This window comes from Micropterus salmoides, unplaced genomic scaffold (genome assembly GCF_014851395.1).
Source record: "Micropterus salmoides isolate LMB-PRFRI ecotype aquatic unplaced genomic scaffold, ASM1485139v1 Ms_hic_scaffold_9, whole genome shotgun sequence".
NCBI lineage: Eukaryota > Metazoa > Chordata > Actinopteri > Centrarchiformes > Centrarchidae > Micropterus > Micropterus salmoides.
Genome location: NW_024044681.1, coordinates 12,471,767 through 12,543,855, shown reverse-complemented (window position 1 = coordinate 12,543,855; position 72,089 = coordinate 12,471,767). Strand labels below are relative to the sequence as shown.

General features: G+C 38.7%; 4 protein-coding genes across 13 annotated transcripts in view; 3 read left to right on the top strand and 1 right to left on the bottom strand.

The window, feature by feature from the left end:
- cadm1a (cell adhesion molecule 1a) overlaps positions 1–6,209 on the top strand; it is a 391,315-nt gene extending 385,106 nt beyond the window's left edge. For all 4 annotated transcript variants that reach the window (XM_038708106.1, XM_038708107.1, XM_038708109.1 and 1 more), the window contains one exon: positions 2,100–6,209. In XM_038708106.1, coding sequence (XP_038564034.1) covers positions 2,100–2,218 — 119 coding nt within the window. In that variant the 3' untranslated portion in view covers positions 2,219–6,209. The remainder of the gene's footprint in view (positions 1–2,099) is intronic.
- Positions 6,210–34,386: 28,177 nt separating this feature from the next.
- sc5d (sterol-C5-desaturase) lies at positions 34,387–41,976 on the top strand. Of its 2 annotated transcripts, none has more exons than XM_038709162.1 (5): positions 34,387–34,531; positions 35,381–35,598; positions 38,424–38,556; positions 38,665–38,765; positions 39,837–41,976. In XM_038709162.1, exons 2-5 carry the CDS (start codon positions 35,389–35,391, stop codon positions 40,299–40,301), a joined length of 909 nt encoding a protein of 302 aa, XP_038565090.1. In that variant the 5' UTR covers positions 34,387–34,531; positions 35,381–35,388; the 3' UTR covers positions 40,302–41,976. The 2 variants fall into 2 exon arrangements, with proteins under 2 accessions (XP_038565090.1, XP_038565092.1); XM_038709164.1 differs by lacking the exon at positions 34,387–34,531 and adding an exon at positions 34,592–34,759.
- A 265-nt stretch (positions 41,977–42,241) lies between these two features.
- plekhb1 (pleckstrin homology domain containing B1) lies at positions 42,242–52,769 on the bottom strand. Its single transcript, XM_038708728.1, has 8 exons — positions 52,739–52,769; positions 50,641–50,830; positions 47,744–47,889; positions 46,106–46,258; positions 44,643–44,745; positions 44,498–44,537; positions 44,314–44,404; positions 42,242–42,398 (listed from the first exon to the last, which is right to left on the bottom strand). Exons 1-8 carry the CDS (start codon positions 52,767–52,769, stop codon positions 42,265–42,267), a joined length of 888 nt encoding a protein of 295 aa, XP_038564656.1. The 3' UTR covers positions 42,242–42,264.
- Positions 52,600–66,698, top strand: LOC119895817 (tubulin-specific chaperone cofactor E-like protein). 6 transcript variants are annotated; one of them, XR_005443104.1, is made up of 9 exons: positions 52,600–52,677; positions 56,406–56,548; positions 56,704–56,843; positions 57,867–58,048; positions 58,521–58,777; positions 58,886–59,012; positions 59,114–59,230; positions 62,939–64,204; positions 64,393–66,698. XR_005443104.1 is itself a non-coding variant. In XM_038709158.1 (8 exons), exons 2-8 carry the CDS (start codon positions 56,416–56,418, stop codon positions 63,282–63,284), a joined length of 1,302 nt encoding a protein of 433 aa, XP_038565086.1. In that variant the 5' UTR covers positions 52,600–52,677; positions 56,406–56,415; the 3' UTR covers positions 63,285–66,698. The 6 variants fall into 6 exon arrangements, 4 of the variants coding, with proteins under 4 accessions (XP_038565086.1, XP_038565087.1, XP_038565089.1 ...); XR_005443105.1 differs by having other exon boundaries at positions 62,939–64,546; positions 65,373–66,698; XM_038709158.1 differs by having other exon boundaries at positions 62,939–66,698.
- The last annotated feature ends 5,391 nt before the right edge of the window (positions 66,699–72,089 follow it).

Here is a 72,089-nt window from a genome sequence, read left to right as displayed (position 1 = left end):
TTGTTTATAGTGTGTATATGTGTTCTCTATACTGTACTCTGTGTGTGATTTTATTATTGTATTATTTTATTGTAAGTAAGCACATCCTGAATCAAATTCCTCGTATGTGTACATACACCTGGCAAATAAAGCTGATTCTGATTTAAAGTAAAATAGACGATAAAGTAGGGTATGCTTTAGGGTGTGGCTACCTTGTGACAAGTTGCTACCACGCCCCTCTCGTCAAAATATGGTCACTTAAAAAAACAAGTTGGCAACGACCAAAATGCTAAACTTGAGGCTTCAAAATGCCAGTCCACAAACCAACGGGTGACTTCACGGCCAGGAGGCCAGGGTGGATAGATGGGTCAAATACGGGACTTTTGCACAGGAAACTACTCTTTGTGTCCCATGTAAAACCAAGAGTCAATGTTAACTTATATCACAAGACTTACTAACGGAACTAAAGTACTTATTTTAACCCAAACATGGTCCGCCTGGTACACTCCAATGGTTATATATGCTGTTTTGGGAGTCACTGGCCAACAACCTATTCTGTCGTTTAGGTATGAGGGCAAGAAACATAAGCAGTCAAAAGGTTAGCCATAAGTTATTTAGAAGAGAAAATAAAGGTAACATTTTTACACAGACTGTCCATTCTAAGCATCCAAAACAATTTACAGATCACTGTTCTGGTTCCAACTTGACCTACCATGCTTACTGTAGTTTTGCACAGTTTTCCTGTGCAGTTACATTACCCTCACCTCCAAATAAAGTTGTTCAGATAATCTGACTAAGCTGTTCGCTTGTTTACAACCTGTCTGATCGCCTGACTGCTCATGTTTCTTGCCCCATCTGACTTTGTTGTATCAAGGTTGTTATGTTCCCAGATCTCAGCAATTACTTTGGTGAGTACAATGGTATCATCACTGATAGAAATGATGACCAAAACTACAAAAATAAGACACAAGCTGTACTTAACTGGAATTATCCTTTTAATGCTCATTTCTGATTCATTGTCACGATGCTATTTTTTTCTGTTGGGCTGTTCACTATGAATAGCAATGAGATGCAAATAAACAGATCAAATGGAGGCCACTTTTACTAATGGCATTGTGCATGATGTGAGTTGTATGCTGCTTAAAGTGCAGTGGATGCCAGATATGAATATTCATGAAAGAACAATAATGACAGCAAAGAGATGAGATATATATATTTTCTGCTTTCCTTTGGTGACTACTCCTATGCAAAGAAATTTTCAGATGTGAGACTAAAGTGACTGGAGGTCACTCAGAAAAATAATTCATCTAGAATTTCATGATGTTGAGGGCAACTTTTAACTACCTCTGTCAGAAACTTTCCATAATAATTACTCAGAAAAAATACTTACCTGAAACACCCCTATAACCCTGAGAACGAATACAGGAGTAGGGTTGTATTAACTGGCAACGGGGGCGGATTACAGCATAATTCTGATACGACTGTTCAAATTGAGGTTGCATTGCCAAAAGTCATATAAATTAAGTATCAGATATAGGATGATGGCTTGTCAGAATCATTTTTTTTTTCTTCAGACTGACTTCAAGGATTTGGATTTTTTTCTCGCATGCAATCTGAACATAATCCTATGCCACTATCCTCATGGTACAGCTCCACTGAACACCTTGTTTCTGTTCAAGCTGCATTTGTGCATTTATTTTTTCCCCATTCAAAAGTGCCCTTTCTCATTTGATCTGGAATATTGCCTTCGTTATCAACCTCTACTATGAGACGATGAGAATAAATCTCGTAAATTAAGTTTGAAGTGTTTTTTTATTTCCTTTTTTTCCCCGCTGAACTTGACGAGGTTAATTTGAAGGTGTGAGTCATGCTCTTCCCCGCACTTGAGATCATTTCAGAGCCCTGATTTACATGTGCCAATCTTAAATGAAAAAGAGGGGAAATTATATATAATCTGAATATTATATATATGGTGTTAGGTTTGTGTAAATGTCCACATGCAGAAGGATTTGCATAATTAGGTGCTGTGGGATGTAGAGGCACATGTTAATCTTTTGTATCATCTAAGCAGCAGGCTATTATCCAGTCCATGACACTGTCCTTCATCCTCTCCTCCTCAGGTACCTACTTTACACACGAAGCCAAAGGAGCAGACGATGCAGCAGACGCAGATACAGCCATCATCAACGCAGAGGGTGGCCACACCAACTCAGATGAAAAGAAAGAGTACTACATCTAATCAAAACAGGACCCCTCACTCTAGTGTCCTCTTTGGGACACAGAGCTGTTTTTGGGCCCAGGGGCACAGGGAGAGGGGGGTTTGATGGAAGGATTTTAGTTGGTTCAGGATCACTTGTAGTGAGAGTAGAGGGGTCGAGGAGGAGAAGAGAGATGGGATTTTAAAGACAGGCCTGGTTTTAAGCCGTTGTTTAGTCTAGTCTGCAGATGTAGATGGAATGTTTTGTGTGTAAAAAAATAAAAAAATCAAAAAAGGACAAAAAATGGGAGGGTTCAGGTTTTGGTAAACTGAGAAGGGGATGGGGGTGGGAAGGTGCGCCAGACGTTGCCAGAAATCACTGTAGAGAGCTTCACCATTCAACACCTCCCTAACTGCTGGTACGAATTTTATTTAGTTCAACCATTTGCAGAAAATTCTGTGCCTTGTTCTATCCATACTTTGGATTTGTGTTGATCCTCATTTGCATAACCTTGTTGCTCCCCTTTTCCTGTTTCATCTTTTCCACTCATAATTATCAATGTGCTGTTGGCTTTTGTATGAGGGTAAAATTACACAGCCACTTTATTCATTTCCCTAAATGTGTCTGCGCACACCTATCCTCTCCTGCATAACAAAAACTCTTTCCAGTATACTGTGATTTGTCTCAAGCCATTACTTCCCTCTCTTCTTTCCCTGAAGTTTTGACAGCTCCAAAAATGCATGGAATGCTTTCCATATCATTGTACAAAAGACATAAATGAGAAAAAGGTTTGATGTACTGTATATGCCCTCCCTGCCCCCTCCAGAACACAACCACATTCAAAACATAATCAAGAAGAAGGCAGCAAAGGATAATATTAAATTATTCTATTGGGCAAATTCAGTTAATTAATGTTTTGCAAACTTAGTTTGTTAATCAGAGCAGATAAACTACTTCCTCTCAAACAGTTACCTTTCTTAGTATAGGGAAGTAGTACATTATTTTTCTTCACAGTGCTGCTATTTCATTATTTTGCTTTCTTCCTCTGTTCAGTACTATTTTTCTTCTCTTTGACTGAATGGAAGCCCTGTTTTCCCACCAGCATTTATTGAGTTGTAATTATAAGATTCAATTGATTTCCATCTGTTCTCACTCTACTATGTTTTTTCTTACAAATGGGAAAGTAAGAAAATACAAATTGTTTAAAAATGTTTTTTGGCAGACTCTCAGTCAAGATGCCTCCAGTAATAAAAGGCTGTTAAATAAACATTTGGGATTAATACTGGCCAACCAGCAGTCAAAAGATGCTAGTGTACTGTACATAAACTTACCGAAAAGAGAAGCAGCCTTAACCAAACTCCAAACTAAAACACATTAAAATGTATTTTAGAAATATGTAAGCTGAACAAAACATTTTAAAAAAGGGTCTTGGCAGTCCAGGTCCTCCCATCTTATCTCATATATACACAATCCAATGTAAATCAAGCCAATGGAATCACAGCTGTATTGTACACTAATCCTTACTAAGAAATATTTTTTACAACTTACTAGAATTACAATGGAGTACCTTTGTGGATTTTATTGTATCAGATTCATTGTGAGTTTTGTCAAAATGTAAAACAAGTAAATGTTGGGGAAAGTAAATGTCTTGTGAGAGACAGGCCAGCCTTTCCACTTCATTCGCACCTTCTAAATATATATTTTGCTTTGATGCAGCAGCTGAGTGCTTAAACATTGGAACATTTTTTGCATGTATGTACCTGCTAAAACCCATTCTTTTTGCTTCTGTCTTGCTTTATGTATCACCTGCCAACACTGAATGGAGTTCTGTTTTGCTGTACCAGCTAGGGAGCACTGAGGAATGCCAAAAGTAATTAATTGTTTGTAACTGAACGTAATACACATGTTGTGCTCCGTGGTGTTAATCCCATGGGACGCATTAATTCCCTGGCTTCTTAACATGGCAATGAGGGTCTATTCACGGCAATGTTTGTCATTATTATGTGTTCACACAGCAAGCAGTTCATCTAATGAGGCCATACTCTATGTAACAGCTGTGGGTGGATGAAGGTGGAGGTGCAGTGTACACCGTCAAAGTTTTGAACATGCAAAGCATTGTTATTTCATGGATTTGTGTGTTGTGAAATCACATCATTTCGAACATTTTATCAACACAAATGATAGACTTATCAACTCCCAACAGGCTGGCTGCAACCACTAATCAAGTTTTTTTTTTTTGAGGCCCTTATTCCTGTGGGGTTTTTTTTTTATTAAATTGAAAAGCTAGAATCAATTAGACAAAAATACACCAGGTTAAATCAGTAGAGAGATTAAAATTTAGAAAATGTATTTCACATTAATAACAGTGATTTTTATAAATATGAAACATTCCATATCAAAAGTAGATAGGTGTCATATAGCGTATTGACACTGTTTGCATTACATATTATTGAGTAAATAGGCATAAGTAGCATGTTTTAGCTAAGTCAGAAGAATGATGAGTCACTGTGAGTGTCCAAACCTGTAGTTTTAAGTTCTACAGGTAGAACTACTTTCAAAAAATTTGCTGTTTTCATGGTGACGTACCATGAAGTTCTGTCTTACTTAAAAAAACAAACAAATGTAGAATGTGCCAATTTCACATCGTAAAGACCTGTGCATGGCATAAAGAAGTGCGCTGTAACTACAGAAAGCACACGCAAACACTAAAACAGACACTGAAAACTTGTTGTTTTACAATGTTTATTTTAGTTTCAACATTCTGAATATGTGTGGCCAATAGTATTGGATATATTGTTATACACTCATTAGTGTAAGCCCACTAATTATGATTTCAGACATCCCGCAGAAATGTCTATTGTGAATTTCTGTATTTTATTGTGTTTTCTGTGTTACCAGCATGTGCCTTTATGCCTTGTAAGTGTTGTCATGTTGGTGAATGTGCTTTTTAATTTGCTTGCATTTTAGTTGTTGGATGTGCATTTCCTCTAAATGCAACATGTGAGTTGTCAGAGCGGTAAAGATATTTTCTTCATTTGCCTGTGTTTTCTTAAGTTGCACTGTATTGAGCACTGTACTTCACAGTAACCAGAGTCCTTTGGTTTTCCATGATGCTTATATCTGGAATTAAAGGATATATTTCAGCATCAATCATATCCAATGATAAAACTCTTTTACGAAAATGTCACCAGATCAGGACACTCTGGGATAATAATGGGTTCTTTGGGACTTAATGGCATTGCTTGCTGTGTGGACTCGCATATCCAAGATTCAATACTTTTTTTGTCATGTTAACCCATTTGATTGGAATTGTCAATGTGCAGCTCATATTGCAACACATTAACAATGTGATAGCTTTAATATATCATAGTCATGCATGAAGACAGCATTCAGTCTTTCTATATTGAGATTTGGGTTTGGTGGTCGTCCAATGGCAGTTGAGAAGGTTCTTGTGAAGTGCATTACGCAAATTTCACCTTCCTGAGCATAACGCATCTGTGCATTTTTAAAGTCGTTAAATATTTTTTGTGCAGTTTTAGAAGACAGCAGGTGGCCTGTGTGGGAGCACTGGACATGTTTTTAGCTGTTCCATTGTATGCGGCAGTTGTAGATGGGGGCTGCAGGAGTGATATTGCAGACAAAGATCAAAGATGCTGTGTCCAACTCTCGCCAACTGTTTATTCTTCTGTGAAAACTTGATTTAATTTAAAAGTTCTGTACTCACAAAGGAATTTCCACTAAGTTAACACTGTATGCTGATGACACTGTTTTGTGTTTGTTACATGGGTGGGCGGGGGTGGGGAAGGGTTCTGATTAGTTTAGATGTTTTACGGTCTGGTGTCTGATAAAACTATTAACTGACTTGTTATCGTTGCTTTATGAATCACAGAGCAGATGTCACTTCGTCTGTAAGACTGAGATTGTGTGATTTGTATTTTACAGTGAGCACTATTTCGCTTCAGTGACATGTGGCAGCTTCCATTAAAATCAGACTTCAAAATATGTACTTGTCAATAAAGGAATAGAACTGAATATTGTCTTCTCCCTTAAGGCTGATGCATTAATATTTTATTTGTGAATGTTGAACCTTTTATGGGTTGGAACGGCAGGAGTGTTTCTCCAATGTTGTACTTACAAAAGAGTTTTCACTCTCCCAAAGTTTCAATATAAGGAGAAACATCAACAAACAACATAAAATATCAGTTGACTAGGTTTAAATATTTTGAAATGGTAAAGATTCAATTTGAAGTAAATAGCAGGATGATATTTTAGGTTATTGTGTGTATGATTATATTTTGTGTTAAATGCCCAGTTAAGTAAAACATAGACTTTGGTCTTACAGTGTAACTGATCTAGGTTTCTCCACATTAAATTATTTTGATAATGTCCTGTCTGGTTCATGCGTTGCTGACCGATGTGACTGCATCTCAGGTAGAATGCAAAGTTTAGGCCCCACCTATCAATGACATAAAAGCAAGTACAATACATCCTCATCGAATCAAGTGCAACACATTATTTTAGATCCAAGAGGCAAAATTGATGATATTTTGCATATATGTTGTACATGTTTCCTGTATTTTTCTTAATATTTGGTGCACTGTAAAAGATGTGTTAAGTATTGCTTTGTGTTGACATAGGTCATAAAGAGTACACTGTTTATTGGAATGAAGCAGGATCAAAAACCTGTTGTGGCTGTACTACTGTCACTTTCAACGCACCACCGCCTTTGGAAGCTTGTTTGATTCTCGAAAAGTTTTGATTGTTTCACCAGTCATTGTTTTTAGATTGATTCTTTTTGTCTCTCTGCTGTTCTTGGGAAATGTTAATGTGTATTAATGGAGAAAAGGAGTTCCACATTCCCATACACATTTTGTATTGGTTCATAAATAGACATTTTTACAAAACAATGAAGAGTTCTTGTCTTAATAAAAAAGAAAAGATATTAATGTCCAAAATAATCAGTGTCGGTATTATTTTTTACTCTAAATGGCAAGATAAGGTGATGCACCACAGGTAAATAGAGTATGTGAACTATTATGAACACACAGCAACACATAATGTATAATTAATTTTTCATCTTCAGTAACCATTTGCAAATGATTAAGCCTGATTGCATTAACCTGTTTCATTCTGATAGCCTAAACAGATGGTTCACCTAACTCTTCCCCTAACCCTTGAACTCGCGGCAGGTGGGGAGCCAGACAAAGGGACAGAGTGCATTGCAGAGGGCCGGGGATGAAACAGAGTGGTTGAAGAGAAGGTGTGAGGAGTAAACTTTGACATACTGTGCGTTATTTTTAAAAAACTCGCACTGCTTCCTGCTTTGACACAAAATGTAGATGATGGTTATTTTAAGCTATTTTAAGATACACAATTTTCAGAACAGGATAGCCTCTGGAGAACGCCCCCCAGTACCATGAACCTTTTTACTATAATGGAGTGTAGTGTAAGAGATACAAATTTCTCTGAGGCTTTAAAGTTTTACTTGGTGATACTTTAAATACTATTTGTGATTGTTTTAATTAGGGCTTCTGAGCTTGTAATAATAACTACTTAAATACTGTAGCTTCAGTCAGCCAGCTCTCATAATGGATTATTATGTCAATATGTACAGGGATGACATTTGGCGTTTGGGCTCTGACTTCTTCACTTCTCACAATGAGATCCCTGCACAGCAGGGATTGGAGAGTGACGATAATAACTTCCCCTCCTTTGGGGATATAGACTCAGGTTGTGCTTATGAAATGCCTTATGGGCAGCAGCTGCAAGTGATTGCACCCGTTGCAGGGCGGTAATGGAGCAGTGGATAAGACACATGCCTTTGGTGTGTTCGAATCCACTGTGTCCCTGACACTTAGTTGCAGCAGAGGTGTGCAACCTCTGACATATATAGCAATTGTAAGTCGCTTTGGATAAAAGCATCATCTAAATGAATAATGTAAATGTAATGTAAATTGTGGTGAGCAGGGCAACAAAAGAGCAAATCACTGACAGCTTAAGTACACGACCATAATATAAAGAGGGCATTTGATATACTGTTGGTTGCAGTGAGAAGGAAATAAATCGTCATTTTGTTGTATAATGAATATTCCCTTGTAGTAGTAGAGGGACTTTTCCTTTAGTTTTGTTTGACAAATGCTTCACAAATACACCATCGTTTACACGGGTTCAGCTTTGCATTGCTGAATATAATGAGTGTCTTTAGCTTGAGACAAGGAGAAAAAGGAATGTCAGCAGAGAAACTGGATGGGTGTATATATATATATCTATTTGCACTTATTGTCTGGTGTTGCTGAAAGTTCTTTGCAGCCTGAAGTGAATCTTGGCAGGCACAGATGTCATGAAATCTTTATCACATGCATAAACCAGTGTTAACATGCAATATATAACAAGCTCCTAATTAACACAAATATAGGGTAATACCTTGAGGAGCACCGTGAAAGCTTGAATAAATTTGACAAGACTTATACTCTGAAAATCAATCTCTGCCGCCCTGCATGATGAGTGCAGTGAACCTTTTTAACTAACATCTTAAATAAATGGAGACGGTATTATTGATTCCAACATAGTTGGTGGAATTGACGTGAGGCAAGCAGTAAGTCATAGAATAAACATAAAATGTATTTCTCCATTCATATTTAATGTTCAGGAGTCAGGCTTTACTTTAGACATTAGCACACCTATAATATTCCATATTCAGTAAATTACTTGAGCGGAGAAAGATATTATCTTTTTAATTACATTTTCACCTCAGGCTCTCATTATACTTCAAGTGCTGTACATAATGAGCCAACATCTTAAATAAGTAAAGGTGATACTGCTATTGATTAGAACGCGAATACCAGAGGCAAGCTATCAGTCATAGAATATGTACTTCTGAGTTCACGTTTAATGTGTGTGCCAATTGGTCTAGACTCATTGCTCAATATCCTCGAATAACTTAAATAGGAAGGAATCCTATTCATTACACTTTAACTGACTCTGTAACAGCAAATGGCTGCACTTAACAAAGCCAGAGTATAATCATTTTGCTGTATCTGTCCTTGGTGATGGTGTTTTGTCTATAGTAATTTAAAAGGTCATTGATGGAGTCTTGTCTTTATGTGTTAACCTTGCAAACTCAAAAGGTTAAAGCTACAATATCCTAACATGAATAATATATTATTTATCCATTACATGTGCAAAGCAACCACATTATTATTTGACTCCGTGGTCAACCAGTCTCTTGATCCTGATCTAATGAACTCTGTTTAAAAGTGTCCTTGTAACCACTCACATATTATTCAGGATTTGGCTATTTAGAGACCATTAAGATTAGGAGGCCATGAAGAGGCTCTGCAGAGCAAACCTTTACAGCCTGATGTCAGCAGTTGAACCAGAAGTTATAATGAATGATTTATTGAATGTGAGATTGTAAGGGACCCATAAACTCTCATGATAATGGCAACCCTTAAGGGCACTCAGGAAATCAGGGCACCTGTAACGGCTCGCAACAATTAAACTACTTGTCCTTGTTCTGCAATCAGACCAGGTCGCAATTATTCAGAGAATAATACTCTATGTATACATTCATACAATCAAATTCAAATTAGCTTTATTGGCATGAATGTGTAATAACAATATACATACAATATACATACAACATAAGAACAATCAGCCGCAGACATTTTATTAAACAAGTAATTAAAGCGTAAAGTAGTCAAAGCGTATGTGTGTTTGTGTTTAAAAATAAAAATAAAAAATATTAAACATTCAAATTAAATAAATAAATAAAACAGTAAGCGTGTGTGTGTGTGTGTTAAAAAAAATAAAACTATATTAAAAATAAAATAAATAAAACAGTAAGCGTGTGTGTTCAATCATTAAATACAAACTAACTAATTAGGATTTACATGTATCTGCATTCTACCCTGTCTCCTAGAAATCACATTCATACACTGCTTTTATGTTTTGCCAGTTATATTTTGTTAGGAATTGTAATTTGGCAGCACTTTGATCCTGAGTCCAGCACGTTGGTTAAGGATACGAAAAGATCATGGTTTTGGTTAAATGTTAACAAAGTAAACATATCCATCCTCTTTGATGTGTACAGACAGGAATGTGTTGTCGATCCTCTGCTCTAACTTGCTGCAATAAAAGTGAATCAGCATATTTCTTAAAAATGTTGAACTATTCCTTTAAGAAAAAAATTACCGGTATATTAAACATTTGCGGAATGTCACAAATCTGCAATCATGTAAATGAAACAGTAACTACTTTCCTAAAACATGATTCTGACCTGGTTCTTGTTTTTTTTTTTTATCTTAAATCCATTGTCCTGAAGATTTTGCACTTTTGCCACCATTACTGAAAAAAACCCCATCACTTTTGATATCAGACAGTGTTTTAATGCAATACCTTTCTGTCACAAAGGTGCTTGTTTTTTGTTAAAACATAGATTCCATTCATCCACAACTCCCTCCTCGTTGAGTTGTTGTCATTGTTATTTGTGAAATCATAGCCACTTACCGGTTAAAACAGCACTTGGACATTTGTTTGTTTGACTCCAGCAGAAAATTGCTATGTGCCATTCAGCATTTGTTATGATTGTTTTATTTTCAACTGCAATTTGTGCTCAGTGGGTCATTTTGACGTTTTCATTTTTTTTAATATGATTATACTTTGCAACAAAAGCTCTGAGTGGGGGCTGAGGTTAACACTGGTTTTCTTAGCATTTTGTTTGTTTGTCATTCTCATTATGAAAGAAAGGAAGTTGTGTTTGTCCCTTCACTTATCATATTGGATGTACCTATACTCACCTAGTTTATTGATAGTAGTATTAGTCAATTCATGGTTTGGTTTTATTCTTGTCGTGAACAAACCTATATGTTACACTTTTCAAAACATGCACAAAACATAAAAGAGGAAAACAAAAACACAGACAAGGATTCAATTTAACACGGGACCTGTACTATTATGCAGTATTTGACGTTAGCAGCCCACAGACTGTACTTACTGTACTTACTACTTTTATGCATGCTATGGATGCTGCAGAGATGCTTTTGTATACAGATATCATTCTACAACAGAGACTGATTGTAGCACTAAAGTCTTGTATTTGTTGTACTTTTGAAATGACCGTAAACCTACATTTACTCAAGACGCTTTTATCCAAAGCGACTTACATTTGAGGAACAACATACAAGCATCAACAGAGCATCAATACAGCACGAGATCTACAACTGACAATACATACTAGTAAGAGCAGCAAAAAATGCTAAAAAGTGCTAATAGCACATATCACATAAATGTGGTAAATACCTAGGGAAAGAAGTAAGAGTTGACAAAAAAGTGCAATCAATACAAGATAATTGTAAGGGGATAGAAGAAGTGCACAGGAAGTGCATGTTAGAGGTTAGGAGTTAAGTGTTCTCAGCAGAAATTAGTTTTCAAGAGCTTGTTGAAGTTATAGAGGGACGCCCCCGCTCTGATGGCGTGTGGTAGCTCGTTCCACCATCGTGGTGTCACAGATGAGAACAAGGACTGAGATTGCTTTGCGTGAAGGGATTGCAGAGCCAGGCGGCCTTCGTTGGAGGTGCGTAGTGGCTGAGAAGGTACGTAAACTTGTATTATGGAGTTAAGGTAGACGGGCATTTTAGCATTAGGCTTGAATCTGATTCGGGAGGCCATGGGTAGCCAGTGGAGGTTACTGGAGTGACATGAGTCCTTTGATGCTGATCAAAAACATACCTATGGTATAGCATTTATTTTTTATTTGTTCCAAGTCACACATTATGTCACAGCCATTAAAAGAAATTGTTTTGTTTTTTTCTTCTTACCAAAGCAAACTATGAGCGTATGTTTTAGTTTAGAGACTGGTCATGTAGTGCCCCACGTTTTTCTATTTTGTTGCAGGTAATATGGGCGAGTTTTCAGTAATTGTTGAGATAGCCTTTTCGACTTTTAGCACTTTTTATGACATGAATTGATTTTGTGTTTCGTTGCTTTATGAAATTACTTTAGAACAGTGTTTAAAACAATTGAGTGTGTTTATATAAATTAATCTGATTTTTGAAGTTCTTAAAAGTGAATTGAACGTCCCCTTATTCAGTTCCCGAACCTTTTAATGTCAAAACACTGACACCTTAGCGCTGCAGCTGACAGAATGAGGCTAAAATTGTCAAACACCATAATACATCTAAGCAGCACATTCATATTATATGCCTGTTAATTTACACATTCGGAGATTTTCCTACTGATGGCAAACAGAAGGGTGAATCCGTACACTGGCCGTGGCAACCAACTCTTACTACAACATTATACACAAATAATCACAGGCAACAACTTCTTAAAATTATAATATGATTTATTCAGCTCAAGCACAGATCAATGATCAATAACTTTAGCAAGTAAAACACTATTAACTATTCTAAGCAAAAGTGAAACAAGTCAACAAATCATACAAAACCATACAACAATCCAGCAAGCGTGTGTGGGAGTGTGTGTGTGGGTTTGTGTGTGGGCGTGTGAGAGACAAAGGAGGGGGGAGAGACTAAGAGAGCGGGGTGGATCGGACCACGTGGGTGGTGCTAGATCCGGTTGTGCTAGAGGCCAGCTGATTTTGTAATCAAGATGGCGATTCAAATCATGTGATTTCAAGATCAAGATGGTGGAAAATCACTCTCCCCTGAACTAAAAAAAAAAAAAAAAGTGGACGCACTCTGATGCTAGCCTACTGTGGGTCACAGGTCTGGTTAGCTTCAGAGATCACGTGGTGTGTGCATGTGGGGTTGGTAAGCAGAAGGAGGAGAGAAAGGCACAGAGCAAAGCTATGATGCATACAATATACCACAAACTATCTTACTGCCACCAGCAATGAATTATTCATTCAGGTAGCGGTTGCTGGCTTTGGATTAGATAGAATATGCAATTGCATCTGTTCTCAGACAACAGAAACAAACACCAAAAATCCTTATTACTGTTGCAAACACTCAACTACAACTTTATCAGTGAGAGGGACGGTTATGAACTTGCATTCAGCAACCGTGTTCCTTGGCTTGATAATAATACTGATTCGTTTTCACACAGTAATAGGAATAAAGCAGTCGCGGCCCAGCGGGTGGTACCGGACACGGCACGGCAATAAACAAGACACGGCGGCCTAAATATCCCTTGGAAATTCACCACATGAAGCTTGTACAACTAAGTTACAATAACAAAGTTAAGAACTATCTGCTGGCCAGATATACTAAAGCCTCTTACATGTCGCTTTGATTGCAAGTAGATGAGTCAGTCCTTTTGAGAAATCCGGCGGAGTTTCTCTCGGCTCGGTTCTTACGATGCCGGTAGGTTCAACGGCACAGCCGATTCTTTGGCGGCAGCAACAGCAATCAGTGAAGTCGACGTTGGTTGAAAAGTTATAACACGGAGGTGATCTTCTCTCAGTTAAGCACGGAGTTTATCCGTCTTCTTCTGCAGACACGAAACGTTATCTTGTGTATAATTCTTTAGGGATACAAAATTGTGTTGGTAACACAAAGAAAAATAATAGAGGTAAAAAGAAAGAAGAAAACAGAGTTGCTCGTCCGGCGAGTGAAGTCTGTATTCAGTGGCTGCTGGTGCAGTTGCAGAAAGGCAGGGTTGGTTTACCTCCTTACAGTCCTGTGAGGTACTGGGAATGGCGATGAGGGTTTGGAGGTGTTCGGTTTTATACCTCCGTTGACAAATTTGCTGTTCTTCCTGGGATTACTCTGCCCCCTGAAAGCTTCAGCCAATACAAACCTTTGGTTTGGTTTTAAAGTTTAGAGTTCACAGGTAGGTGTGAATTAATGGACTAAGGCCATTTAGGCTTTCCATTGTTCTCTGACTCCCTTTGTGTAGTCAAGCTGCATAGGCAGGCTTTGGGGATTCCAACAGGCCGGGGTCTGGCTTGTAGGATATCAGAAGGCCCAGTCTTTCTTCTACCAGACTGTGAGGCCCAACATTTGTTATTGATCATCTGCTGCACACACCACCCCTTTTACTTGAATGTGCTCACGGCTTGTTGGGAAACCCTGGGTTGACTTATTCAGTTGATTACCAGTGTTGTGTGATCGCTTGGCATGATTGCGATGGTTACATATCCTGGGGATGTTGAACTTGCTTTGCAGTAGAGACTAAGACTAGGAGTTTGCAGCACTGCCAGCAGCTCTGTTAGCAAAATGCTAATTCCATCCAAACATGCTCACAATGACTAAGCTAACAGCAGGTTACCATGTTAACCATCTTAGTTTAGCATCTTAGCATGTTAACATTTGCTAATTTGCACAAAACATACTGTACAGCTGAGGCTGATGGGAATGCCATTCGTTATGTGGGTATTAAGGGTAAGTAGGTGGGTAAGTATTGTTTAAATGTTTTTACATTTCATCCCAAGGGGTGCATGAATGTCCAAAATTCAAGGCAATCTAATATTTTGTAACATTTCACTCAAAACCACAAATGTCATCCTGCTGATGGCAGGAAATTAAAGTCTTTTTCACCGTCCAGAATCTATGAAGGCACAAAATTTTGCAGCAGAAGTGAGAACATTTGTTATGCTAGTAGCACTAGATGAAAAGTCAAGGGATTACCAAAGTTTGTAGTATTCACCCGCTGGGGATTATGAATGTCTATACGCAATGTCACAACAATCATTCCAACAGATATTTTTCAGTCTGGACCAAAGTGGTGGACAGATCAACAAATTTTACCTTGTAAAACAGGTAACTTGCACTAAAATGTGATCTAACAATATTTACAGATGGATTCCACCTGTAAAATTAAATGTCATGGACTTTCCTGTCATTAGGGTAGACATAAGGCTGTATTTAGTCTTTACCTTCTGTGTATTTGAGCTGCCTTCATGGCATTCAAGGCTTCACCATGTTTAATCCATGGATTTATATTGCCTTTGGGTTTAAAATATCTTTGTGCCTGTCAATGGGACTATAAATGATATGGTTCCGAAGTCTGTGAAGAACCTTGTGCCCAGGGTGTTTGTTGGCTTTTGCGCCATAAAGACCTTTGCTGATGTGGGCAATGGGTGGTATGACCAAGTCAACCAGTCATGTAGAGAATGCCTTTTTTCTGCTAAAGGGTATGGAGGGGAAGCCTTAAGGCCAAGTTTGTGAGGTTGGGGTAAGGGAATTGTAGTATCTCAACGTCAGGTCAAACTGAGCTTTAACTCCAAGAGCAAATTGTCCTGCCTCTTGGGGGGTTCTGATTAAATGGGTTCTGGACACCAACACCATGACAACAAGATCACTAACTTCTACTCTTAACCACTTTTATCCTCCCAAAATGAGTACATATAAGCTATAAGGCCAGCCAAAGATTTTTTCACTGCCCTTTTTTTGACCCACACGTGGATGCTGATGCACAAATCCATATTTGATTTAGTTCTATTATATTGCTGTACAATATTTTTCTTTTATTGTGCTTTGAAATGTCTTTTCAATTTATTTGGAGTTTCCCCTTGCCCTTTAATTGCTGTTGTTCCTGAGTGAAGCTCATTTTGTTTTGTTTTTGTTAGCTTTTTTGCCCTCCAGAAATATTGGCATTGTGCCAACCAACTAAACAACTAAATAATCCAAGTAATAATATGCTGTAAAGATAAAATAAATAATTAAAAGCAAATGTTGAGCTGTTTATCTTCCTATAAGTGATTTTAAATAATGCATGTCATTATTAAGGGTGTCTCTTGTTTTTCATTCTGAACAGGTTTTTTGTATACACACTCTAGATCTTTCTTGTTTTGTATTGTATTTCTGCTACAGATCAAATTGTGTGCTCTAACATTAGAGGAAATTCAGAAATGATTTTCTCTTTTCTATTTGTCCACATCCGTATAAAACTGTTTTATATTCATCTTTTTGAGCTCATATTAACCTTTTTATTGATATGACTGGGAAAAAATGAACCAGAATTGCTTTAATCAAATTATGTGTTAGGTACAAGGTGCCTGTGCTCGTAATTTTCTTTCTTCACTGTATGTTTACTGACCTGCAAAAAAGAAAAAGGTTTTAGATTTTAGATAATTGTGTAAAGAATTGGACTTTTTGTTTTTTACAGCAGTCTTATTTTTGAGAAATGCAGATTTTGTGCAATTCTAATTCTGCCTGTTAGACCTCCATCATAAGTGCCTCTCCCTCTGTGACATATTGCAGAAGAGCTCTGAAACAAGTGCTAGAGTGACTTCTTGTGGCCAAATTAGGAAGTCGTTTTGCAGTGGCAGCTCAACACAGAAAATACTGTATTTCAATTGCTTGGTGATAAAAAAATATATAGATTTATACAGTGTGAGTGACAAACTGACATTATACTGTATGACTATGTCTTCAGTTTCCCCTTTAGAATGCATGCCTACTCTGAATTAAATTAAACCTCCAACCAGAAGGTAATGTACTGATTGTCACATGTTTAAATGCCAGAGTCAGCACTGAATGTCTCTTTTGTTTATCCATCATGTTATTGATGGCTTTTACCAACACCACTCAAAAAGCAGAACCTCTATAAGACAATTACCCGCTCTGCAAATGATTGTAATTTGAGTTGAACATCGCTAATTGGTGTCACTAAACGTAAATATTTTCAGTAGCCCCAGTGTAATTAAGCATTTTTAATGATCTAGCTTGTTTTTTATTGACATTTAGCACAATACATGAGAATCCTGAATATCAACCTAATAGATCTTATTACCAAAGTCCTCGAGACCAAGGTGAATTAATCAAAGCAGACTTGATTTATATACCCCGCCCTTTCCTTTCTTCTTCCACCTCTCTTCCTCTCTCTTTCTGTTTCCTGTGCTCTCTCACACAGAGGCAGCTGGGGATTCATTTGTCTTGCTGATTAATGATGAGAACCATATCCTCCACAACACCAGTAAATTAAAAGAGATTGGGGACAGAGAGAAAGAACATCAAGGTCCATTCATCCCGATCAAATTTCACAGTAGGTCCAATTCATCTAAGCTTTATTTGTATTGTCTCCTATACACACACAAAAAGCAGTAGTCATTCACTTTCTCCTCCCAGACCCTTTATGGCAGTCTGGGGATTATGACTGGCAACTTTCCAGGTTCACACTCATTTTTCCAGCCTTCAGGATACAACCATACCCGTTGATTCAATGCTATGAAAACAGCATGTCTGTTTCAGATGGTAATTGTTCATCAGCAGCAGTCAAGCTCAGTTAAGTGCAAGGGACAACCAGTAAGCCCTGGCCAGAAGACTTAAGTGAACCACTGGTGATATAAGGGTGGAGAGATGTACACAGGTGCCTTACCTCTTAGGGCTCTATATGTGAAAACAAGAACCTTAAAAATACTGAACCTGATGGGAAGTTCTGATACATTTCTTGAAGGTCCAGGGACGACTTGCTGATGCAGGTGAAAATGGAACTGCCGTAGTTTTGCAGGGATCATAAGAATGAATTATTATCTCTAGCTCAGGTTGTGAAATCTGAGTTTGACAATGCTTTTTTAATGGAAGAAACATATACGGGTTAATGATTTTAGATGTTGGTCAAAAATACATAGCCTCATCAAATATAACACCAAGGCTTCTAAATAGGTTAGTAAAGTGTATGTGATGTATTATATGGAGTCTGTGATCTAATATGGTACTACGTATATATCATACACAGTGATGTAGTGTGCTATGCAAAGCTCTAAAGGGTTGCGTATACTCTCTGACCAGAATACATATATAGCATGCATATATAATATATATAACATGCTCACAATGACTTTACATATCACTCTCAACCTTTTTCTAGGCAGCTTTTGCATTCTTTCCTTCCCTGCTGTCTCATTACTGGTCTTGTGTTACTGTGGCTGTAACACATTCCGCACATCAGGAATTAATAACTTTTCATCTTATTGCATTTGTTGGAAGTACTGACTGCCTGACTCTCAGCAGGACTATGCAGTGTGCGGACGGTATTTGTACATTGTTCAGGGACTCAATCAGAGTCTAAATTTTTCATTCATTCCCCATAGCGTTTGGCAGCTTCCCAAAAGGCATAAGACATCTGAAGTGACTGGCATCCGCAGGAAAGGAAGGAGAAACAAGAAAGGAGTTCTGAGAAGCACTCAGGTCACATCTCCCTAATTATTGCTGCCTCCTTCTGCTGTTTTAAAATCAACTGTAGTTTCCATCTATTTTCTGCTTTCATTTATTCCCTCTGTTTTACCTGCCACTGCCTTCAAAGTCACTAGAGCCTCATGTTGGATCAAAAGATGAGGAGTTACACGGAGGAGTTTGACAGTTTGAAAATGTGAACCTCTGCTGGGGCAGCAACAGGAATGAACATTAGATGGTCTGTGAGGTTAGTAACCCATTGACATTGACTGATTCATTGATCTCTGTAAGAAATGTGCAGTAATTAAGGAAGACAGGGATGTGGAAAATATTAAATCAGCAGCAAACAGACTTAAAGAGCCTTGTAGAAAGTATTTGTGTGTGCTGTGTGTGTGTCAGTTACACAAAACAAGAATCAACCTGATCATTACATCTTTTAGCAACATCTGCATGACCGGAAATTAGATGTGGAAGCACTGACGCAGCATATGCAATGCAATAATGGCACTTGGAAATGGAACAATGGAAAATGATGCTTTAACTTTCACTTCAAATTAGCAATTTGTGCTCTTTATATACTTACTTTGTTCCCTCAGTTGAGAAATGCATACACATGTATTGCTTAATTGAGCCCCTTAAGTTATTAACTGCCCTCTTGTCTCTTATGTGAAGAACAAATGTGTTCGCTAAGATCAAAAATGACCAAAATCCCTGTGACTCATCCCAAGATCGAAATAAAATGTATTAAAATCATAAGCATAGCAGAGTAACACTGTTGAAAGGACAGTCAAATATGATAATTCTATTAATTAATTTAATGGTAATCCTTATAAATTCAACAAAATATGTAAAAGGTAAAGGAAACTTGATTTTGAATCATATGTCTTTTCCAAATCTTGGCAGTATACACATGTGATGTACTTTACAAACTATTTTAACATACACAACAACATCAAACAGCTTAAATTCTGAATAAAAACCAGTCACTGTGATGGTGCGCAGCTTCCCGGAGTCTTGATGTCACAGTGAAGTTCTCAGGTTTGGTACCATCTTGCCTGTACAAACCACAATCTCGCTCCCGGAAACCCTTGCTATTAGCTGGAGACACTGCAAAGAAGACATAGATGGATGGAAAAACTAAAACAATAAATTACTGTTTAAAGGAATGAGACACAGCTATTCTTGAACTTCAGAAAGAGCCAGGCAAGCTGTTTTACCCTGCTCCCTGTCTTAATGCTAAGCTAGGCTTGTCTTTAGCTCTATACTGAGATTGGTATAGTTCTTCTCATTTAAGTCTCAGAAAAGGCAAATAGGCATATTTCCAAAAATGTTCAGTATTCATTCTGTAATTCGTGTTGTTGAACTGATACGAGACATGCTTTGTTCCATATTTTTGAGAAACAATTCAGTTTAAGTCTATGAGAGAAAAATATTATGGCTTGGACTATTAAGCCAGGGTGATTTTGTATGAGATAGAAGGAAACTCTCCTGCTCTCTCCCTCAGTCTGTCACTTTGTGTTCCACTACCCAAAACAGAAAATGTGCTTTGTGATACCATTGTAAGAACCTTTGGACAGAATTAACTTTATACCATTACAAGACCGATGCCAGGAAGATGTGACTGATTCAATATATTTTTCATAAAAACAATTTATTTATTTAACCATGCAATAGCCCCAGAAAAGCAAAATAACAACAACATAGGGCTACTGTTTCAAAATCAAATAATACCTTTACTAATCAGAGCACTCAAATAAGAACATAGCAAAATTATTTTGAATTTATGAACAATTCTTAGCAGGGAGGCGTGTAGAAACAGCTGTTTGCTGCTTGCTGCGTTCTCTCTCTTTCTCTTGTCTCTCAACTCACCAGTTGTTTCCCTTATCACCCTTATAATAATAATACATTTTTTTTTGTAACGCTCTTTATATTTAAAGAAATCCCAAAGTGCTACAGGATAAAAACAGTAAGTGCTTAAAATAAAACACATAGAGAGCATGAAAATTAAAACAATAAGGCAAAGAAAAGAACAAGAGTTCAACCATAAGCTCTCTTAAAAAGATGTGTTTTAAGGCTGTGTTTAAAAGCATTCACAGTCTGGGGTGTCGTCAGGTGGTCAGGGAGAGCATTCCACAGACTGGTAGTGGATGAGCAGACAGCCCGATTTCCCATCATACCAAGCTTGGTCCTGGGAGGTTTCAGGAGATATGTTGAAACAGACAGGAGGATAAGTGTGGTGGTTTTTGGGGTGAGGAGTTCCTTGAGGTAGGGGGGAGCTTCACCATAGATGCACTGGTGGATGATGAGGTAGATCTTGTACTCAATCCTGAGTGAGACAGGAAGCCAGTGATTTGAGGAAGGTGGTGTTTGGTTGTGCTTGCACACCCTCAGCAGGGTTCGAGCAGCGCTGTTTTGGATATACTGCAGCTTCTGGAAGCTTTTGCATAGGGATCACGGTGAGAAGCTCATTGCAGTAGTCCAGCCTGGAGGACACAAAGGCATGGACAAGCTTTTCTGCATCTGCAAGAGTGAGTGTGGGACGGAGTTTAGAGATGTTCCTGAGGTGGAAGAAGGAGGTCTTGCAGACATGTTTGATGTGAGCCTCAAAGGTCAGACGAGAGTCCTTTTTAATACTCAGGTTGGTGGCTGATGTTGAAAGTGGAATATCTTGGCCAGGGAAGGTGATGTTGCTAATGACGAATGACAGGACCTGGTGTGGGGTGCCGACTAAGATGGCTTCAGACTTAAAGTTGTTTAGCTGCAGAAAATTTTGCGTCATTCATGCCTCTGTCAGGCAAGTGGATGATGGCAGGGCAGGAGATGGGGTTGGGTTTGTCCTGAGGTAGAGTTGAGTGTCATCTGCATAGCAGTGGAATGAAATTCCATGCTCGCTAGGTGGTTGTTTTGTTTTTGATGGTCCTGAAGCTCTGGGCAACTACTTTTTCCAACGCCTTGGAAAGGAATGGAAGGTTAGAGATGGGCCTGTATCTGGCAAAGACTTCTGGGTCTAAGGTGGGTTTTATGATAAGTGGCCTGTTGACAGCAGTTTTCAGTGTCAATGGAACATGGCCAGCCTAGAGGGAGTGGTTAATGACTTTAGTGATCAGAGGACTTATAGCATGGAGGTTGGATTTTAACAGGACTGTGGGGAAAGGATCCAGGGCACAGATGGTCAGTTTCATCTTTCTGATGATGTCCTCAACCTCTCGCTGTGAAATGTCAGAGAAACACCTGAGATGTTTGGAAATTCTAAGCTGTGGATCGGCAGACAGGACAGGCAGAGCAGAGAAGCTGGATAGGAGGGAGCGGCACCTTATGGTCAGCAGGGGAAGCTCTGAGTGCTAAAGGTGTACACACACTGTAATGAAACTCTCAGAATTTTATAGTTATTTCTAAACAGACTCCTCTGCTTTGGTCCTTCAATAACTTATTTGTAAAAATGTCTACTCCTTCTCTATCTCATTGCATTTTAAAACTTCACTGACTTTGCACACTGTATTCTAGTATATGTTTTATTGTGTATTCTATAGATATTCTAAATCTTATTATATTTAGAGAATGCTAAGGTTAATGTTATTGATTGTTATGATGATCTGTTATTTGTTGTGATTTTTTCTATTAATATATTATATATTATTTCTGCTTGGATAACTTACTTACTTACTTACTTACTTGAGGTTTGGGGAAATAAAGGTAATTTAACTGATTGATTTGATTTCTGTCAGTAATGACAAGCAGAGCCAAGAACGCTGGATGGTGATATAATTTCTATTTTGGAAGGGGTTCACATCTTTAAACTGCAAACTTGCAGGCTGTTGCAGCTGAACATAGGTTTGATCTGCAGTTTACTTAAGTCATACCCTAACCATCCATTGACTCCTGGTCAATGACCTTTGACCCCTTCCCAGATGATACTGTGACGGGTTTACAGAAAACCGATGTTGTCTGTTTGGTTGTCCTTTTTGGGGGCAAGGACCTGTCTTGAGGGTGTACCAGCAGAGATCTTAAAATGTTTTACACTTTAAGAATGTTTTCTTCATCCCCATTTTGTTTATGTTGTTGTAGTGATGCCACTGTGCTCCAGCTCTCAGATCTCACCAGTTACCCAAAAATACAGCATTTCAATCATTGATAGAAACAATGGCCACAGCTCCTAAAGTAAAATTCAAGTTGTAATAAGCCAAAGTATCCTTTAAGATGAGATGAAATGGTCTTTACTTTCCACTGAACTGCACAATCCCCAGTGTTAAACAAATTCCTGTTTCTGGCTCTGTCGCCTGTACTCCATCCTTTAACGATTTCATTACATTTCTTGGACATACTCTCAGCTGAGCAACTGGTATGAGCAACTGGTGTCTGACTCATGTTGCCACAGCAATATACCATCAATTCATACCCAGAGCAGAAATGTAGTGAGTGAATCATTCATTATCAGATGTGTTCTCATTTGGTATCTGCTTCAAGCTCCATATTTTAGCCAGAAACACTAATACCACAGATGATGGCGCAGCACTCAAAGCTCAGCAGTACAACAACAGGGTGTCGAGGTTGCAAGCTCTACAAACATTGGCTTCTTTCTGCCCGAAGAACACACACATGGAAACACACACACCCCTCCACTACCGCCGTCGCCGCTGCCTCCAGCATGTGCTATTTTGCCAACTGCAACCCTGGGCAAGATAATAAGATGGCTAGCAGACATTTTGTCAATATTTCTGTCTTGGCTCAGAGTACGCCTGGCCGGCTGCTTACTGATAGATGTGTTGACTGAATTCTTTTTTTTTTTTTTCACAGGAGCTTTGCCCTGGTTTGCCAGACTGCGAGAGAGCAAGTAGAGGCAAGTGTATAGGGAGGAGAGAAGGGCTCACTAATGCAAAGCAGTTCATTAAAATCAGGCACAAAGCATCTATCAGGGGGGGAAGGACTCTACTAATCAGTGCCTGTGGTTAGTCCAGCAATATGTAAAAAGGACATGGTACACTCCTCAGCTGTGATCTTGTCTGGGGAGCAGCGGAGTTGATGCTAAGGAGGCCGTGCAGATGATTCATTTTCCGGAAGGATGCTTTGAGACTCTGCTCTTGGTCTGCCATCTGATTAACATACATAGCATTATTCATGTCATGAATATACAAGGAGGCAAGGAACAAATAAATACTGACATGCATCCAGGAGCTGATAAATATTAAATGGAGCACACATGGCTTCAGATTTTACCATTTCGTAATTTGAACATTCATGCTGTGAGGCCCCCTAGCCAAGGTCTAATCTGGGGTTTAAACAGGTTGAGCAACCATGTGAGGAAATGAAAAGTTCTTCACAAACATCATATTTATGCTTTAGTTAGATGTCATGAATACTGGAATTCTTATTCTGGTATAATCATTAGAGGTTTGCAGTGTTGTGCAATAATAATAATAATAAAATATATAGTTATTAAAACTCTGGAAATAGTTTATTTTGGCAACTGGATCATAAAACCAACAAGTATGTGTGTAATGATCCATTAAAAGCATTAACTACTCACATAAACTCACATTAACTTAATGTATTTCTTAATGGTGAGCAACAGCAATTCATGTACATCCCACAAGTAAAGCATTAAATCACTGAATCATGCATTACTTAAGCCATAAGCATGTGTTGTGTAACATTAGTATAAAGTGTGACCATATTTTCCTATATAAATACAATGTATTCGCTATATGTGCTCCAACTTTAGATTGATTTAGAAACCAGATTTAACACTTTTTTTGCCATTTCAGTCCACCAGTCCAATGGTTGATAGTTGACATAAACCGAAACAAGAAACATCAAGACATAGCATAACCACAGTGATGACATAAAACATGTAACAAGTCCACTGCCATGCTAGCAGCTCTGTAGTTACAGTGGTGATTTGAGCTAAATGCTAACATCAACCTGCTAACATGTTCAAAATGAGATGCTAACATACAGATGTTTAGCAGGTACAGTGTTTACCCTGTTCACCATCTTAGTTTAATGTGTTTTCATGCTAACATTTTAAAATTAGCGCTAAACACAGAGTATAGTTTGTCAGTATTTCGGTCATGAACCAAGCGATTGGACAAATTGAAATTCTGACTCTATGATGGCAGTGCATGAAAAGTCAAGTAATCACAAAAGTGATCACATCACATTTCAATAGAAAAGACAAAAATGTCAACCTGCGCGAGGCACTAGAAGTTATTTTTGAAAGCCTATTGAAAAGCTTAATTGGTGAGGTTTGTTAGGTTTGTTTCTGCATGTGTGAATGCTTATAAAATAGTCAATTGTAAGAGACATGTAGAGGCTAATGTTTCACATTCTGTTTTGCCATGTAGGAGGATGTGAATAAAAAGTAATCGTGCCAACAGTGGTAGCTGCGTGCTCTAACTGTTTGAACATCATGTTATCTGTGCAAACACACACACTACGCAAACATGCACTACGGAGCAGTTCGGAGCCTGCTGGCAGATGATCCAGCTGTGCCTCTGACATTGATTCAGATAATGATGTCTCATTCACTGAATGTGCTTCTTTAAATCCTCCTCCCACATATCTTTTTTTCTTCTTTTTGGCATCCTCCCACTTAAGACACAAGTAAGGGGGAAAAAAGACAAATGAGATGCCAACAGTGTGTTATCGTTTGAAATGACTCTTCATTTACTGAGAACTTGCACAAAATTGGTGTGCCTGCACACATGTCAAGGTCATATGAAGCACAGTATGCAAATGTAATAGATTTGAGTGAATATGAATATATATTGCACGTAAGATGAGCAGAGATGTTGAACTTCCTCTGTACTATATCTTTCAACCTCCAATAAAAGATACATTCAGTATATATTTTACAGTTACTAAGAAGTATAGGGCAACCCACACACTATTTTATACAAGCCATCGTTGCAGGCTGGCATATTTCAACACATATCACTCAAAACATTCCAGTAAAACAGGGACTTTATTACATTAGCTCCCCAGACTGGCAAATCCTGGCTTCCGTACCTTGACAATGTCTTGGCCGAATCCAAATGTCCAGACTGCGGCACACATTGCTAGGAAGTTTGAGTGTGAGTCTAAATTCACCATTCGTCGTCAAGAGTGCAGAAGGGGCCTCTTTTGGACTTTCTGCGGCCTTCCAGAAAGGTCCCCTTGGGGTGCAGACTTCACCACACTTTTACAAAATAATCCATAAGGAGATGGATGTGAAAAGGTGAAATAATATTAACAGTTATACTATTTCAATATTATTAAATGCACCTTATTTACTTTTAAATATATTTGCAATTTACTTTTTTTTTTGTTTTTTAAGTTTATTGATGTAATAAGTTTTGATAATGTACGTACAGAATGTATGGGCTAAATAACTTTGTTATATTCCACAAAGCAAGACAGGCAAAGGTTTTTTTTTTTGTCCACCTATAAATATGAGATTGTGTTTGGCAGCTTGTTTAAAGGGAACACTTTACAGCACATACTGACCGTATCTAGTTATGGCTACCATGAAATGCAGCTGACCTGCACATAGCATGCAGAAGTTTCCAGCATACAGTTAGGAACCGTTCAGAAAAATACTTTTAATTTCACTAATGTTCTCAATTTATCTCAATGGGAATACTAGAGCAGTCCTGTCTCCCAGCAGGCTCAGTCTCCAAGTATGGTGCATGGAGCATCCACTGTGTGCTATGGGCATCAAATGACGTGTATCAATTGACGTGAAGTGCTCTGTGTGTGTTGCACTTAATGAGTGAATTGTCTGCAGTATGGAGAATTATAGACCACAGGGGAAAATGCATCCTTTCAGTTTACTGCAAAGTAAAGAAAGGTTAAATCAGAATTTAATTGAGGCCATGCTGAGTCTGAAAATAAGTGGATTTGAAAACAAGAAAGTTCTAAGACACCAGAGAAGTTTCATATGAAACCAGAATCCTGCTGAAACTCCAGAGAGAAACTAAAAGTAAAAGTATTTCCTGCACTTGCCTAGGTGTCTTGTGTATGCATCACAGAGGTTATTAGCCCACAGTCTAGGGTTGTTGCCTTTGAATCATTAAGTAAAGGGTGAGTGTTTGAAGCTCCTTGATATAATGATCCTTGGCAACTCTGAGAGTTCAAAGTAAATTGGCAAGGGTAAAAAAGACTTTTCTGCCACTGAACAAAATAGAGAAATCAGCCAGCTATGTTTAATAGAATTTTCATCAGTGCTCAACCAGTCTCTCAAATGGGTTATCTAAGATAATGGCTGTACGGGTTCATTACCTCCTTGTCAAATTAAATTTCTTTTTCTCCTCCAGGGGGATTGGATAGTGATTAGAGATCTAACCAAAAGAAGGCTCTAACTTTCACTCTGTAAAACTGGGAAAAGGCCACAATGACAGCAAAATTATTGTCCATTTCATCTTAAGACCTTTGTTGTAAGCTGACCCGTTCACATCACAAAGAGAAGAAGTGTTCACTGATGATTGTCTTTGTTTGCCTTTATTTCTTTCTTTGTGTGACTCTTGTTCCTTTTAAGTGAAGACCTTTTGTGAAAATGGGGTGATGCATAAGGCAGCAAGCGACATTTACTTAAATAAAACAAAATCATAGGATGAGACATTTGTTGTAAGGCTAAATGGACTCTTATTCATTGTTTTTTTAAAGAAAATTAAAAGTTAAATGGTGCGTAGAAAACACAGAGTCTTTGAAATCAACTGAAAATACATCCTGAAATTTATAACACTTGGTCTAAATAAGACCAAAGTAATTGTACACTAATGTAAAGTCCTTAGGATTTCAATCCTGATAGATTTGGTCACGCCTGTGGTTACTGGAGGTTACACTCACTGCATTTTAATGATATTTCACACCTTACTTTGGTATTGGCAACAAACAAGCCTTGAGTGGCCTGAAGAAGAACGGCTGAGAAGATTCATCCGATCAAGCTGATTTAATAAAAGATGAATGAAGACAGTCAGCAGTGCTGTAGGATTTTATGTTCATTATGTGAAACGCAATCATATACAGGCTTTTTGCATCTTCATCACATCCAGCATGTGCATGTATTGTGTATGTGTGTATTTCCCTTCGCCTGGGCCACACCTCTACCTGTGCTTGTCAGCTACATCGCTGAACTGCTGAGGTTCACACGCATGTGGTGTCCAAACAGACAGCCTAGCTGCTGCGACGCTGCTACTGCCAGCCCTATCTTTCTCCACAGAGTTTCCCTTTGATAGTGGCCATCAATGACAGATGTTTTATTTCATTATGAATTTCATTTATATTTAGTTTAGTTTATACAGTAGGTTAAAAGTTAAGAACTCAATTGTTACACACATGTCTGTGACATATTCTACAGATATGGACATTGGAACTGTAGTGATAGGTGAAATGTTGTTGGCATGATGTCAATATGACAACAGATCATTTTCACTGACTGAATTGTCTCAGTCACACAGAAAAAATAGGCGACAGAGCGAATCTCCAGATGATGCGCTGCTGCAGCCTCAACACTCACGCGGGCTGTGTGGGTGCTCTAACCTGTTAACATGGCCACCAAAATGAAAAACAAGGGATTCCACGTTGCTCTGGTATATGGTGTGGCCCGGGTGTAAAGCGGCTGAGGTTCATAAGGTAGAGTCCTTTAATGGAAGGGTTGGCAGTTTGATCTTTAGCTCCTCTTGTCTGCATGTCAAAGTGTTCTTGAGCTACAGCTGCAATTGTTTGTGACAGTTAGGTTGGTGCCTTGCACGGTAGCATGGTAAATGCCATTTACAATTTTCCAAAGACTGACTCCACAACAATGACAACGGCAACTGAAAGGCAATTAAATGAAATGGCTATTGAAAAAAAAATCCTGCCATATAGAAATATTTCCATACTATATATTAATTGTGTATAATACAAACTAACCTTTATAGTTATACTAACGGAAAATGATACAATAAAAGCCAACATGTTTTGCCCACTGATTGGCCTTCAACATTGGGAAGTACAAAGCAAAGGGAATGAAGCATCTAAAAAGAGAGAGAACCTCATTCCAAAAAGCGTGTTCTTTTGCCCCTCTTTGCGGAAGAATTACATCAGACTGTACCTCTCAGGATGTGCAGGATAGATAGAAAGCTTCAAAGAGATCCATGTGCCACCTGTGTGATGAGTGAACTTTAATCATCAAAGTGGAAAGGGTGGAGCATGTTGTGTCCAGAAGGAAATTTGCATTTTAATATGTTTTAAGTTGTTTGATTGAACAGTGTGTGGATATTTTTCAGAGCCAAATCTCATCTCGGCAAATACTGGCTCACTGAACAGTTGACTGCCTGTTAATAAATATTCAAAGACCCTGATGAGGCCTCATGATGCCTTCATGTGGGTTTGTGTTTAGTCCATTTCAATGACCTTCTGATGTGGTGTTCAGTGGGAATTCATGTCATCATATGTTCTGTTAAACCGTTCTTATTTTCTAGCACGACAGTGAAATGCTGTCACCTAGTAACAGTGATCTTATGACGTATACCTCTTGAATGCCAAGTATAATGTGCTCTTAACTTCTCATCTCAAAAACACAACCCCACAAGTTTTATTTTGAAGGCAGCATAGGGTGCATGTTTCAGTAAGAACTGCTGACCAAAAAATCCATTTCCTCAATATTATAAATATTATATTAAATTAATAATAATTTAAATTTGTTGAATGCAATACAGACTTAAAACTATTACTGATATATTTTGTCCTTCTTTTGTGGTATACAAAAACTCCAAGTCTGTAAAATACTGTTACATTTAAAGACTGTTGCTGTTTACTACTTTTACACTGCCTTTCTTTCTTTCTTTCTTTCTTTCTTTCTTTCTTATCAGTAGTAGAGAACCAAGGTTGGACAGGATGATCTCACCTTATAGTTCTGAGTAGAGGTGTTTTCGAAGTCATAAGCTGATCTCAAGTTTTGGTTGTGAGCTCCTAAGTCCCAAGTTGAGACCAATGCGTGCCAAGTAATTCCAAGTCCTTAAAATTTTTAAATACTTATTAAAACATATTTCTATCCATAATGAATGCCTCTTCAAATTGGTATGCATTACTTGTCTTTCAAATAAACTTTAGAACTCTGAAAAATAAAGTAAAACTGTGAAGTTACAAGTGTCAAGTTGCAAGCCTTTTTTGATTTTGTTATGTCTAAAGTTATTACGTTTATGACAAATACTGAACATGAAGCTGTAGATATGAAAGAAATTTGTTTTTTGACCAGAGAATGAGTATACTTCTAGCAAGCAAATGAGCCTGATATATGGTGTTTTTTTTCCGTAATGTTGAGCACATGCAAGACAAAATCAAAGCAGAAGGCGGTGATGATGAGCACTGTTACAGAGAGTTAAGAACATGCTGAATAATGCTGAGGGCGCAGATTAGCATGTTGAGCACACAGACAGGGAGCTGAGAGGTCAGAAAAAAAACTTATACAGTGGAGTATGGTGCAGGAATTGAGTGCTGAGAGTGCATTGCCCTGCTCACAGAGTGCTTGTCTGCCCTCGCTCAACTTGCTTTCTGCTCGCTCTCAAAACTTTATTGATGAAAATGACTGATGAGATTTCTTTTTGGAGAAATCCGAGCTAAACATAACCAGAGTGCTTTTGTTGCCTAAACCTAACCATACGTGGGACTAAGGATGCAGAGCCTGGGCTCTGTCCTAAACTTGTAACTTCTATAACTATTTATCCTTACAGAATCGTGGGGGGGCTGGAGTCGATCCCAGCTGACACTGAGCAACAGGCAGGGTACACACTGGACAGGTAGCTGCTCAATTTAGTAATATGGAGATGTAATTTCCAGGAGACAGGGTTGGATAGCCATAATGACTAGAAATTTGGGTTATAGTAAATATAGACTCCTTGCTCTGGTGTGTAGTCTTGTAGTAAAATAAATGCCGTTATTTCAGCTTAAAACCAAAGTTGTAACGTACTATTATATATTGTTATCTGTTCTCGTAGTATCACAGCAGAAAATCGGCCTCCAATTTGTGATTTTGTCACATAAATCATGGCAGTATCATGGTAGAGTAAATTTATCGTTGCAATATTCATACAACATAAACTGCATTTCAGAGATAATTCTCATTTCATGAAATTTTATGAGACTGGATTATTTATGAGCAGATGCAGCCCAGGCTCCAAACTGACTAAACAGCAGCAGCTGTGGCCGGCACTATCCAAATCCAAAGAGGAGGTGAAGTGGTTCTCATGGCTGGTTGGCTTCATGTGCAGGATACTCTGATCCGACACATCCAAGAATCTGGCCCAATTTTGTCAATGAACACAGGATTATGTATCATCTTGGTGGCAGGTCTCCCTATTTTTTTGTCAATGAACTGTGAACGGTGAGATGTTTGTGTTGGCTTGGCTCTCATCCACGATAGTGCTTCTGAGAAAGTTTGGCTCTAATGTGTCAATATGAAATATGTGGATGTCAATTAGCCTAGTTTGTGCTCAGCAGCATGCAGGTGTGCACACGCAACACTATCAATATGAAGAATGCTGAAAAACTTTGCTTAATGAATCTTTCTGTCTGGGTAAAATGAAAGAATCATTTCTGTTTATTAGTGCTTTGGTTCTGTTTTCAAAAACTGACCTTTCTTTCCACTGGTTATAACACCGGACTCACCTGAGATCTGGGAACACGGCATCATCGCTGTAACAAAGTCCATGGGGCAAGATAAGCCATTAAACAATCAGAGAGGTTGTAAGCAAACCAGCAGTTTACCCAGATTATCTAAATCACATTATTTGGTGGTAAAACCATAAGTGAGCGCACCAGAAATGTCACAATAATCCCTCGATAAATTTGGCTAACGTGGAAATTTTTTTACAGGCTGCCTGATTATCTGAACACTCGTGTTTCCTTGTCAGATTTTTTTTTTAGCATGGCTGCATTCCCAGATCTCAGCAGTTAACTTGATGAGTACAATGTTTTTATAAATGATAGTAATGATGACAATTATATACTGAATATATATGCAGGAACAGGAGAAGTGTGAATCAGACACATCAGCATTAACGAGATAATCAAATATAGCTTAGATGATTTTGCTTAGATAGTTGTCACCGTGCCTCCAGTTGTGACAGGTTTCTACAGTTTTTGATTACATTTGCCAAAGTAACACATCCACTGTTGTTGCCTACTGAGGAGATGATGAGCAGCAGGTTATCTGGGGCTCAGCATGAGTATTGCCTCTCTGCAGACATCCTGATTGGCTGATGTGTGTGCACACAGAGTGAGATGCTTTCACAGCCTGCAAGCTCCAGCTCTACTCAACTCAACTTTCTTCTAAAGTAGACAGTTCCACAGACAAATGCACTATTAAAGAGACAGCGTTTCTTTACTCATACATACAAGACATTTACTTTATACTGGGCATTCAGTGTGTGACTAACAGTCTTCTAAATATTGATAAATCAAAGCAGGTGATGCCTACTGTAAAATGAAAAAATATTTTGTGTGCTTTAAACACTGACTATTCACACATTTACTCTAATATATTTTCTTATTTATTGAGTGGGATTGCGCTGGGTTTGGAAGCATAATGGAACTACTACTTTTTACAGTTGAGGTTATACTTTGCTTTGTTTTTAAACTTTTGCAGAGAAGAAACTTCATAGTACAGGGTGGCTGTGGCCACGGAGGTAGAGTGAGTTGTCCACTAACTTGGGCAATAAGTGCAGCCATTTAATCTTTACGTGATTTATCCTCAAACATTACACTACCAAATGTTGGGCATATGCATGAACAGAGAAAGTCTAATTCATTATATAAGACAGTCTACAGCTTTGTATTAATAAACACAATAGTGTGGCCATCTGCTATCCTTCCAGCACCACATGATGAGCAGTGGATAATTGTTTGATGCTAAAAGGGCAGAAATGGTGCTGCTTGTTATGCTAATGGAAGGAAAATCAAAAACTTGATCACTGCCAGTGACTACAGCAAGCTAATTTGTCTCAAAGTATGTGTAAAGGTAGCTCAATATGACACCAATGCATGCGTGTGACTACCCTGGCCACAAAGCCATATTAAAAACGTTTTTTAGTGCATTCATGCATTTTCTGCAAATCTCTGAAATGTTGTTGATTATATGCCAAATTTCCAGTCTTTGCTCGCTGCTTTGGGTGACCATAACCTTATTTTAATATTGTTTTCAGCCAAGTAAAGTAGGGATCTGTGGAGAAACTTTGGAGACAGTGGCTTCAGAAAATTGTAATCAGTGAAAACACAGAATACATTCTGAGACAAATGTTAGAAAACTGAAATAGCAGTCACCATAACCATGTTCCATTTATTTTTTGTTGTATTGGATCATGTGAAGTCTCCAAATTCCACTATTGCTGGCAGAGTGTAGCTAGATGAGGTCAATGTAATGCTTGCGACAACAAAACACATTTCCATTCAGTTTCATATTATTGGGGTGGCAGCACAATTTTCACATGTGGATATCTTAAAACCTCTACACATTAAGTTGAAAGTATCTGCATGGCTTGATTTCACCAGCACCAGGCAAGAGAGAAGATATGGGTTTTTTTTGTGATTTTAGTGAATTTACCAGACGCTGTTCAACAGACATACATGTTGTTTTGGGGAGCGGTCATAGATGTCGTTTTGGGACACTTGACATTTGAGCTATTTTGTCTCATCAACAATAGTGAGGTTGAAGTATTTTTCATTGTTTGCACAAGGTGACTGGGTATATTTTTTAATTATAGAGTTATAAGTTACTGTGTTTACTGAGTTTAAAATAAAATTGCGTTCACTGACTTTTGCAACATTTGTGAATGACCTCTCCATCCAATAAAAATAAATATATATCTGTGCCAAGTGTCTAAAAGTGCTTCTTGAAAGATGGGAATAGATTATAATACTATCTGGCAGTTGTTACTGACAAGCTCTTAACTAAGACGTAACATCTGAAAGCGAAGACAAGATCAAAACCTTTTTATTTACAGGGCTTAAAGTTCATTGATGGCCCCTTGTAGCTATTCAACGGCCGTAGATAAAGAAGTTTCATTTAAAATGTTTAGAAGTCCCTGGTGGTAGCTTAATAAAAACACTCTAATGAAAGTTGATCACAAAGAAGACTGGCTTCTATTTAAGAGTAAATGAATGAATGAGAAGAGAGGAAAAAACACCTGGTTTAAGAGAAAAGAAGAGCAGAAAAACAAGAGCCAGTCTTCAAAATATAACAAAATAACAGAAGAATGTAAAAGCTTCTGCTGGTGGCTTATAGACATGTAGAAAAATTCTTAATCTTCAGAGGTATCACTATAATATTTATGCTGCCTATAACCCCGTGCATGAAGTCAACTATAATACAGTGTATCAAAGGGTGAGGCTCCTCCCTCTGGTACCTTAGAGCACTGGTGACACCTTGTGGCTGGATGGCTTTCAGTTTCACAGCAGGAGGGAAGCAATTTGTCTCTGCCATTAAACAGTTTTGTAATTTGTTTTATTTATATTGACAGCGAAATTTGAAAGTAAAATATTAACCCAATATTACAAACAGTAGAAGACAGAAAGCCACCAATGTAATAGTCAAATATGGACCTACAAAGCTGGTCAAAGTACTGCTACTGCAGCCTGAAGATGCAAATAACGGATTACAAAAATTAATACACGTGTCAGTCTGGTGGACCTGTACGCCAAACTTAATGCAGAAGTCAAAAATATTTGTCCTTGCTAATTTGCTACAAAACACAGTTAACAGAACTTTATTTAACGTTTACCCGATTAAGTAGTCTTTTCTGGAAAGTTCTCCATGTCACTGTTTGAATGACAAGATTACTTTGCCCTGCTTACAAGCACACAACTTATGTAACACAAACCATGTTGGGTGTATTATTAGTGTGGACGATAAAGTGTTTTATTCCTGAAGTTGTAGCCTAGGCCTATCCGTTCGGGTAAAAAGGAGACTGAACCCATTTTACAAGAGAGCAAGGGGCGCATCTGTCTACATCTGGGCCTGGATTTTGCTGATAATGTGCAGGTCTTTGTCGTATGCAGCATCAAATGGGTTTGTCGATAAGCCTGGGGGCGTTTCAGCCCCTATTTGCAGGACTTTCAAGCGTGGTAGCGCTGCTTCTGTAGCACCATGATCAGATCCTCCAATTGGCCAATCGGAAATCATAACAAACCTGCCGTGATGTGAAAGCACGAGCTCATTGGATGCCCTAGATGACGATATAGGTACATCACTACTGATTGGTCGCTAGCCAGCCTTCAGTTCAGCATACGTCCCTTCACGGTTGTACGAGCAATCTACACAAGGTACAGTACTATTTACAATTGTAGCTATAACTTTATATTACTAATATGACAGTGCAACTCAGTTACTGGCTGATATTACAGTGAGATGCAGACTTTTGTGTTTGTTAATTCAACAATAGGCTATATTTACCTTTTCATGAAGCTGTCGCACGTCGGTCGGTCAGGAAGTTCAATAAATGTGACATCTCGATCACTTCTCATTTGTTTTTCCACATAATTAACGTACAGGTATAGTGTGCATTTATTAGCAACTGTGTATTTGTATCACCTTATGGTTCATTTGTCATATTCTTTGTAACTGCAGACATGAAATTCATTGTAAAGTAACCTCAGCATTTTGCACCTTTCAGGGATCAGAGACCACATTAACATGGCTACACAGAAAATAGGCTACACAGAATATTTAATACACATCTCTACATCCTGTCTGATACTGTAGTGGCTTGTATTAGAAGAGTTGTCACATCTACTAGTTATGTTAAAAATAATTATTTGGATCTTTCTCCAATTATACTGAAAGACATATTTTATTCCAACTGTTTTATATTATACTGTCAAGTATAATATAAGACATTTGTACACACGTCATGGATACTTTACAGGTTGTTATTGGCAAGCAACTTTAGTAAACACTTTATTTTAGACTTTTATTGCTAATACAGCTTATAAATGTTAAAAATTAGAAAGGGGATGTGGATAGTTCTGTAAATGTTATGTCCCAGGTGAGATGGCAGGAAAAAACAGGGCTTCTGGAAAATGCTGTGTACTTGGCATCTTTATAAAATGTGTCTTTATGTGATGTTTGAATGTCCAACTAGCTTCTCTCTGTCTCCTTGCCATCCATTACAGATTCAAACATGGATCTTGTGCTGAATGTTGCTGACTATTACGTCCTCACCCCGTATGTGTACCCTGCGTCGTGGCCTGAGGACGGAGCCCTGCGGCAGATTATCAGCCTGTTGGTGCTTACGAACCTTGGGGCTGCAGTCCTGTACCTGGGCCTGGGAGCCATCAGTTACTACTTCATCTTCGACCACAATCTGAAGAAACACCCACAATTTTTAGAGGTATGAAACCTGCATCCACTGTTTGAAGTGGAAAAAAAGAAGTGCCAGTACTCCCTATATTCACATGTTGGCACGTGTGTCAGCTAAATCTACATCTGTCCACTGCAGATGCACAACCTGGATGAGTAACTAGTATAAATTATGGTAGTATTATTATAATATAATAACATTAAATACAAAGTGTAATGTTAATATAGTACTTTATTGGTAGTATTATACTAATATATTATTTATAAGTTACTTTATTTGGATAGTCTGCCTACAATATTATTTTAGTCTGCCTACAAATATTTGTAACATTTCAACAGCTTATTAGTTGAGATTCAACAATTCAACTGTTTCACAAATGAAACCATTTTCTGATATTACATAACTGTGGTTACGGTTTGGTTAGGTTTAGGCTCAAAGTCATCTTGATTAGGTCTAATGTTTGGCTATTCATTATAATTTGAGATAATAGTATCATATACTGTATAGCCTACTATAATATCAATTCAGTTGAGCAATACAGGAGGTTAAAAATACATAACCAGCATTCATAATCTCTGTAGGTTTTGTTTCTTTATTAAATCCTTGTGCAAGAAAAATGGTCTACAAAGAGTCAGCCTCTAATTTGTTAATGCTAACTTGTTAAAGTACAAACTCATCAATAATCATAACCATTCATGCATAGCAATGAGTTCAACATTTCGAAAGTTTATTGCAGCAGGTCAACTTAATGTCCCGCCCCATCCAAGCTATGATTGGTCGGTTCACAAAAGTGACAATGACAAGCGACTGTTTAAATAGTTGAACATGTCTGAACAAAAGGCTTAGTGGCACACTTAAGTTATCCAGCTGGGATACTTTCTCTAATTCCTACTCTGTCTCCGCTGACAGAGAAAAGCAGACAGATGAGAACAGAAACAGCTGAGCGTGAAGTGCCTCCTGGGTTATGCAGTTTCTTTAGGGCCATAAGGATCACCCAAAGAACTTGATAAGGAGAAGACAGAAAAGAGTACCTGGCAGTTTATGAGAAGTGCCAGCGCGCAAGAAAAAGTTATGGTACACCAAAGAGTAAAATGTAGAAGTACCGGCCCCTTTAAGCACTTTTGTATCTCCTATTATGATTGGGGTAGTAATAAACCGAGTGTTGGCACTGCTTAACCCTAAGCAATCACTTGAACTACAAGGAGGGGAAACACTTATGGGAACTTTATTTTGTGCCCAGAGGGTTTTTCAGTTTGTTTTCCAGCAAGGCATAGTATACATAAAATAACACAGACGTAAAGTACAGAGGGAGTGGAGGTGTCCTGAATACAGTGGGCTGGCAGTTGCAACAACAGTACTCACTGGTGTCCAACTTTCACAGGTTACTGAGCCACAGCAGGAACACTTGGCAGAATAAAATGCAATTTAGTTATGCAATAAATGTACAACCTTTTTGAAACTTATTATGCTCAGTTTTGTTGAGGAGTCGACTGAACTTTATACTTTTTGGTGTTGTTGGAGCATACTATGGCTTCAGAGGCTAGAATGAATTTTTATGATTTTTTACTTTGTATTCTATTGTTTTTTACAGTAGTTTATATATTCCACCACTTATAGTGTCATTAGTACCATTAGTGCCTGACAAACTATTTTTGTGTTGGTGAGGAGCCTTTATGTAGTGTTGTAAAGGCCTCACTGTGCTCCCAATGAACTAGTTGTAAGCTGTGTTGTTTGACCATGGCTAAAATGATTACACCTGTTCTGAATGGCCACATCGAAGGCTGTCATAATCTCCCTGCTATATTCCACTGTCTCCTTCATCTCTCTCCTTTGTTTATCTCTGTAATCTTGATACATTCATGGGGTTGCACTCAGCTGAAGTGCTGTAGTTGTGTAAAGAATGAAAAAGAAAGTTTGAGAAAGAGGTTTAACACCAACCTTAAAGGTTAAGGTTTTATTCTGTTTTTCTTTGTTTTGTCAACAAATGCCACAAGAAAAGAGCAAAACTAATTGAGAGTTTGGGCTGTTTCTCAGTACTTTACGATTTCCCTGTCCTGTACGTGAGCTCGGCTCCAACCCCATTCAATCCCTACTGAAGAAAACAGGTCACAAATTTGTAATTTCATCTGCAAAAAAAGTTAATTCATTCTCTAAAACAGCTGGGTAGTGTTCAACCGGAGTACATACACATGCATTTGTTGGGGAATATTTTCAGCTGTGAATTAACACGCATGTGGTGTGCTAGTGAGTGTTTACCGCTGCTGAACAGTGTATGTTGGTTTGACTCCAAATAAACTACAGTATGTGTGTGTGTGTGTAAGGAACATGTCATCCAGTGCAACAGGGTGGCTCAATTATGTTGTTTTTGGACAACAAAGGAGGTCTATGACACAGAGAAATAAACTATATCATGCTGTGGAGAGACAGACAATACTTGTTAGTGTGATAAATTCATTGTTGGTTTTGGTCATTTCATAGGACTTGCTGCAGACAAGAAAAATAAAGAAAATTACCAGTCTTCTGTGAGTGTTCAGACACAGTTAGCCTTCCTCAGCCAGTGTTGCTAAAGGGTCACAACAGGAACCAAGACACTCTATTAAAGATAAATTAAACCAATCAAATACAATAATAACACAAACAATGAAGTGGAACGTCCACACAGCCACAGGTTTCAGCTCTGATTATCACATTACATTTCAGTGTTTATACCATGGATGCTAATTGTCTCCAGAAAGCCTTCTATACACAGCCTCTGTATCTTCTTATGTTTGTTCATTCCTTTCTTTATTTTTCACTACTTTCTTATTTATTTAAGCAGTTATTTGACATGTATATTTAATTATTTTCCTTCTTAGAATCAGGTTCAGAGGGAGATCAAATATGCGATGACCTCTCTTCCCTGGATCAGCATTCCCACAGTGGCCTTGTTTTTCGCTGAAGTTAGAGGATACAGCAAACTGTACGACAATGTCAGTGATTCTTCGCTGGGTAAGTTGCAGAATTACTTCAGCAGCTTTCATTTGTTCTGTAATCTTGTTCTTTCCATGCATTTGTCATCAGACTTAAGTTCTGGGAGGTGACATGGTGTGCTTTCAGGTTGGCCTGGGCTCTTCCTGAGTATGATCTCCTTCCTGTTTTTCACTGATATGTGTATCTACTGGATTCATCGGTTCCTACATCATAAGCTAATTTACAAAGTGAGTAAAAGGCTTTCTTTTAATTTATTAAGTTCACCCCTCCAGCTGCTTAAAAGGCTATGTAATGAATTTAACATCAACACAGTATAATTACTGAATCATAGATATGGGTCCAAATCACATTTTATAATACATTTTATATATACGGGTTAATTCACCCAAATCCCTAAAAACACATTTTCTTGGTATCAAATCGTGCAGATCATTGTGGTTTTATTTATGCAGGTTTCGTTTCATTTACGCCCTCATTGTTTGGGGTCCCACACTCTCAACTGCTGTATGTTTAAAAATAACAACTGCAATTGCCAAATCAACCAATTGTCTTTTCTTTGTAGTATTTTTTCTTTTCTTCCGACTCTATTAAAACTCAATTTGTAGAAATGTACTGAAGTGGTAACCCTTCTTGTTGCCACTGGGCTTTCACATTTGATTAAGGAGACAAACTACAGAAATTACCTTAATACATTGTAATCACACCTTATAACAAACTGTTTTAAAACCCCAATAACAGAAATCCATATTTTACTATGTTTTACATCAGGGATATGGGGTGAAATAAGGAAAAGTAATCCTGTATTAAGCTAATATATCTATGTCGAGTATGTTAAAGAGGACCAGGAGTTTCCAGGATCCCAAACAAGACATAAGGTTTAAGTATAACCTAGTGTTCTGTCATTTAGTCTGTAAACCATTAGGAAATCAAATTTAAACAACAGAGAAATAAAGGCATCTTTATTGCTGTTACCAGCACATGTTAACCTGCATTCACTGCATCTCCTCTTATCTTCATTATTGATAGAGTTCTCTTTAGCATGGTCACCATTTGACACTTTTAATCATTTCAATCAATTCACTTTAATTACCAAAAACAAATGGAGGTTATACACGTGTGAAGTAAAGTTTTTCAATTCAATTCAACTTTATTTATATAGCGCCAAATCACAACAACAGTAATCTCTGAGCGCTTTCATAAAAGAGCAGGTCTAGACCGTACTCTGTGAAGTCACAGTGATATAGCCTTTTAGAGAGAGCAGTATCTTTCTGACCTCTTTGCTCTCTTACTCCTAACAGCTGTTTCACAAACCACACCACTTGTGGAAGATCCCCACTCCCTTTGCCAGCCATGCCTTTCATCCAGTGGACGGCTTCATGCAGGGACTGCCATACCACATCTACCCCTTCTTCTTCCCCCTTCACAAGGTGCTCTATCTGGCCCTTTACATTTTCGTCAACATCTGGACCATCTCTATCCACGACGGTGACTATCGTGTCCCCGGCGCTCTGACTCCTGTCATCAATGGTTCAGCTCACCACACTGACCATCACCTCTTCTTCGACTACAATTACGGCCAATACTTCACTCTGTGGGACCGCTTGGGAGGCTCCTACAGGCATCCTTCAGCTCTAATGGGGAAGGGTCCCCATGATCTGATCCGGAAACTTCGAGCCGAGGGAAAGTTAGGAGATGACAGAGTGAAGGGTCAATGGCAAGTGAATGGATGTGCTGAGAGAGGAGTCACATGTAAGGAGGAGTAACAGAAAGTGAAATTATGATTAATTGCTGAAAGTGATCACTATTTTTGTAAAGACAATGTGCAACACCTATATTTAGCTGGAAAACATATCGGATCATAATTTGAGTTCCTGTACTTGCCAAATTAGCTATTGTGGAGCATCTTGAGGAGCATCAAAAGGCTGGAGCTACTGGAGGGGCAACACTATCAGTGACACTGTGTGAATGGGAGTTTGACTTTATGATTAAGACCTGGGACTGGTGTCAGGGTCGATTTTGACTAAATCTTAGATTTAACAAGTAGTTCAATTTTATAAGATCAGACTGAATCTGAAAACTGCTTCAAAGGAAAATTATATTTTTCAACAATTCCCAATGTCATGCTAAGTTTGCACTTTTGTTAGAGAGATACCGGAAACGCAACTACGGCAAAAATATGTATATCGGGGTAAGCAGTGCAAGCCTCTTATTTCTCTTTCAAACTTTCATAGTCTGACTGAAAGTAAACCAGAACTACAAATTAGCTGACTTGATCAGCTAGCTAACTGCATAGAGGTTTACTTAAGACCCAGATTGAAAATGAAAGGACTTTTCCTTTAAGGCTCTTTTCCCTACTTTAGAAAGGTTGTGCCTTCTGGTGAAATTTAGCAATTATAAGGCCATTTTACCAGGAAAATTTACAGCAGCAATAGCTGAAGAAAATAAACGAGGAGGCAGATAGCATGAGAGTAAACAGTTTAAAAGCTGTAGTCAGCACATTCAAAAAGTCAGAGTTATGGGATAAACATCTGTGCAACAGTAATTGTTATCTTGGACACAGCTCCTCTGATAACACTGGAGTAGGGTGGCTACTATCCTTAAGCAGTTTAAATCACTTTAGATTAGTCTAGAGTAGACTGGACTCTATCAGTAGACCAACCTTTGTGCAACCATCCCCTGATGAAACTAACATGGTATGATGAGGCTACAAGTTTACTCATTAGTCAAGTTTCTTGGTTCTTTGGTTTCAAGTTCTGCAGGCATTGTTCATGTACAATAATACTGATTGTAAGTATAAGACTGTAATGACAGAACAAATCTCTTGCATTGCAACTGTATAGTATCAGTGACAGCTGGAACACGCTTCAGTTATTGCATTTAGTTCAGTTTGCTATAATTTCAGTGTTTCTGCACCAGAACACAAGCTTTACAGATTGGATGGACAAACATGGATGCAAAAAATATATAAGATAAAATATTTCAGTTACATATCAATTACACGGTTCATGTTCTGTCTCTGTTGAGGTGATTGAATCATCATTAGTATGAGAATAAAACACCTTTCCCCCTTTTTATCAGTGGATGTAGGCTGTTTTGACTACATCCACTGATAAAATTTCCATCTCCCTTAAATTTTAAGGGAGAAAATGCTATACATTAAATTATAACAGTTACACATCTAAAACTAAGCAAGTGCCATCCACAGATGAAGAACTCATTATATGGTTGAGAGCTCGGGGAAAAGCTAGTTGAGCTTTTTCCTCAACTTTCAAGCAATCATTTGAAAATGAATATTTATGGTTTGTTTGTTGTAGTCAACCAAATGATGATTTTAATACATACATGTATTTCCTTGTACACACGACGCACCTAACTCTTTTATTAAGCTTGTTGAGTGGAAAATTCAGACAGCTGATAAAAGAACATTAAGAAACAAAATGGACTTCCTGACATTTGCAATTGTTCATGGGTAGATTCAGTGTGCTATATAAACAAGCAGGTAGAGCATGTAATTACATAGCAACCATTTCAGCTAATATGAAAGTCTTATATGCAAAAGTGCCAAAGTGTTAAAGCAGATATGATTTAAAAAGAGACGATAACAAAAAATGAAGGTTTTTGGGAGGTAGACCTAGTAAAAAGTAAAAGCCTCTTCGCACAGGCCCCCAGTGTGTGGGGACAGACAGTCTGTGTGCAGGAGTTGTCATGTCAGTAATGGAGATCATCTCAGCAGAAAAAGAAGGGCATCCAGAGGAAGGATCGCATGGCTGTTCCTGCTGCCATGCCTGCCAGTAATCCCAGTGCTAGATTATCTAACACTCCATCAAATGGGTCCCTCTGAACAACCACCTGGTGGGTTCCTTAGAAAAGACACAGGGAAGACACGTTTAATATTTATGGTCAACTTGTTGACTGATACATGTTTGGCAAATCATAGTAAGGGAAGAACTCAGGGGGTCAACTCTGAATTAGAAGGGCAGCAAACTCACACTCTTTTTTTTACTTTTACCAGGTAGCTCCGGCGTTTTTACCTCATCCTGTGATAACAATCTGTGTTATACAAAATTACCACAAACTGACACACAGTAAACCTGAGGCCAGTTAATATCCGGATCTGAAGTACTGGTAGGCTTTAGGTATTAATAAATAAAATAAAATTTAATGTTATATAAAAAATTAAATTAAACTGTTCCGTGAAGTCTGCTGTGTGCCTGATGGAAAGTTAAAGGTAGCAGGATACATACACAATGCACAGAAATTGGGACAAACCAGGGTGCTGATAGGGATCCCAAGCTACAGGGTTAAATAGGGCCTGGTGATAGTATTTACACAATAATTCTGGTTTTATTTCCACAGAGATGCCTTAAAATCCTTTGTTTCACACAATCCAGGTTGAAATCAGAGATGCACAAACAGAAGGAGGCTTATTCTTTAAAGCTTAATATCACAATTAAAATTGTTTTCATCTGTTTTCAAAGCACTCACATGTACAGATTAGACTTTCTTGGCAAAACACATTTTATTGGACGGAACTGCTGTTGGTGTATCTTCCTGCTACAATACACATTACTTTATCATTATTTTTGCACACATTGGCCCACTGCTATTATTATTAGGACTGATTTAATGCATCTCCCGACGTACATGCTACGTGACACAAATCAAATGCCCCACAATTTAATTAGGCTACTCGCCCAGCGGGTATGTGGAGGTACAACTACGTGGAAAGAGTGAGAGATGTGGCGGACCTTGAAATACATTTAAAACTAGTAAAAGGGGTGCTCAAAAGAGGGAAAACTTGGAGATTTCATCAATAATTATACAGATATCGAAATTGTATTGCATTCCGCTGGATTATGTTGAATTTAGATGTTCGACCATGCAGGGGAAGAGAATGCAAATAAGGATGAGAAGAAGAGAATTTGGTGGTCATTGTTGAATGGAATGTTTTTAAAGGAGCACCGTCACATTCAGATTGTCAGTGGTTCAGGGCAATTTATTGATAAAAAAAAAGAATTAAATAATAATAATAATAACATGAAAAATGTACTGTAGTTATATAGTTGAAAGTTGATTTGGTGAATTGTGTAATATTGTACTACTACAGATTTGCTTAAGAGCTCCACTAAATCTGCTCACAACACTATCTGTGAAGCCCACTGAATACCACTAATAGTGGTGGAATATATACTCTACGTTAAGGTAAAAGTGCCACAGTGTAAAATATACTTCCTTCCAAGTAAAAATCTAAAATTTGTGTTTAAATAAAAGCAAACAGGTATTATCAGGAAAATACACTTAAACTGTATAAAGTAAGAATAGGCCCTACTCATTATGCAGAAAGGACCCTTTCAGAGTCATATATTATGTATATTATTGTTTTACTGTTACTAATGTCTTATATGTGTAAGTAGCGCTTTAATTTTTCAGCTTGTAGGGGCCTTGTATGTAAAATATGAATCTGTAAAGCAACTACTAACTAAGTAAGATAAATATAGAGGCTTAAAAAGTACAATATTTTTGTATAAAATGAAATGTAGTGAAGTAGAAGTACACAGTACATCCTCCATTGCACCAAAAAATATATAAATATTTTTAAATATTTAGATTTTTAATATTTTATTTGTGAAGTTAAGCAGTTAATGATGTTTTCTGCAGTTTTTTCTCCAAACATGAAGGTCTAAATGCTGCTTCCAACCTTCTAATTCCGGTAAAAAAAAAAAAAAAGTGGGGAAATACTGAATCCTGTATTGCTTTGCATCACTGGTAACATACCTGGTCCTGCTCCAGGTGTGATGTAGACAGTATGATGGCTGTTGATAGGAACAGCCTGGTAGGAGTCATCATATGGGTCGTATGTGAACACCTACAGAAAGAAAATGCTACTTTTAGCACTGAGGTGGAAATACCAACCACCAGTGAGAGTGAACAGATCATGTTTCAACACAGTATTACTCACCGGGTTTCTCTTGGTGTCCAGCAGAGTCAGTTTCCATGCTCTGAAAAAGACACGAACAGGAATGAAAAACTGATAGAGTGTAATGTGTATGGAGCTGCAACAGGACGCAGAGCGGACAGGATGAGCGTGAAGTGAGAGTACCTACATGGATTCATCCTCACTGTTTGCACACAGATTGACTGTTGAGCCGTCTTTGAGCTGAACCACAATGCAATTCTCTCTGGGATTACTCTCTGGTGGAGTCACATCTGCAGCCCAAAAAACAAGGTAAAAAAGTAATTCACCCAAACATTTGCATATTTTCACCGGTCATCTGTTAAGTCAAACCTACCTATCACACAATATGTTTAAATTTGGATGATATGTGGACTATTGTATATCTGATTAAACTAAGAATCAGTCACTTAGACGTGAAACATGTGGATGTTCACCTTTTTATAAAATTTACAAACACAAATTTGAAGAAACCATTGATTTTTTCTGATTGGGGTAACTGCTGTGAATCAACATTAAGATGTGTGTACTCACAAAAGGGACATGTTTGCATTGTCATTACTTAATGAATAGATGGGCCAAGCCTTCTGAATAGCTTCAGTGAAGTTGTCATGTTTTAACGCTAGTCCATAAAAAGACTAAGGAATGTAACAATCTGATAACTGGGAGGTCACGAATTTGGTTCATTTTAATTTTGTTTTTTTTAAGCTGTGTGTATTGTTATAATTGCATAAGGACATTTGGTAAAGAAACAGTATTTGCATTGTAAGGGGCATCTAATTCTGTTAAATGGTCTCATACTGCTTGGCCGCTAAATGCCCCTGCAGAGCAATCATCAAACAAAGGGTTTGTCCCAGTTTCATAATAGATACTAATTGTGTACAGTATACTACATACACAGAGATGAAAATACCTGCGCCGTGAAATGTCAGTCAAGTGACTTTAGAAAGCTACTGACAATTAAATGTCATAAAAAGAGAGCAAAATGATTTTCAATATATAATCAATATCAATATTGGAAAAGTTCATCGTGATATTGATTTCAGATGTATCACCCAGCCCTGATAGAAAGTTTCCTTCTGTCCATGTTGGTGAACTGTGACTCCACCGTTCCTTTTTCCATGCTTGCTTTCAACACTGCATGGAAGTATTCTACATGTTCTGTGCATCATTTTATACCATTTTGTGAAACTCCGCTGGACATTATTGGTATGTTTGTAAACTCTGGGACATCAAATTGGTACTTTTTTGCCACTTGGGAGCAGTGGAACAAACTCAAAACACAGCATTGCCATGTTTTCACTTTACAAGTTTTTAAGGTGAATGTTTTGGCAAACAATTGTCCATTTGAGCATTGTCACTGGCCACCACACAAATGCAAGTCTCATATTTACTCTCCTCTCAGCTCTGTTTTGGTCTCCACCAACTCCTGGGGGAAATATTTGGCTCTTGAGCTGCTAAATTCTTCACTAAGTTTTTTTTACATGAAGTCAGCCGACTGCTGATAAGGCTGATAGGAATGGAGTTTGATTAGTACAGCTTTAAGCTTTGTTCGCTCAAAATACTTTTTTTTTTTTTTAAATGATGGACCTCCTGAAAAGGTTAAAGCTTTACCTCCACATTCCAGGCCAGATCTCACATCTACACATGCTGTCTTGAGGCTGACGCGGTGCTCCAACTCTCGCCTACTGTCATTCTTGTAGAAGCAAAGACTCCCGTCTATCCAAAGGTCACACCAGTTTAACTTCCAGCGTTTTAGGACAGAAGCTAGAGAGGAGACACATGTCACAGTGTACCATTAGTGGTTGTCCTTGAAAGGGCTGTGAAGATTAGTAAAAATGTTAAATTGACCTCAAATTGAGGGTTGATAAAGTCAGTGTGGAGTCAGTGCTACAATGAAGAACCTGAATAGGTAAGAAGTCAGTCACTGTTTGTTTTGTAGTTGTGTCTTTTGGATGTAATCTATATTCAAGAAGATACTTTCTCATTGACTGTCCTGAGTAATCCACTTAAAGACATGGCCAGGGACAATTAATGGGATTATAAGGTGCAAAGGTTTGCGTTTCATAACAAGTACTGTTTTCACTTTCTAGAAGATTCTCAGCATACCTATTACCTGTTTGAAGTCCAAGAATTTATACTTAATGACGAATTTAAGGTAAATTGTAAAACCACCCAAATAGAACCATATATTTGAGCATGACCAATAAATCTTGGATGATAAATTGGCCTAAAATTATCTTATCACAGATATATTGGTATCAGCATATATGTCAAGAAATAAATTGCAGTAAGAATCTATATGAGTTATTTAAAAACAGTTTCTATTCTGTCAGTATTATTAGGACAATTTTTTTGTTAATATATCAATTGATATTTTAAGCTCTATTGGCCTCAATAATCCACTATTGGTTGGTCTATAGCACGCATAATAAACTTTTGCTTAGTTGTATTTTAAAATTTTTAAAGGAGTGCTTTTTAAAAAACAAAGCCGTAAATGTAATTATGTATCGAATTGCTCCTCAGAAATCTGTGAAAAATACTGTGGCTAAGAAGGTGTTGCTTACTAGTTAACTAAAGAACATCTTTCTTGTCATGATCGTGTTGTATAAGATGCACTGTCTTGGTTACAGTTGCTGCTCTGGCTTCAAGCTACATCTAACATTCAGTATTTAATATCAGAAAATGGGGCACTTTGGTGGCCTAGGGGTCAAAGTACTGACCATAAACCGCAACACACATGGCAACCATGTTGCATGTCATTGTCATTGTAAGCATGCAACAAAGGACAAACCTTCACATGTTCCGAGAGCCCAAGATGTCAACTTTCAGTTGTTTATTATGTCAAAAACAACAGCTTACTGAACAAAAGTTTACAATAATAAAAAAAATGATAATGATGAGAGAGAAAAGCAGAAAATCCTCACATTGGAGAAATTGTAACCTACAATTTTTTGGCATTTTTATTTGATAAACTTATTAAAAGGAATAATTGATAATGAAAGTTGTTGCCAGCACTCAAATTAATAAAATCTTGACTGTATGCTCCTTCTTATAACAGCCAAAGCTATAATTCCCCCATGATAGATGTAGAAAAAAACAAACAAACAAATTTAAAATCCTATATCTACTCACTCTGTCTCCACAGCCAGCCCGACCTCAGGAGAGCCATGTGTCTCAGCGGTGGTCCCAGTTGTTATAATAAGTTTTGGGTTTTCCAAGATCCAGCAGCTGGTTGTGGACTCGTCTGACTCTGTTTATAGTCCCCTCTGTCCCACAGACAGTACTGGTAGAATAATCTGGCTGTGGCCAGGACTGACTCAAAGGATAATTCTGGATTAGGAGAGTATTTGGCCACACCCTCTTGTCCCGGCTCATCATCGCTCTTTCTGCACCTCCTGACTCACACCGTGTGCCATACCTTGTTTGTATTGTTGAATACTCTTGTTAAAATGTCATAACCTAAACTCATGTGTGCCCTGTCTGTTAATTTATTTGCACATACAGTATATAGCATGCTTTCACAAATTAATCCCAGCACTGAGATAACAACATGAGGATTAGCCTAATTGTAACAGTCCTCAGGTCAGTTATGAGAGCGTTTCCAGGATCTCTGCAGGGCTGCTTGTTATACAATGGTGACATCACTTTCTTTAACAGCTTAGAGAAAACTCTGACTAACCTGACTGTGTATTTACATTTCTTAATTCAGATCTAGTGTTTTCTTACCTTTATAGGAATGGTCTGCAGTGCAATAGTGGTCAAACCCATCCAAAAGGGCTCTCAAATGATCACACACCAGCTGTGACATGTGTGAACTCCCACTCTCTTTCAGCTACTGTGACAAAATATCTCTGAAACCTCTCAAAGACACCCCGCATAGCTCTCTTCTCCCATATTTTCGGTTTTTCAATGAAAACAGCCACTTTGTTGGCCAGTTTGAAGACAGTAACCATTTCCCCTGTAGTGACAAGTGACCTGTTCTGTAAAGAGCTCTCAGGAGAGCTTGCTTTAGAGTCAGGAAAGCATTTTAATGTGAAGGAAGTGGTAGGCCTGTACTGAAACCACAACTGTTGACAGTGCCATTCGTGGTGTAAGGAAATGTTGAGTGGCTTGATATAGCTTAATAGAGATACATTTTCTGTACTTTTTATTAGGAAGTATTTTTGAAACATGACATAGTTGAAGTAATGATCCATAAGATTTTATTACATTTTTAAGAAAGTTCAATGAAGGAAAGCATCTTAGAAAATGAGGACAAACATTACATCTTATTAGTGTTGAACTTTTACCAACTGGAACTGCTACACTACCAAGGACATTTAACATTAGTTTAGCAGGTCTCTTGGTTTGCCAAGGCAAAAAAAAAGAAAAACAGACGAATGAATGCACAGGTGAAATGGTCAGATGAAGGGCGGCAGAGGCATATTATTAAGATGATGATGCCTTTTGCCTCAGCTGTCCTGGAGACGCGCAAATAACAGTGGTTCGAATCTGATCACCCTTTATTAAGATAGCCTTTTAATCTTTGAGAGAGCCGCTTCTTGACATCCTTGGCCATGACATCAATTCTCCTGGCAGCTATGCTATGGAAACATTTTAATTGGTATTGACATTCAATACCAAGCCTAAAACACAATACAGTATTACTCTTATTATGTGTGTAAACGTGTTAAATAACTAACAAAACAACAGTATGTGTTAATTGGCAAGGGCATGTTGTACCATAATCCAATCATTTTGTAAACAAATATATATATAGATGTATAAACACCAGAGGAAAATCACTCTATGACACATACAGTAAATTAAGGAGAAGTCGCCATCTATCTAAAATAAAACTCCATGTGGTAAATAAACTCAATAAAATGTCCTCCCAGGATCACTGGTTGAAGACCACAGCAGCGGAGCTGCTTTGTGTTACAATCAGCATGACTGTCTGAATGTAGCACAACTAACTGCAGCCACGCTGTGAGGACAGAGGACTCACTCACTACTGTTTAGGTATAAACAACACATTTGGATTGCCTTGTTTAATCTATTGGCTGCATTATTTGAGCCATGGATGGGGTGCAGCTTCGGGACTTTGGACAGACACATCTGCACAAACTCCTGACAATATGAAGAGAAAGCAACATTTAAAGTGGCAGCTACTGTGATGCATGAGAAAGTCTCAGTTTCTGTAGCAAGCCTCTATTTTCCTCAAGGTATACTGACTGAGGTCCAGGGGACTGGTCTCTCCAGAACCAAGATCCGCTCCAGATCATACCACTTCAGGAGGGTCAAGGCTGCAGAGCTCCGAGCTGACTCCAGTCCACCATTTTAACATTTGAGCCACCTCCAGATGGCCATCAGACACCTCCCCTGTTCTTCATCTGAAGAAGCAGATGGATGATAATGATCATGATATGAATATGATCAATATGAAATACAATAAAATCAGTTCAGTCAGGACCACCCGAGTCAAGGAAACTTTCATTTGATCTGCAGTAAGTTATGTTTGTTGGTATGTATGTCTCTGTTCTGGGAGAGCACACTTCCCTGCCTTTTTTCCAGGGTAGAGAACAGAGCAGGCATTATTGATGGAAATTACATTGATTAGTCAGACACAGCATCAAAGGAGGAGCTGGGGTGGAGGCAGGTTGCAAAGCGGCTTGCAAAGGAAGCAGCAAGGATAGGCAGGCTAAAGCAGCTTAAAGAAGGTGCCTTGTATGAGATTTGCCAATGGATGCTAAGAGGGGAATCAGCTATGAGCCTGCCTGAAGTAACGTTATGCTCATTTAACTGACGTGAAATTGAAAAGATGTTTTATTTAAGATGTTAATTTTGAAGAACTAGTAGTTTGCATGCCACAAGTTCCTGAGGAATGTGTTTTCTGGCTTCAAAATCAGCTCTACAAAGACAATATATGTTAATTGTTATCTTTTTTTTAAACTCTGACCATCCATATAATTGAAAATGCATAATTTAGGGTCTACAGGGATGTGATGAACACAAGTTTCTTCCAAAAAGTTTTAAGAAAGTCTACCCCTTTGGTCCAGACTGAAATCTCTCAACATCTTCTTTTTATGTATTTGAATTTATTTTAGGATATTTCTTTGAAATTCTTTAGAGACGTGCATGGTCCTCTGAGGATGAATCCAACTGACTTTGGTAAACTCAGTTTTTTGATGAAGAGGCCCCAAAGCTGATGTCCTGTGGGGGAGAAGGTGGTGTCTTCTTTGACCCTCCTCCTCTCACTGAGCTCCTCTCTGTCACTGCTGCCCTTTTTCTTGCTCCTCTTTACCTTGGCATCATCTTGCGAGACACTGTTGGGTTCTGTGGAGTTGTCACCTATAACTGAGAAAAGTGAACCATGAACTTGTTGACTTTAAATGGCCGCTCTGTTCAGTCAGAGCACAGGGCCAAATCAGAGATCTCATATCAGAAAAACAGACCACTGGGAAAACCACAAATGTAAATAATTAATTAATTAATCCTGGGCTTCAGTTTCAGGGTCCTGGTATTTTACACTCTGTCATGGCTTACTGGGACATGCTGTTATATTGCCACACCGGTGCTTTTCTTACTAATCCAGTGTGTCTATTCTACTGACTCTTACTTACATATTTCCATTTTATGGTACTTAATAATTCTACTCCACCACAATTTTAGAAAGAAGTATCATATTTTTACTCCACTACAGTTATGTAACAGCTGTTCCTACTGACATTTTAGATAACGGGTTTATTTGTTGTTGTTGTTACATGATAAACCTACTGAACAATACAATGCACTGTTTAAGATGAATCCTGTGGTTTCCAACCTTTTTGGCTTGTGCAAAAAGAAACTACTAGGCCTACGACTACTATTAGGCTACTACTTAGGGCCCCTTGTCGCATTTCTGTTGTCTATGAGTTGTTGGCAGTTCCAACAAAAACACATTTCCCCTCTAAAGTTCTCAAATCTTTGTTCAATTATTGTTCAAGTTCTGAAAAGGTGAGGGTCCGATATTTCATGAAAAAAGCTAAAATTTAGAGAGTTTTATTGCAGAACATTGTTGTTGTTTTTTCTACCCCATTAATCATCTTGAGCTCTCAGATTTATTTTGTGACCCTCTAGATGGACTTAAGCATAAGGTTGAAAACTGAACTACCAAACTGTATATTAAATAGCTCCACATCGACCAGCTACAGCTGTAAAAGGCTACTTAATGCATCACTCTCCACATACATGGTAGTCTCCCACTGTTGTTTTACACTGTAGTAGGAAACGAGGAGGAACAACTGAACCTTTTCGTTGCACACATGACATGACTGTCACCTAGTGGTAGCATATGGTAGGCCCACTCCACCACAGCTACTGTGAAATGTTGCTTTCTGTTGCATACTAAATTAAGTAATACCTTGATGAAATTACTTGAGTAAAAAAGTAAAATGGATGAATACAAACACATGTCAAACTATTTATATATCAGTTGAAGGTCAAAATCAAAAGGTTGTTTAAATTTTGTTTGTCAATATTACATAAACTTCACCTGTGAATTACTTCTTTCCTAAGAGATCTCCCTCGTACTTGAAAACTATTTATAATAGGGGAGACATTATAACAAAACAAGTTTAATTGTGTTTTATTTAAATTACAGTATCAAGAAGATGAACTCCATGTTTTCTGTGACCTGCATGAGTCACTGTTGTGCAAATGCAAAAGGATACTTTACAAAAGATGAACTTTGCCAACCCCTTTTATTTGTACTACATTTGTGTGCCAGCTGCAGTTGATTTTTAAATCTATTTCTTTACAGCTTAATGTACCAGCAGCCAGTAGTGCTACCTTAATTATAACAGTGAAATATTACTAAATGCAGATTATAAAGTTGTAGGCTAACTAATGTTTTAAGTTAACACTAAAGGACCATGCCCCAGGACCAACAGTTTGGCTAAAAAAATAAAATAAATGCAGGACTGATTATTTTTCCATTGTGGTATTGCATTTTTCACATTTAAAATGTTAAACCATAGCTCTTCGTTTTATTTTTTAATTTTTTTAAATTAACGCCATGTTTCCTGTGCTCCGTTTTGAAATGAAGACGGAAAAAAACAAGCCATTTAAACGACGTCATTTCCGGAAAAGTAGGCGTATCTTAAACTGACAACTAACCGAAGAACAACAAAAACAAACACAACACTGAGGGGGTTCCGGGGACGGTGAGTGCAATCAGTCTCAAAATATACCGTGTGAGTTACAAAATACAACATGAATACTTACATGTGGCGTTAGTTTGGGATGTCAGGACCATGCTTAGATTCTAGCAGCCTCAACATTTTATTACCTTTCCCGATCTAAATGTAACGTTGAAAGGTAGCTACGCTGCTGCACAACAGTGTACTTGAAACATGTCACTTCATTGAGTAAGTGAAAAACTGTACCCTCCGCTGCTGTCACAATGTCCACTTTCAGTTTGTTATTTTGTCCATTCGTTTTTGCACAAGCGACATTAGGCAGCCAGGCCTCGGTCATAAGCAGTCCTCCAGAGCGTGCCGGTCTCTCTGCCTTGAAGAATGTTACACCAAACTCCGTTGAAACATCTGTTAGTTTAATGTGGCCTTGCTTATTAGCAAGTGTATATAACAGGTACAGTAATGCGTATGACCTTTTATGAATCGTTGTGGGTCGCCATTGAATTCGGCATAAATACATCAATTGACTCTTATTTGTCTCTTTCTGTGAAACTCTTATCTCTTAAAAACAGTTTGGCATTGCTGCCACTATCTTACAGTTACACCGTCACTTTTAAAAGTCGAACTTTTACTAGGAAACATAATGTATTTTTGTGACAAATCTAAGAAAAGGCTGAAGAAGAAACATTTCAAACAAATAGCCAGGTAGTGTAACCAGTGACCCCAGAAAGGTAGTAATACGTGGACAGGTTTTAAATGGATGGTTTTCTCTCTATAATGGATCACCTTTGTCTGGCATATGTTCATTAGACCTTTTTGAAAGGTTTCAAGTTGTCGTCAGCGCATTGTGCTGGAATGAACCCCAGCTATTATATTGCTAGTTGTGTTCTTGGACCAGCCAGGAACCCAGCTGTCACTCTCCCTTTGTCAGCCTTTATAATGCAAGTTTCACTCCCTTTGGTGTGTAGTAAAGGCAGTCATCCTGTGTAGGTTTTCTTCCATTTATGCAGTTGAACGCATTTTATATTTGCATGCATGTAAATGTGTTTTCTCTGGTTCCCTGACACAGTTTAGCTATTTTTAGATGCTGTTCTTGTTTCATCAAAGTCCCCGTTTTCTCCCAGCAGGAGAGGAGGCATGATCTGATGTGTTGTTGAAAACAGGCTTTCCTTTGGTCTCTGCAAGATCAGACGCTTGAATCAGGGGATCTGTGAAACAAGAAACTATCTGTGACAGAAACATCAGAGGCCGGACACAATACTCAATCATTTTGCAAACACGCCACATCAGGTGGGCTGAGTTTAAGATGATCAGACCCCATTTGTCTGAAAGTGATAGGGCTGATCAGGGTTGAAGCGAGACGAGGAGTCCAGGGCACCTGGGCGCTGTGTGGGCACACAAGGTCGAGATTGTATGGCCTACTACAACAAACATCTTTGCAACATGCATTAAAGCAGGAAAAATGACTTTTGGTATGGGCAAGCGTTAATAACTGCTTTAATTGTTTACAGTACTACTGATACTACTGCTGCTCCGACTACTACCTATTAGTATTGATACTGTGATATTACTACTGCCTTAATTTCTGTTGCTTTAATGCTATTTCTTCCACTGCTACTGTTAGTTCTACTGCAGGGCAGCAGTGAGTTTTAGAAATGGTTGCTAAGCTGGCAGCATGCCAACAGGTGTTAGTTGCCAAAGTTGACAGGATGGTTTTTGTATTTTAATTATTTATAGTTGGAGTGATAATAGTCCTGTTTTTTATTGCCCCATTCCTCAATGGAATATTTAAAACCATTTTACATTACAAAAACTATAGTCTGTTTTTTTCTGTTTCTTTGTGTCAAACACACAGTTGGGCCTGCTACTGTTTACTTTTCAATATTGACTAATTGGTCAACAATTGTTTGGTTTATAAAATGTCCATAAGTACTGAAAAATGTTTACCACTTCCTATAGCCTTTTTGATTCAACTAACATTACACAACTCAAAGATATTCATGCCACAGTGATGTAAAATGGAGAAACACAAAATGACTTTCAACAGGTGGTTCAGCTTCACCAAGTACATTGGTGTCAACAGTGCACCTGCTCTTGTCAGTGCTGCTTTGCCTCTCACGTTTCTGCTCCTGTGTCTTGTAGGTTATTCTATGATGTCGAGGGGTTATTTTTAGATCTTTTTTAATCTAACACATACACAGAAAAACACCAAACCAAAAATATCTATCAACAAGAACAAGTGAAATGGTGTGAAATGGTTTGAAGTGGTTTGACAGTGGTGCAAATTTGGTTGATTGATGCAGCCATGTCAAGTCCTGTACAAGACATACATGCATATAAACTGACACAGTCTATTTTGTCTGCTCAATTGTTTTTACTTAATCAGTTTTATATCCATGTATTTGTTTAGCTGTTTAACAATGATTTCAAAAAGGCTGCAAAGTAGCTTCAGCCAAATATATCAATATAAATATAGGCCCTATCTGTTGCACTTTTCCCCCTGTGTAACAGTGTTAACCTGTGTTGACCCTGTGAATATAAAGTAAATAGATCTTGTCTTCTACTGCTGTTTCTACTACTTAATTCCTGTATTATTTATGGGTTTATTTAAAAGGGACAGTGTAGATCAACAAACAGACAAATAAATTACAATTAACCACTAATTTCACCAGTTATTAAAAATACAACCATTATTAATTCTATTATTACTACTACTATTTTCTAGGAGTTTTACCTACTATTAATACTGCTTTTATTTTTAATTTGTAGTAGCAGTAATAAACATTTTCAAGTGGGGCCACAAGGTCACTAGTTTACGTTCCTTGCCTTTGTGTTTTTCTTTAGTAAATACTGACGTCTGGGCGGCACACTCAAATGGATTTTCCTCTACCCCAAAAAAGTATTTTAAGGCCTTCTGCCTTAAGTTTTTCTGGAAGTTGCTCCTACAGTATGTATATATGTATCTGTGAATTAATAGACTGCCACATTGTTTAGATCTGATAATCCTCACACTGCTACAGAATGACATTTAGTTTAGTAAATGTCATCTTGTAGGATTTCTCAAATGTTCCTGTGGGATGCAATTTAGACTGGCAATATGCAAAGTTACTCACTGCAGCTTTAAATCTAAAGCTTGAAAAAATTCATTTTTAATACCCCTTCAAGCCATTTCGTATTAACTGATTTTTCTATATCAATTGATTCAACTAACAAGTTTTGTCTTTGCAGACAGAGTTTGTTGTTGCTTATTCCTCTGTGCCATAGAGCTCTATTGTTAACTGCTATTGTTATTGTTAACACATCACTGAGCCACACTGTTGCACTGGGTGACGTGATCCTTCATTACCATGAACACAGTTGATTTTGACTTGATCCTACATGTCAATCCTAGTGCCTATTTAAATAGGCTACTCACTAGTACACTAAGTCTGTAGCTAAAAATAGTCCCCAACAGATAAAGTGTTTCCTGTTTGAGCAAAAATTCCCAGCTGTTTTGTAAAATGTATGAGCCTTAAACATGAAACGGTACATTTGTGACATGTTTTAATCTTTAATAGAAACAAATGAGTTTGGGGGTATGTCCCACAGACGGGAGAACGTTTCCATACCCAGATCCTGGTTTAACTGTTGTAGTGACTCCACAGTTAGTAAATCAAATCAAATATTCCAAAGCTAAAAAAAAAACTCAAAAAAGTAAAGAACTGACTGTGTTGTTTGCAACCTCTCTTCCTTCTCTCCCTTGGATACCTGCTCAGGGCTGGAACCATGGAGTCGTCCTCTGATGAAGAGGAGGTGCGCACCTTCCTCCAAGTCATGAGTGAGAAATACAACCCAGAGAATTTCCCCTATGGCCAAGGAGTAATGGTTCTCTCCAGACCGCCAGGATCCCCCGTCAAAGGTGAGAGATGGTGCAGGGAATTATGTCAGGGTTTTGATCACCAGTGCTAAGTGAGCGCTGATATCACTGAGACCTGCATTACTTTTTTATGTCAAAATGATGGAAGTGTGAAGTATAGTGTGAAGGTTTGCATAACTACCTAAGTTTGTTTGCAGATCGCCTGTTCTTGCCCAGCATACTGGTTCTGAATTACTGTGGAATCAGTAAAGCTGGTGACAGGTCAGACATTGCAGCTTTCTGTGCCCATGTGGTAGGGCTGGACCTGTCCCACAATCAACTTAACGACTGGGTAGAGGTGGGTCTGCTTCAAAGACTTGGTGCTTAGAAAAGGAAAAGAGTGGAGTGGGTTTACTTACAGTAATATTTCTCAAAGCAGAGCTACTCCTGAGGCAGAAATGAACTCATTGATCTAATTTATTTGTGCTGTTATTTAAGACAGCGTTATTTGTATTAGACGTGTTTGGGCAGTGCCATGCTTCAATTATATTCCCCGGTTTTTACCGTTTTTACATTGTTTCATTCACTTGGTGATACAAAAGATGGTGCAAAGGTCAGACTTGTTTCATTGATGAATATGTATGTGTTCCATGAGGCCATCGTATTTACTTTGTTTCATTCACTAATAGAGAGCAGGGTTTGCATTAAGCAGAAGGGTTGCAGTGGAGACACAAGAGAAGATAACAAGCCTGTACTGGCATCTTGAAAGGAGAAAACACAATCAGCCCAAGTACCAATCACAGTTCTTGCGATCCCCACATAGTATCTGCGTAGCCATCTTAGCCATCCGATGTGTCGTTACATTTATTAGGAGGCACTTGTCTACAGCTTAGCCTGTGCACATAGTATGAATGTTTGACCAGGGCCACTATTAATGTTAGTAGTTACACCTGTGCTTTTCTTGCAGACAGCTCAAAATACCTACAGTTTAATACGCCTATGTTAGCTTAATGTTAAAAGATGAATGACATTATTTGACACTCGGGAATCAAACCCTGCTGGTAGCCACGCTAATCAATAAAAAAAGCACACAACTGTAATGTTCTCACTTTATTTTAAGTCATTTTGGTTGGCTATTGATACAAAATCTTCACAAAATCTAAAATACTGTTACAAAGTTTAGGTCGGTGATCTGTCTCATACCAGATCATAGTTGAACACCACAGAGATACTAACCTCCACAAATAACTAATAATCACATAAATGTGTATTAGCTGTCATAAATGATTAACGAAATCAAAGTGGATTATGTATACTTAATGGGTTGTCTCTATGGTTTCGTTTTTGTTTGTTTTTTCTGTTAATGCTTGTGGGTTGCCAGATCAGCACCATCGTTTCCAGCATCCCCCACCTGGACTTCCTCAATCTGAGCATGAACCCTCTGAGCGGCGTAGAGCTGGAGCCCAGCATGGCTGAGGTTTTCTCCAGGGTCCGACAACTTGTCCTCATTAACACACACGTCAGCTGGGACACCGTGCACACACTCACGCAGCATACACCAGAGTAAGTGCTGATCTTATTCTTCTGTGCCATAGTGCTTCAGTGTTGTGCAGAAACTATTAAAAAGACATCAAGTTTTTGAGTCAAGCCTACACATACCACCATGCTGCTGTAAATACTGACTCCAGTACCAAATGTGAATCTACGTGTTGGTGAAAATAGTCCCCCAACAAATTCATGATTTACTGTTGGGGGGCTGTTGTAGGAAATTATTTTTGAATCTATATATTTGTAGCCTGCTTTGAAAGACTAACTTTTTCAGCAGGAGCCAGTGGGCATGATGCATTAACAGGGTGACAGCAGCATGTCCTTGATTCAAACATAGACCCTGTATTCAAGCACAAAGAGTCAAGAGATGAAACATAAGCTCAACATGAGCTCAACAGATTTATCAAATGCAGATTTGGCCTGAATGTTGTTTTGCTGTAGTTACTTTTATATTTCTCAAACATAACTAATTCACTGCATCATCCAGGCTTGAGGAGCTTTTCCTGTGCCTGAATGGCTACAACACCGTGTCAGAATCCCAGACGTCCTGTCCGTCACTACGCCTGCTGCAGATTACAGAAAACCAGCTGCAGGATTGGGCAGAAGTGAGGAAGTTTGGGCTGATGTACCCAAGTCTGAGCACACTGGTGTTGGCCAATAACTCTGTGGAGTCTGTGGGTGACACTCAAGAAACACTGCGGTGCCTCTTCCCCAACCTGCGCACCATCAACCTCAACAATTCAGGTCTGAGAGGGATAATGAAGGCTGTGCATGTGTTCATCCATCCAATATTCAGTGCTAGTTGTAAACAAATATTCACTGTCGCCCTAAAACTGATGTTGTGTTATTCAGGGCTTAGTAAATGGGAGGACATTGAAAGGCTGAATTTCTTTCCTAAGCTGGAGGAAGTCAAAGCAAAAGGGATTCCTTTATTGGAGCCTTACACCACCCACGAGAGACGTAGCCTCCTCTTAGCACAGTGAGTCTGAAATTCTACACCTATACACATCAAATCCTTACTGTTTTGAATATACAGGTATGTTTACTTATTCACTGTCTAATCCTCATACCTGCCTGCAGGCTACCATCTGTAGTGGTGTTGAATGGGGGTGCAGTGTCTGCTGGAGAGAGAGAGGATGCTGAGAGATATTTCATCAGGTACTACCAGGACTGTCCGGAACAGGAGCTTCCTCAGAGGTACTCAAACATACAGGATGCATGTATTAAAGTATATACTGTCACAAACCCTTAATTGTAAAGGAGGGTACCATTTACTTCTTACTTGTTTTCATACAAAACGACAGAATGTGGACCGATACCAATCATCTAGTTGTGGCTATCAAGAACCCCTGTCTGACAGGGCAAGGCATTTCCTGCACCCTGGTATACAAATGAAGAGTGTTTGATGTTCTTAGTTGTAGTCCTAAAGCTGCAGAATTAGCTAATGCTAGCTTGTCCAGCTCAAATTCAAAACAAATTATCAACACCTTTCTGAAGCATTTACAACATTTGAACCCTAGGATTTATTATAAATGGGTTTATTACAAATTATATGTATAAATTATTATAAATATTCCAAAAAAGTGGTTGGGGTATTTTATATAGATTTGATTAGGTACAGCCTAGCCATATCAAACTAGGCACATGCATTGTGACCTAGTAAAAGCCTACAAAGTATGACACGGATGGCACATGGATGGCACTAATCCTAAGTAATTATAATAATACCCTTCATACATGCAGCATGCAGCTCAGAGTGCTTTACACCTTTAAAACCATGGGTCACAGGAGGGGTGGGATGTTGATCAGTTTGCAAATGACCCACCCAAACAAGCAGTGGAGGGAGGCTTAGGCAGGATGCAGCATGTGGGAGAAGTAACACAGTAAGTAAGACAGCGCTTCGCGAGTAAATGGCAGGTGCTCTGTTGAGAGTAACCGCAGCAATGCTTCTGTGCGCTACACAGCTGTAGCCTATTTAACTTGAATTAAAATTATAGGCTACATAACTTTACCTGTATAACCAGAGATTATCTACATTTTGCCCTATGTTTTGGTTATTTTCAACAGAACTCCATAAACGTTATGCTTTTATTGATCCCAACCCATGGAGCTTTGTGTGTATTTGTATCAACCAGGTATTTAATGTCTTGATACATGTGATATTAGTGGGTTTTAGTTGTTTTCACTGCTAGAGAGTGAAGATGTTAAACCAATAGTAATTGTTGCTGGCAGGTTAATATATCAGTACTTCTGTCCCATGGTTTGATGGACAGGTTTAGAGTTTCAGCATCTCAAATATTCACAGATATTGCTGTCAGTCTTTGATAACGCGCATCAATCAAAACCCTGAATATGTAGCACAAACTCAGATAACTCGTGCCTCTGTGAACACCTGTGAAGTTGTAACAATAGCAACAACCCGTTCGTTGTCCTCAAAATAAATTTACTGTATGTGATATAATAATTTAGAAAGCTCTCCTCAGGGGCTGACAGCGGTCAAATAATTGCCCACGCTCCTCAATGACTGCATTCCACTTAACCTCAGCAGAATGTTGGAGAGGGATTTGTGAAGGAAGGTGTAGTCCCTGACTGGGGGAAACTAACCTTTGGGAGACAATGCCACCAGTCTCTCTCTGCTCAATGAGTCCTTTGTGCTGGGAATTCACTGATTGGAAAACTGATACACAAGGTAGCAGGTTGATTTTTTTCTTTATGTATACACCTACTCTGTCAACCTCAAACCTTAAGTTGAGAGATTGTTTTGTTTTCTGATGTCACAGGAGCTGAAATAGCACTCCTGGCTAGTATGAATCGTCTCAAAGATTATGTTAAAGTATTCATTATATTATTTAAGACCATGTCGCAGTTAACATCATGTTATACTTTACCACTACTATCCAAAGGCCTTCAAACATGTTAATTTTGTCTGTTTTCATTACTTTCCTTCCTGTATTTAAATGTATTCGAGGTCTTGGTCTGAAGCCAGGCTTCTCAGTGTAGGTCCAGGGTTAGGGATCACCATGACTGCATGTGGGTGTTATCGGGGTGTCGGACACACTCAGTAAGCAGTGAAAACACCGCTATCTCCTTTCCTTTCTGACGGGGCTGCGGCCTTGCTACCCCGAGATCAGAGCACTGCAGGGTGGGTCACAGCCTCTCAGGTGAACACATCTGACACAGCCCAGCTTTGAGTAGCTGTAAATGCAGCTCAAACCATAAAGCAGACTGATAAATACTGATATACCTTTAATAATCTCAACAAAAACCCCCAAAAAATTTAAAGAAAGAAATGTGGTGGATGGACAGGGAGGAAAGTTGCATGGAAAGAATGAAAGAGATTACTGGGTTGAAAAAGAAATCTGAGAGTCGGAGTATCCAGTAGAATACATACAGAGGGACTGAAAGGGAACTGGACCTGGAGCAGTGGATATTGAGGGCCAGTCCACAAGGGGAAATCTACATTTTAAACTTTTTAAGCAGTTCATCTTTCAACTAGAGGACTGGAGAAACGAGAAAATGAGATGGGATGAAACGCCAAAAGAGAAGTCTGCCAAGATGCGGACTAGATAGATCTGTATGAGCTCCAAATCTGCTGCTATATTACTCTCCATTAGCAAAGAATGCTGGAAAAGACAATAGGAATGCTGAATTGTTATCACCTGTAGCATTATTTGCCCCATTATGCCATGCTTACCGCCTTAAATGAAGCCTTTTAGCTAAATGGCTTCTCTCAGAATGGCACTTTGTACACTGTGGCCTTAGAGGAGAATTCCCAGGGTGGACCACAAGCTTTGGCCAGAAACCTCAGGCCAGGCTTTGTGGGGAAGTTTTGGGGAGGGAAGGGAAATTGCTTTGATTGGCCCAGCTGTTACAGTAGCTTTGAAAGCACAAGCCTTTTCTCCTGGATTTTATTTAATCGTTCCTGGGTCCTTATCTTGAGCACGCATTCCCCTGAGGCGGCTGAGAGCTTTCTCACGGCATGCAAGGCAGAGAACTCAGTGTTTCTTAAACACACTTGGTACATTTCCATTTACCTGTTTTTATGCTAATTTTTAATTTCATTCTAGAAATTTAAGGAAAAGGCTAAAATGTGGCACAAAACATTTTTGGCCGACGTCGAGAAAGAAACTATGCAATAATGGCTAATGGAAAGAGATTTTTTTAATAGACCTTGAAGTTGCTATCTCTATGGTAGACAAAATGTGTCGGTCTTTCACACCATTACAAGCCTCCTCTCTACCAGAAAGATTAAGAGTGCTTAAGTACAACATCCCTGGGTGAGTCCAGACTATGGCCCTTGTTGCATCTTTGCAGAAGACCATTAAAGCAAAGATGCAGATGAATTGAAAACGAAAATGATTTTCGAGATAATTCCAAAAATGTAACCAGCACCACCTTCAGTCATTTTATGCACCTGCTTAGTGGGTTGAATTTGCAACCCACCAGCCAATTTTGGTGAGTTTTGGTCTGACAGTTTTTGCTGCACAAACAGTTTTAGCGAAAAGAAAGACAATGAATTAATGAATTATGATAACCAGAACAATAGGGCTTCAGCTGTGCCTTTACCAGAGCACTGACTGTAGCGTTAGCAAGCCTGATAAGCAAAGGCAGAGAAACAACATTGTACTAACTATGTTACTGAAACTGTGTTATTTTCAGAGCTTTAGAAGATATTTAGGACTGACAAACAGTAACGTGACATGACAAACAGCATGGCTACGGCTACGTACTCAGCCTCCACCCCCCAGCCCATCCCAGAGACACATACACACACACTGACCCCCCCCCCCCCCCCCCCCTTAACATCCTCACAGTATTCTTCTCACTGAGTAGTTATTCCGTAGTCTTAACCATAAACAAAACAAAACCGTTCAGTGATCTGACATGAGTCCTGCTTTCTCCCAGGTACCACATCCTTGTATCCAAGTACGGTCAGCTGGCCCCGCTGGCGGAGGTGGACCTGAGCCCCCGCTGCACCACTGTGGATGTTCGCTGGGGCGAGAGGGTGGAGGCAGTCAGTCTTCATCTGGAGCAGACGGTGGGCGACCTGAAGAAACACCTTAGATCTCTGCTGCAGCTGCCCACCAATGGGATCAGGCTCTTCTACATCAACCGGGAGATGTGTTCGGTCTTCGGACCTGAGGAGTTGAAGTGTGGCTGCCGGGCCCTCCATTCTTATAGCATTCGAGATGGGGATGAGATTCTAGTAGTGCCCAAAGTCAAAAGCCGCTGCAGCTCATCAGATCTTTGAATCAGGAGGCTCTCTGGTTTAGGATGAATGGGACAGGGATTTTAGATAATAAACACTGACTATATACTAAGCTTTGACTTGAGACTTTTTAGATTAAAAAAGGGTCATATTTGTCAGCCTTGAATGTAGGGATGTTTGCTGTCCACCATATTGAACAAATTTATACAATAATATATTTGCACATATATTTCCACATTCACAAAGCTTGTTTCTTGGGTGCAAGTTACACATTTAGTCGCTTAAGCTTAGACTGCACTTTACATCTCATTTATGAAAAAATGGCATGCAAATCCAAACGTGGTGCAAATAGTCCTCTGAAAGAAAAAAACAGCTGCCATAATTACCAGTTGGACTCTAAATTGCACGTTGATTTTAAAACTAAAATCATTTTATAATTGGAGTGTTTGTCTTATTAGAGATTTTATCTTGTCTGATATGCTGGTGACACTGCTGCACTGTGCATGGGACATTTTTAAATTAGGTGACAAATGTATCATATAGAAGTTCAGATGAAAATTTGAAAAATACCAGTTGCTGTGTATAAGTTCTGTATAAGTTCTGCCCTGGCAGGTTTTTCTGCACCATAATCAGCAGCTCTTTGATGTTTTCTCTCTATTTTTCTGTTCTTTCTTCTAGTGGAAGATTACTGAGAGGCCTGTTCCCTATAAACTGAACAGGATCCTCTGGCAGCAGTTAACAGTGGAACCTTTTTATGCCTAAGGAGTATACAGTTTGGGTGAAAATCATTCTAAACCAATCTACTCCTTAAAAGCCAACACAATGGCAAACAATCAACCTTAATCATACAGCAATTGACTTTGCAGATTGCGCCAAGCTGACTTTAATTTCTGCATGTTGGCATCGCCAAGGATTTGTGAACTGGGTGCAGTCTACATTTGCATCTCATACAAATAACTTATGTGGGTAAAAAGAATGAATGGTTTACATTTTATTAATATTGCCAGGATCATGACTGACTCAAAGAGGCTTTGTTTTATCTAACCTTTATTCAAGCAGAGTAGATTTGCTGATGACAGTGTTATTTTCCAGGAACATGAGTGTGTGCATAAGTAACACAAATCTTTTCCTGCTTCTTCCTGTCACTCAGATCACTCTCTTTCCACATGACTCTTGATAGCAGTGAAATATCCTGGGATAACCCCCTGAGCTGAAATTACAAATGCAGTGTGTTGGGGATAACGTAGAGCACATGGCTGCTGCTCAGTCAAGACGCCCTGGCAGAAAGATGAGACAAGTCTGAGGTGAGCTTGAGTCTGGGACGGAGAAAAGATGCTCAAGTTACTGCAGGTCTGAATGGAGCAGCTCTCTCTCCCTGCAGAGGCAGCTGAGAAATGTTGAGGCCCAGTCTGTATGGTAACCACACACCAGCCGCTGTGTCATGGACACTTCCGCTGCATTTAGGGTAAAATAGGTTCACCCAACAGGCTCTCTCCCCTCACCCGTTCACCTCAATCTCTCCTTTACATCCGTGGTACAAACCTGACACTTCTCGTGTCTGCCGTTTCACAGGATGTGCGGTCGTGAACTTTTCCATCGGCTCACATAGGTATTTATTGTTTTCAATATCAAAAACACATCCAACTCGCATCCAACTCGCACACCTCCCACATTTTCACAATGCATGGTGAGGAGCTGAGCGTGAAGCGAGACAATTGTTTGATCCTACTCCTAAGGAAGGCCAATTCAAAGTCTTCAGTTATAGACAAAACTGCCATGGCCCCGCCTGGCTGTGTGGCGTACCCTCATCTCTAACCACACTCCCTCTGAAAGGCCTCCTCTCCCCAAATACAAAATGGTAGTTACTACTGTTGTGTTTGTTGTAGTCGTTCTTGTTGTGATGTGATGTGATACATCGAATTGACCAACAGTGAGTGGCAGCACTGCCGGCAGCTGCTGAAAGTACCTGGAACTTGCCTTTAGGATCACCTCCTGGGCAGTGTTGAAGTTCATTTCCAGGAGCGTAGTGGGTGGAGAAAAAAGCAGAACCTGAGAACCTGAAAAGGTCCTGCAGTGAAAAAGGGATGTTAGAGTTTCCAATTAACTGACCTGCATGTCTTTGGACTATAGGAGGAAACGGGAGCTGTCAGAGGAACCCCACACAGACATGGGGAGAACTTGCACACTCCACTCCCAAACAACAGCACTAGCCAGTGGATAAGAACCCAAGACGTCCTTTCTAAGTGCTGCATTCATAGAAAGCTAGCGACATGAACTTGCCAATAGTAACCTGTCATGTAAAGCATCACCAACTGGCTGGGTTGCTAAACATCGGCTCTATGTGTGCAGATTGTTGTGACTACAGATTTAGGAGTTGGACTATAACGCTCGCTGAACATCTTTACAAGTTTCATGTTTGGTAGCAAGTAAGCATTTGGAAAACATAAAGAAACTGGAAATACTGTCTAACCCTTAGCCTTTTCACGAGGTTTGTACAGCTTTATACAGAGAAGCCCTTGGGTTTCCTCATGTAGTCCAAAGACAGACAGGCCAGGCTGATCAGGGACACTAAATTAAATATGTGTTGATGTTTCCCTGCCTTTTGCTCATGCATGCTGGGATATGTTCCAGTCTGCCTGACACTGAGCAGCTAAAAGATTTCACCAAATGTGTTTTGTGTTTTGTTTTGAAAATGCTACTAATTTGGAACGTCTTGCACAAGCTATTTCTTTTAAATATTGGAGTTCCGTGACGTCAGTGGAGTTTATGTTTGGAGACGCGTTGGGTGAAGTGAGCTGGCAGGATAAAATGTTTCTCATGAAATCATTTATAGCTATTATGAGTGAAATTTAGCCTTGTGTTACTGAGAGAATGTGTTGAGATGCCATCGTCCTGTGGCAGCTTTACAGTGGTGTCTGGATCCCTCCTCTGACACAAACTTAATTTGTGTAGTAGATAACTGGACTCTTGGAGCTTTCTTTGTCACATACATTATACTTGGCGTTATGTGGATCGTGGGAAGTTGGTGGTTTGCATGTTCTTATATTTCTTGATATGTTTGATTTAAAAATGTGTAAGAGATCATTTGTGTCATTTCAGGGAACCAATGTTGTTTATGGGCATTTGTAATTTTGACATTTTTTGTGTATCTGTGCTCTTGTCAACCTCACTTTTATTCTTCAGTAATACGAAAAACAAAGATTATTTACAGATTTATTCATCTAAAAGATCATTGCTAATCTGTTATACAGTTTGCCTTGTGCTGTAAAGTATATGGTGTTTAATTTATACCATGTTTTCTTTTCATAGTTGTCTATCTTTTCAATATACATATACATATTTTCAATGGTACAAACTTGTTTTCTTTCTTGAAATCATAATGCCATTTATTCACCTGTACTGCATAATACTCATTTCACTTCTCTTAAAGAAATAAATTCTAATTATTTCAGCTTGTTCCTGTGTTATTGTTTTTTATATAAATAAAGTGACTGTGATCTAGATCAAGCAGATAACTTGAGTTAGCTATGCTCACATAATGTGCTCTACTATAACATATGAAGCACATCTTTTTGCCATTTGTCTCTTTAAGCCCTCAATGCTCTGCTCACTCTTTTGCTCTGCCATGTTGCCTGCTGCCACTGGTACTTGCTGCTGCTGTTCATAAAATGTTCCATAAGCAACATTGCCTGCCAACAGTCTGATAGTATCACTGTATTTTTACTGTCGTTCACACAAACTACATCTGTCATTTTATGTATGTATAAATGAGTGCAACACTATGAATGCCTTTGAGGAAAGATTAGCTTAAAGCTTCTGTCTTTATCCCCATTTGTGCAATTATCACCCCGCCCTAACAGCTATAAATACTTCTGTGAATGTTGCACTGCATGACATATGAGTTAGTTTGTTTACAACATACAACAGCTTTTAGCAACATCAAAAGGTTAAAAGGCTGTTGTCCAATGTGTTGCTGACTGCAAGTTTCTGCTCTTATGTTGTTCCTGAAATGGGTTGTATTTAAATTGGTATTAGATGTGAATTAAGTTCTTGTAATGGCCAAGCCCATTTTCAAATGAACGGTAAGATGAGATAATATTATGTAGTGGTGAAATATAAATAGTCAAGTTTCTGGTAAATGGGGAAATATTTCATATTGGGTGTAGAAAAAAGTGTATAATTATTTCCCTGTAATTTTGGTTTCAGTTTGCTCTGCTGCTACAGTCAGTCACTCTCACTGCCATTCTAACCTCACATCCATGTGTCGCACTGGTCATTTGTTAATGAGACTACATCACATTTTTTAAGAACTACTGCAGCATAGCTGGCTGAATTTGTAATTCCCTTAATCAATTTGTTGACGTTAATACTTTTTTTTTTGTTAATATCAACAAACTCACATCCACTGCAATTCAGTGTGGTAAAAAAAAAAAAACAAAAGTACAAAAGGGTGCATACACTTTTTGTAGGTACCGTAAATTGTCAGATGTCAGTGTAGGTAAGAGATCAGATTCACAAAAATCATATATTATAGAATTTATCATCTGGGGATCACAGATATCCATGGCGAATTTCATTGCAATGTGGCCATTAGTCAACATTCATATCATACTCTGGACCAAAGTGTTAGCCTAATGAATCAACCAATCATTGTCTTTATCTGTAAAAAAAACACATATTGCAAAAACTCTGAGCGTATTTTATTTTCTAAATATAAAAAAATCGGACTAAATTAGAACAATAATAAGCGACAATTTAACTACTGTAGATCTGATTGAAAGACAAGGTATGGAGTTGGGCATCAATCATGTTACAGGCAGAATGTACATGTGCTCAGTATGCACAGCTCTGTTTCACAGGCTGAATACTTGGCTGTGGACAAGACGGGATTCTGCAGATCTTCTCTCTTTCTGGCAGTCGTGTTTTTAGTCGAGTTGCAAAGAGTCCATTCCATACGTGTCAGGCAGTATAGTGTTTCTGGGGCATTCCCTCTTATTTTCCCCCTCCTTCTCTTCCAACTCCATGGCTCTAATCCTGTGTGGGATATCTATGCCACCCACCCTTCAACACGCCATCACCAGCAGGACCCCCTTCACAGGCTTTGGGAGCTAAGGAATCATTAAGCCATTCAGTCTTAAAGGTGCTCTTCACATTTTATGGGATTGTAACAAGGGCCAGCTGCTAAACACAGACTTCGATACACAGTTTCAAACAGTGTAAGTCATATCTTGGTGACCTCCCTGGTCTGGAATAATTAAAATCCCCCTCAAGATTGGTCTGTCTTTCAGTAGTTTTTAATGAGCATATTCAATTTGTATCTCAATATGTGTGAATGCCTTGACTGCTTCTGATAAATTGAATAACTCCCTTCACTTCCTGTCCCCTGACTTTGAAGATCCCCTGATTCCCTAGCATCTAGCACCACCAAAGTGTTGACACATTTGAGTTTTAGTAAAATATCTTGACAACACTGAAATGGAATAACAATAACATAATAAAATTATATATACATATATATATATATATATATATATATATATATATATATATATATATATCTGGTGATGATGAGGACCAATCTTTATCACTTAAGTGATTCTCTGACCATCTAGCTCCTCCTGCATGTCAATGTCTATCTGATGGATCTAGACCTAATTTTGTACATGAATCCCAATGACTTTGGTGATCTCCTAACCTTTCAGCTTGTACCTTCATTAGGTTGGCTGGGTTGAAATATCTGACAACTACAGTATGAATGAATTCAGGATTTGTGTTCCCCATAGACGGATGGTCCCCAAGAAAATGGCTCTAACATTATTGATCTTGGACATGTTCACTAATGCAGGCCAGACTAAGGTTGGAAGATGGATAATGCGTTGTCTCGATCACACCTAGCATCTTGTTGTGTAAACAGGACTTTGCTGTACTCTGATCTACCCTTCATCTGCCCCATTGCATTATGAAGTGGGATTGAGGGCAGAAGGGCTGAACAGGGCCTATTGTGTGGTGAGGTGAAGGAGTCATTGGGGTAAGAAGGTTTGGGTTACTGGAAGGAGGGTCACCATTGTGAATGGAAAGCCAGGAGAGGAGGGCAGGGCAGAGCCAACCGCTGGGCATAAGGGTTGAATTAGAGTGGCCCACTCCACGGATTAGGTGACTGCCGAACAGAGCTCAGCGGGTATCCAGTCCAGGACCTTCTTTGTGAAGGTCAAGCTTGATGGATTCTCCAGAACTTGTGATGCTGGATACTTTGACCCTTTTCCCACACATTAACCTCCTGCTGCATAGAAACCTTTTAATGCAATTTCTGTCTCTTGCAAACAGTTTTCAATTGTAATTGAATTGTATCACCTGTTATGGATGTTGATCAATAATAAGGCTCAGTGATTCCTGGCTTCCAAAACACTTGATGACAGAGCTGCACCACCCGTAGCATTTCAAGCCACATTGATACTCTAAGCCACTCTTAGGGCTGGACAATAAATATATTATATTATTATAAAATATTAATATATTTTTTTCAATAACAATATAACAAATGTTCATTAAAGATTCAATAAATGTTTATTCTTCACTTGAATCATACACAAATAATGACTTAAATAATTACTTTGTTGAGGAAAAATGAAAAAAGCTTTTACTCCATTTTATTCATGTAAATTTGTTGACAAAGACTTTATCATAATTGATTTGAATGTTGTACCTCAGATTTGTGAAGTGATCCACTGTTTGGCCTCAAGTGTTGACCATAAAGAAGAGTTTAAACAACAATTAACCATCAGGTTTCTTCAATTTTCACTCGGGAGCAAAAATCAGCCTTTAAACTCAAAAGAAATAATGATTTGATACTTATGGTAATAATTATTGATATCAAAAGATATAAAACCTACAGATAGATATGAAATTGTGATAACATTTTTGACCATATTATCATATATTAAAGTCAGTTAAGAGCTGCTTGCATCAACCCATCCAACAACCAGTTCAATGGCAGACAAAAATCATAGACTTAGTCAATGACATGAGGACATGACAGCTAGTTGCTAATTTTGTCTGTCTATCGTTGGGTGCTGGATAGGTACCTTACAGTGGTACTTCGTTCATGAAAACAGCGACTTGCTGCTGGAAACTGTGTTGACGGTGCAGAGTATGAACTAAACAGAGTTTAAAGCAGAAACTGTCATCTGAAAGACATTATAAAGCTCTGATATGCTGCGGAGTCGGGTGACATTTCTCAGTGGGTTCATCAGTAGCGACCTTTTTACATTACACACATCATTCAATGCATAGTTAACGTACAAATATTGATTAGTACAGCTTAAGTTGACCCCCCATGTAAGTTCCAGAAATCAGGTGCATCAACCCATCTTGATCCTTCCTACTTCTCCATCCTTCTCATTTCCCAAAACACAAAGCCTAGATCAGGAAGCTCCCCTGGCCCAGTAGGTCATCTGTAACTGGTGATTTGGTCCCTCTTTGTGCAATGCTCTCTTTCACAGTTTGGTTAGGGGTATATGTCCATTTACACAACAAGACGTGGGCGGTATAAAAGAAGCCTCCACAGAGAGCTTTGGTGCTGCTTAATGGGAGCCCGGGCCCTGCCCTCAGTCCTAGAGCCTTTCACACATCTTGCTCCCTGCCTCTCCAATTACTTCCACTGTCCTCCTGCAACAAAGACCCAACTGACTGCCCTCTCCTTCCCAGACCCTATCAGTGTGGATCCACATGAGATTTCTCCTCGCTATCTCTCCAGCATCAATGGAAACGAAGTGTCTTGTATAACCTTGTAAATGAGTCTGTTCCTAATTAAAAAAGGGGGTACACAGAGTATCCAAAGTGACTCATGTTAATTCTGTAACTCTACCTACCACAGAGGTTGAAAAGCAAGGTTTCAGACTGTGTGTGTGTTTCTGGTTTTTGTGCATAAATGCCCCAGAGTGAGACTGTAATACTTTAGTGAGTTTGTGTGCTCAGGTACCTTTAGCTTTAACTGCACTGAGTGAACCCTGACAAAGTCTTTACCGCAAATGAGGCCTAATCCAAAGGCAGAGTTTAAAGTCAACCTTATTTTACACCTTGTCAAACAAATAATTCAGTGGGGGAAAATGCACTGTCCAATTTAACGTAAATTATTACAGAATATTTTGATATGCTGCTTCAGGTGCTAAATGAAATATTAATAAGACTTTGAAAGCCATTGTTCCAAAAACATAAAGGCCACAGTGTTTCCTCCAAACTTTCCACCAGACATATTTTATCATCATTTGGCACTATGCGGGTGTTAATGACAGATCCTGCACAAAAGGCTTGACACTCATCCTGTATGAGAGCCTCTCTTTGTACAAAACATTCCTTTTCTCCTTCATTTTAAAACATGTCTGGAAGAAGTAATTCTCTTTGATTTTTCCTCTCCCCTCCATCATTTCCACATCTCTGACCTCCCCTCTCACCTTCTTACATATTGCTATGTTTCCACTCCCTCGCTTCCTCAGATTCCTATGCTGTCCCTCCCCTCAACTTCCCTCTCCTCCCCACCTACCCCCTTCCCCAAACACTGATCTCAGATTAAGTTGAACACTATCCGAGGTAAAGTTTGCACCTGCTTCTTTAGGCAAAGCTGCTTTCACAGCTTCAACAGGTGCTTTTCAATCTCCACTTTTCTCCTCTAAGGAAACACTCAACACAAACCTTTGGATTGTTGTTGCTTCTGCTGGTAAACCTGTGGAGTTGGAATTGGACAAGAGGTGTTCTTCTATCTGGACATCCAGCTCCTCTACAAACCCTCTTCTCCATTCATCACTTTAGCAACTGTCCCCTTCCACTGCCTCGTTTTATTCCCTCCATCAT

Coding starts and splice junctions, on each gene's coding strand:
- LOC119895817 (XM_038709158.1), top strand. CDS start 56,416: ATGGAGTCGTCCTCTGATGAAGAGGAGGTGCGCACCTTCCTCCAAGTC. Junction 58,049..58,520: donor CTCACGCAGCATACACCAGA/GTAAGTGCTGAT, acceptor TGCATCATCCAG/GCTTGAGGAGCTTTTCCTGT. Junction 58,778..58,885: donor CATCAACCTCAACAATTCAG/GTCTGAGAGGGA, acceptor TGTGTTATTCAG/GGCTTAGTAAATGGGAGGAC.
- sc5d (XM_038709162.1), top strand. CDS start 35,389: ATGGATCTTGTGCTGAATGTTGCTGACTATTACGTCCTCACCCCGTAT. Junction 35,599..38,423: donor AACACCCACAATTTTTAGAG/GTATGAAACCTG, acceptor TTTCCTTCTTAG/AATCAGGTTCAGAGGGAGAT. Junction 38,766..39,836: donor ATCATAAGCTAATTTACAAA/GTGAGTAAAAGG, acceptor TACTCCTAACAG/CTGTTTCACAAACCACACCA.
- plekhb1 (XM_038708728.1), bottom strand. CDS start 52,769: ATGGTCCTGACATCCCAAACTAACGCCACAT. Junction 47,890..50,640: donor AAAAAACTGAGTTTACCAAA/GTCAGTTGGATT, acceptor GGTGTGAGTCAG/GAGGTGCAGAAAGAGCGATG. Junction 44,405..44,497: donor TGGACACCAAGAGAAACCCG/GTGAGTAATACT, acceptor TTCTTTCTGTAG/GTGTTCACATACGACCCATA.